A 71,083-nucleotide genomic window follows, 5' to 3' on the forward strand; every position below is an offset into this window, starting at 1 on the left:
ATGTCTCTGTGTCCAGGTTAGAAGCCCTGGGGCAGGCCCCATCCAGGTCTGCGGCAGGATGGAGGGAGACGTTGGTGAGCCTCATTACCTCCATATTTACACCCCGCCCCGCTGGTACAGCCGGCCTCAATGCGCCTGCCTGTCAGCCGGCGGGTTAGTGCTGATGGAGAGCTCTCTTGGGGCCAACCGGGCTCCACCATCTGGCCTGGCTGGTGTTGGAGGCGGGAGACCTGTCAAAGGATGCCCCTTGGGCTCTCGGGCCTGGCGCTAGGCAAACCTCAGAGTGGAGGGTGTGTGGGCACATTTGTCTGGCCTGTGCTCGCCCAGGTGTGGCTGGGAGGAGCATTCACGACTGTCTGTGTGTACGTGTCTGAGTGAAGGTCTCCTCTTGGTCTGGAGTTTCTGTACGTGACAGTGCGTCCCACCAACGGTGGATCTTGGCCTTGGGCATTTTCCGTGGGAAGCTCTGAGTAGAGGCAGGGGGGCTCTGTGAATTCCCGGCTCAGCTCTCAGTCGGGACAAGTTAACCTCGGGCCCATTTCTTTAGAGGGGTTGGTGGTTCCTGGGAAGGAAACCAAGCCAGCCGAGGAGACCTAAAGCATCCCTGTCTGGCCTTGAGTCCCATTCCCTGGAGGTGGACTTTGGCTTCGAGCATCATCAGAAATCCTAGGTTCACCAGGAAAGCACCCCCTCACCTGCCCCAGCCCAGAGACAGGACACAAGCAAAGCCACTCTGAAGTCCAGTCACATGATTACCCAGACCTGGACACATGAACAAAGACACTCACATGTGTAGTCACAGATCCACCAGACACAAGCATGTGTACACACTCATGGATACAGCATGGCATGCACACACTCATATGGCCACATGTGTGTGCTTACACATAGGATCACACTCATAAAATGATTTTTTGGGAGGGGGTACTAGGGAATGAATTCAGGGACACTCAACCACTAAGCCACCTCCCCAGTCCTGTTTTGTATCTTATTTGGAGACAGGGTCTCACTGAGTTGCCCAGGCTGGCCTTGAACTTTCAATCCTCCTGCCTCAGTCTTCTGAGTCACTGGGATTACAGGCATGTGCCATTGCACCCAGCTCATACTCATAAACTGACAAAGTAAATTCTTGCAAAGATGCACACACTTAGAATCCCATGCATGCAGACGTGCTTGCATATGTATTCACATGCACTGTCACTTCTGTCTCTTCCCACCCTCACCCCAGTTCTCTCAGTCCAGTGCCTCACTGCAGCCCTTTGCATGCTCTTTGCAAGGAGGGCATCAAAGGAGGGCAAATGTCATATGCATGTGACCCAATGAGCATGAAACTGTGTGTGCCTATGTCTGTGTCCGTGTGTGTACTCATCAGATAAAATGTCTGATAGTCTGTATAGTTCTAGCTCTTTGAAAAACAAGGGGATGACTCTTTATGACGAGGAGCATGTTTTTCTGTGCATGTCTGTGTGTATACCTGGAAGGACTTATGTGTGGCCGTGTGTACCCACATGTGTGAATGGGATTTTTTATTTCTGTGTAACTGCACCTTGCAGGCCATCTCTTTCGTGCCTGTGTATGCCTGTCTATGTGCACATTTGCATATCTGTGAGTGTCCCACGCGTACCTGGCTCTGTGGTCCAGGCTCCATAGGCTGACTCGGCTGGCTTCACTGCCAGTAGAGGCTATGGCCAGGGTGGGGTCAGGTGAGACTGGACTAAATCCCCCAGCCAATGACAGTTGTATTTACCGAGCTCTGAGTAGGACATAATTGCTTCTATTAATCTTTCTCCGGTTGTTAATTGCTCACTTATCGGGTTGTGTATTATGCCGACTGTTGCTCTTAATTCGCCTCCATAGCTGCAGGTGTTTGCTGCCTTATTAACTGTTAATCGGCGCGGCTAGGGATAGAGATTTAATTGGCCCCCAGAGTGGGACACAGGCGGGCCAACCGGGCACTGCCAGGCTCTCAGCCTGTCCCTGGAACTCTCACCTGTGGAGCACAGGTGGCACCAGGGAAGGGGCTGGCCCACTGCCAGCAGTCAGCAGTCCTAAACACAATAAGAGTCAGGGCGCCAACTGCAAGGCATAGCCCCTATGCGATCCTAACTCTTCCCAGAAGCCAACCGGCCAATCAGAACCTAGCTCCTGTACTCCCTCTCCATCACCAACCTTCTACCAGGACAGGAGCCAAGCTCATTTATTTTAATTATCTGAACCTAATTGAGAACTAACGTCAACACAGAGTGGAACTGTTTTTTGCCCTTTAACACCTCTTCTGCTTTTTCCATGTGACCCTAGCGATCAAGGTATTAAAAGTTACGGAGACACTGGGAGAAAAGAGAGCAAGAAGCATCCAGCAGAGCAAGAGGAGTTGAAGTTAGATCCAAGAAGCACTTCCCAGCCTTTGAGGAGGTATCTGGAGCAGCTGGAGTCTACACAAGAGTAAGAGCTTCCAGGAGGAAGTTCTGCTGTCCCATCCCGGCCACACTTCTGCTTGCACAGCCCCAAGAATAGGGAACTCCCTTCTTCCACTGCCCTGCCGCACAGCTGCTCCTCAGCAAGTGAATTCTGCACACTGAGTTGACTTCTCCCCTCCAGACTGTTGTAGCAAAGGAGTCCCAATTGTCATCATGGGGAAACTGAGACCCAGAAAGGGTAAAGGAGTGGCTCCAGGGTTCCCCAGTCCTCTCTGGTAGAGGCTCAAGCCTTCTCCAATGTTTCTGCCCTCCACCTTCCCTGTGGCCCTGCTCCATCCCAGACATCTCAGTCCCAGAGGGTACCTTCTCAGCCGCCATCTCTTCTGCTCAGTCTTCAAGCCTCCCACCTCAGCGGTCACCGCTGCAGCAGCTTCTGGCTCCAGTGTCTTTGGGTTAAGAATGAAAGATTTTTGGAAACACTGGTGTCCCTGTAAGGATGTAAGTGGTGAGGGGACAGGGTCCATGTTGCACCAACCTGGCCTCTAGCCTCCAAGAAGGAAAAACAGGCAAACCAATAATCCTCATCCTGTGCCTGGAATCCAGTCTGTCCTCTCATCTGGAAGTTCTTCCTGGTGTTTAGTTGTCATATCTCGAGCTGCAAAGGAAGTTGATTTGCTTTAGCTGGGTTCTGAAAGGCTATGGACTCAACAAGGGAGGGAGGAAGATACCATGAGTGCCTACTGTGTGCCAGAAGCAGGAATAAATGTGTGTAAAAGAGGCATCCTATTTCACCTCATATAAACTAGTGAGTTAGGGATTAGTAATCCTCTTTACAGAGAAGGAAATTGATCCATAGAGAGGGAAAAACCATACAGGCAGGATAGGGCTGAACTTGAGTTCCAACAAGTCTTGGCTTTGCTTAGGGAGCTGTCTTCCCTCAGGGATACTTGACTGGGTGGCAGTGGTCACTATCAACTCAAGCCACCCACCCCAAACCTGGGATCCGTGATTCGCAAAACACGCATGCACCTCCCACGAACTCATCAGATAAAATGGGAAAGAAGCAAAGGGAACCGTCTGTCCGGGGATAGTTACCCAAACAAGCTCAGGCCCCGCCTCTATGTTAATGACATGCAGATATGCAAATTTGCACAAGCAACTGCTCAAACCTTAAGTAGCAATGGGGTGACACAGGAGCAGTTGCTATGGAAATCCAAAAATGATGCCCCCCCACCTCCTGCACCAGCAGGTTCATAGACACGTGCACAAAGATCCAGGGTTCCTCGCTCTGGCGCCCAGAGGATCACCGAGTGGCAGAGGGTGTGAACCGGAAGGACCCTCAGAGACTGTGTCCAGCCGGGGGACGCTGAGACCCGGGGAAAGTCGCAGGAAGGGCACCATCTCGATCCTTGTGGGCCTGGGGCACCTTCCACCCAAACCCTTAGGGTAAAGGACGACTCCTACTCCGGCCTAGCAACGCGAGCTCCGCCCAGCGTTGCATAGCAACGTCCCTCGAGCCTAGCAACCCCGGCCACGCCCCCTAGCAACGTCAGGCCTAAGCCGCGCTCCGGCCCCTACCAAAAGAGAGACGGGAAAGGGACAGTGGACTAGGGCTGAAAGGTGGGTGGGGGTCACGTCACCCAGTCGCCGCCTCCAGACAGGCGACGGGATCCTCACATAGACCCCCTCCCCGCCGGCGAGGCGTAAGAGGGCCGCGTTAGTACCCCCCTTTACAGAGAGGCAAACCAAAGCTCAGAAGCGAAGGCCCTGTCTGGAGGCTAGTGCTTGTTCTTCCCGGAGCGCAGCAAGCGCTTAGTCTCCCGGGGGGCGGAGGGGAGCCCTGGCCTGGGGGAGGGGTGCACAGCCCGTCTCCTCCGCCCCACTGCGTTAGGAAAACCACCCAAGTTGCGGACTCCAAATCGAGCTGCAGGTTTGCATAGTAATTTGCATCATTTGCATATAGTGCGGAGGCTGTGGTGCTCCCTTGTCCCTCAGAGCCAGATAAGTTCTCCAAGGAGCCCTGCTACCTTCCCTGGTTCACCTGTCGATCCCCCTCTCCCTGCCCCCCACCTACAGCCCCCCGCGCCCCCGCTTCCAACCCCTTCCACTAAGTTCACTCACCCCGCCCCCAGCTCAGCCTCTGTCCTGCCAGCCCCGACCTCCATCCCAAGGCCAAGGGCCCCCTCTGCTGTCGGCCGCGGGTAGGGCAGCTGCAGAGCTCAAGGGGCAGGGAAGAGGGAAACCACCGTGGCCCCTTCCTTCAGGGTCTAGAGCGAGGTGGAAACGTGGGTAGAGGATACATACCTTTAGTCTCTGGAGCGAAGGGGGGGGGGTTCTGCAGAATTCTCTCCCCTTGGCCAGCCCCCCCACAGTGGGCTGGCTAGCCAGGGCAGCTGGTTCTGAGGTCAGTCTTCAGACTCAATTCTCTCAAGTTACACACACGGAGACACTTTATCATTAGAGCTGCTGTGACGAGCTCATTGCAGGGCCAAGGCAAGGTAGCACCGCCCAATGCTAGGCAATCAGACATATGGACGTGCATAAGGACACACATGCATGCACAGGGACACTCAAAGATACATACACACAGGAATATGGTGGCACTTTGTGGTACCCCTCATCTATCCAAAGGAAGAAATCTTGGTCACTCAGAAGCTTTATTAAAAAAACATTGAAATTTGCTCTCCTTTTGCTCCTTAGCAATTTCCATGTCTGTGCACCTTCAAAAGCCACTGCCCACTTCTCTCCCCCCACCCCAGTCCTGCCTTTTCCCACTGCCTGTTCTTCCCCCTAATCAGAATACTTGCAGAATGCTTCTAGAAACTACCCAGGGCAACAGCTTTTCCCTGGGGCAAAGTGATGGTTCCAAATTCCAGACCAGCAGTCAGCAAAGCTGAAAATCTATACACAAAAATCCAGACACACCAAACCACATCTGGTTGGAACTAGGGTCTCTCCTGACCAGTCAGCAGATGCAAAACTAACTTTTCCAAATTCTTTATTGAACCAAAATCCAACACCAAACAGATTGCAGGACAGGAAACAAACAGGACAGGTGGGGAGAGCTGACCCTCTTCTTCCTCCACCCTGTCTCTGTCTGGAGTAAGGGAATCAAGATCCCTGTTGATTCATCAAGATCCATCTATAGGGCCCAAAGAGGGGTCAGGGCCTGGGCCAGGGGGTTCTGGAACTGCAGTAGGCTGGCAGAGGAAGCCAAGAATCCCTGGGGCTGTAGGGGGCTGGGCAGATGCTACAGAGGATGGAGGGTGGGGGTTCTGGCCTGGGGGCCACAATGAGGCTTGGAACTGGTGAGTCATAGTAACCAGGGACTCAAGGTGCTGGAGCAGGGCTTGGTGGGGACAGGAGGCCCTGTGGAGGTGCTGCCCATGGCCAAAGCCACGGACAGTTGGTATAACTGAAAAGGGATGTTGGGACTGGAACCATCCTGGTGCTGGGGCCCTCTGCCCTCGCCCAGGACCATGCCAGGTTTCAGGCTCTGCCAGCAGCCTCCCCCTGCCTCTGGGAAACCCCTGCCAAGCACAGGCTCCCCTTGGAGGTGGGCTACCCTTGCCCTGGCTCTGCTGCAGGGAACCCCCTGGGGGAGGGGAGCCTCTCAGGGGCACATCTTGCCTCCCATCCTCTTGCTGGTAGCACCGCATCTCCACTTTCCTGTTGAAGGAGACCATCTTGCGAACCTTCCTGCACACAGGGCTGGATTTAGCTGGGTCTGGAAGTCCTTTCTTGGGGAGCAGCACAGCCAGCAAGAGACTTGAGTGAGTAGCCTCCAGACCTGGGAAAAGAATAGGGAGCTATGGAAGGCCTGGTAGGGGACATCACGGAGCCCCCAAAGCTTCACTGTGGCTACAGCAGGTCTGGTGATGAGGTACCAAGAAGAGCCCCCCAAAGTAAATGGGAGGGTGAGCCTGTCTGGGAGGAGCTGGTCTTGGCCTGACTAAGGTCCACCTGAGGATGGGGCGTGGATGTCTGACCTCAAGGCTCTGCGAATTCAAAGTCTACCTCATTGTCCCAGGACATGAAGCCCAGAAAGTTCAAACACTTTACTAGGGAACTGGTACAGTGGGACCCTTGAGTCCCCAGCCCTCCTCCCCAGGGGCTTTCCTGGAGGCACACTGTGGATTGATCCCTGCATGGAACCCAAACTTGACCAGCGCAGCTGCAGCAGAAGGACCCCTCCCTTCCTCCTGTCCTCAGTGACGTTTTCAGACTGCTATCTGTGGGTCCTGCCTCTGTCCTGCTGCACCTGAGTCAAATGTGGCTGTTCCAGAAGCTTCTACTCAGGGGTACCTAATGGCACAGGCAGTGCAGGGTATACTTAGGAGCCCACTTCCTGGAACCAGGCTGCCTGGATGGGAAGCCCAGCTCTGCTGTTGACTTTGGTCAGGTCACTTTGCCTTCTCACTGCCTCGGTCTCCTAATCTGTCAAACAGTACGTCCTAAGAGGGCTGTTTTCCTTTCCCATCTGCCCGAGTCTGGAGTTCCCTTCTGAGATGTGCCTGCCTCTCCTGAGACAGAGGTCCCCGTACCAACAAGTCAGTCCCCTGTGAGGGAGGCAAGGTGCTGTGTGAGCAGTGAGCTCTCACCTGGGCCCCCCAGAGGGCGCAGTCTGGTGGGCAGGGGCTGGAAGGCGGGCAGCGGGAGCAGGACCACCTCCACGTGTGCCACAGCCGCCAGGCCATGGCGCTGCTTGTTGTTGAGGTAGGAGTACAGCAGGCGGCAATTCTGGGTATCCCGAGCCCCGAGGGGACACAGTCTGACCACACAGATGTCCTGCAGTCACAGAAGGAGAGCAGCTGAGGAGCAGTTGTCCCCTGGTCCTGCAGATGCCCCTGGTCTCATCCAGGTCTCTGGGAACCCAGGGAAGGAGACAGAGGGACTTGCTGAGGGTCACTCCATGAGGCTCAGTCACACAGGAACTAGACCCAATTTCTCAGGGCAGGCTCCCGCAGCAGAGCAGGAGGGGAGGGAACTCAGGAAGAGGTGAACCAGCAGGAGAAGCGGGGGTACCGAGAAGGGCAGTCACCTTGGCCTCTGCTGGGCAGACGCTGGCCAGAAGGTCCCAGACAACGTTGGGCAGGATGCAGCTTGCTGAGCGGATCACCTCAGGCAGAGCCTGGGGACAGGGAGGAGGCCAATCAGCCCCCCAACTGCCCACCCCCATAGGCAGACTCGTTCCCAGCCACCCAAAGGGCCTGGGGTGAAGAAGATGGACAGGTAGTGGACAGGGACCCTCAGGGGCTGCCAGAGGACTTACCTGCCCTGGAGGCCTCCAGCCTGTCCCAGCCAATCTCTTACAACCCTCCCCACCCTCACCAACACGCGCCTGGTCACTGGGTCACTGGACAATCCCTCCTAAAACTCTCCTTTGCTCTAAGCCTGGGGTCACAGGGAGTGCTTTACCCTGTGTGTCCCTGTAGGGAAGGGGCTGGGGTCTCATTTGCCCCCAGCCAGGCACGGGCAGGATGCCGTGTTGTTTTAGCAAGGGTGACAGAGTACCTGGGCCAGCCGACAGCTGTGTCCTGAGACCAGCTGGGCCTTCACTCGGAACCGCTTGATGGAGAACATGTCAAGAGCACCCTCCCAGGGCGGGGGGCTGGGCAAGGCCTTTGTGGGCCCAGGAGGTATCTGTGGCCTAGAGGGAGGGACAAACAGACTGGGCCAGGCAGAGCAGGTTATCGGAACTGAACCCCAGCAACTCCTTCCTTTTCAGAGCAGGTGCGGGGTCACCAAGGCAGACTGGAACATTGGTCCCAGTGTGGCCTCGTGCAGGGGGAATCTAGTAGGCTGGAATGATTAGTTCCATTGTACACGTGGAAAAACTGAGGTTCATGGAGCGGGAAGACTTGCCCAAGACCATACAGGAAGACAAGTCCATGCTGGGTGTGCCTCTCCCTCCCAGCTCCCACACACCTGTCTTGGGGCTCTGTAACAGGGGTGTCCCTGGTTTGGGACATCTCTGGAGAGGACACAGGAGCTGGGCTTGGAGCTCTCTGGGAGGCCTGGTCTTCCCTGTTTCTGGTGGCTCTGGAGAAGCCTGGCAGCCCACTCAAGGCCTCACAGTCTGCAAACAGCAGAGGCAGGAGCTCAAACCACAGGCGGAAGAGGAGGCCACGCGGGCTTGAGAGCCGCGGCTGCCCCAGGTTCATTTCACAGTGACCTGGGCACAGGCACCCCCACTCTGCCCCTTCTCGCCAGGTCGCCATCCTGCTGCTGATCCCCACACCAGCCCTACCCCACCCAGTGCCCCACCCACCCCCACCTGTGCAGATGCGGCAGTTGGGGTCCAGGAAGTGGTGATGGTGCTGCTCCGTGGTGTCCTCCAGGGGGGCGGGCAGGGCCAGGGGGCTGCATTCTCTAGACACCACGGGTCCCTGGAAGGCACATGAGCAGAGGGGGCAAATGGGAAGTCAGCGGCCCTCCATGGGCAGGGAGCCTCAGAGAGATGGTTTATTTTACTTTTCTAATTTTTTTTTAATTACTGTGAACTCAAAGAAAAATTTGAAAATACAAAAAAATGTTGAAAAAAGAAACATCCTTCCCCATCCTACCACACATACAACTCGTGATATTCCAGGCAGTCATTCCTTTATCATAGTTTTTCCACACATAGGGGTTGGGGCCCTTTGTTAAAACAGCTGAGATGGAGCATTCAACCTGACATCCTCGTTTTATAGCAGAGGCATTCGATGTAGTGGAGCTGAAGTGTCCCCGTCACCTCTGTTGCCTACTCTCTGGGTCATTTGCTGGCTTGCACTATTCTGAATAGCACTGAGGAAATCTTTGTGCAGAAGTTATTTTCCTAAATTTTATATTCTTAGATCCAGTCTCAGAAACAGAGGGCAGAATCAGAGAGAATGAGCCACCTTCATTGGACTTTTAAATTTTTTTACATTTTAATTTTTTTTTTTTTATATTTTGGTACTAGGAGTTGAACCCAGAGTGCTTTTCTACTGAGCTACACCCTCAGCCCTTTTTATTTTTTGTTTTGAAATAGAGCCTTGCTAACCTGCTAAAGCTGGCCTCAAACTTGGGATCCTCCTGCCCAGCCTCCTGAGTCACTGCAATTACAGGTGTGCTCCGCCGCACCTGGCGTTCCATGGACTCCCGATGTCCCCTGCCGAATTATTGTTCCCTTTAAAATACACACCTAAAAAGAACATGTTGCTTTAGGAGGGTTTAAGAAAATTCTGAACTGCCAGGCACAGTGGCACATGCCTGTAATCCTAGCAACTTGGGAGGCTGAGGCAGGAGGATCCCAAGTTCAAAGTCAGCCTCAGCAACTTAGTGAGGTCCTAAGCAACTTGTCCAGACCCTGTCTACATAAAATATAAGAAAGGGCTGGGATGTGGCTCAGTGGGTTCAATCCCCAGCACAAAAAAAAAAAAAAAATGATTCTGAAACTCTGTCCTTGTCTTATAGCCACCTCGGGAGCAGTGCCGAAGCTCGGGTTTTGAGCGAGGCAGCCCAGGTTCAAACCTCGGCTCCACCACTACCGTGTGGCCTCAGGCCAACAATGGCTCCAGGTTCTCCATCCCAGAATAGCACAGACCGTGTATGTCACTGCGAGGTCCAAGGCTGAATGAGGTGCTGTTTGTAAAGGGGCGCGGCTCAGTGTACCGTGTGCGGTGTCCCTGCCCTACTCCGCCACCTGCGCTCTCTCTGCCTCTGTCTGGGGACTGAGGACTCCTGCTGGGTCTTCCCACCTTCTCCTCTGCAGACACATGGCTCCCTCAGTCCCCTACTCTGAGGGCTGGGCTCAGCCACCGTCTCCCAGGGCTCCCCTCCACCCGGGCTGTGGCTCTCCTTGGCCTGAGCATTGGGGGTGACAGGTGGGGTGCTGGGGGTTCAGCTTGTCAGGCTCACTGCCATTTCCCCCAGAGCTGGCACCCAGTAGGTGCTCAGTACCTATGTGCTGAGTGAATGGTCATGGTCAAGAGGCCTGAAGCCCCGAAGCTCTCTCTCCTGGATACACAGCTGATTAGAGCCAGGGGACAAGTGACCCCACGGGAACAGCAAACCAAGCCAGCGGGCTTCTTCTGAGAGTGACTGATGTGCGCCAAGGGGAAGTTCTGTTCGGCTCCAGGAGGCTGAGGTGCCCAGGTAATAGGTTCTGGAGCTGCTGAGCCCCTGGGGCCGGGGACGGAGGAGGCCGGGGCAGGAAGGAAAGCCAGTCCCCAGCGACGGGAGGCGCTGAGGCTCTGAAGTCTCCTACTGGTTTTCCAGATGCCAGGGCAAGTTCCAGGAGGCCCTCTGACCTGACCACCCTGAGCAATGGGTGGCTTCCTGCCTGGGGCATCTCCAAAGGCACCGAGTAGAGCATGTCCCTGTCCCTGACATCCGGAAAACACTGCCGGAGCACTGTGGCCCCCCTGCCTCCCTGCCACAGACCTGGGGAGGAGGGCTAAGGCTGAGGCGGACTGTGGCCAGGCCTTGGTGCCACCCGCCTGGGCACCTTGGAGTGAGGCCAAAAGAAAGCAGACCAGCACCAAGAAAGCATGGACACCGCAGCCTGTGGCCCTGCCTCCCGTGCCCACCTGGACCCTGCGCGGTCAGGACCACGGTCCCTGCTTTACAATGAACAAGGCAGGCCTCCGAGTAGGCAGGTGACTTGCTCTCGACCACACAGCCAGTGGCCCCAACTTACCACCAGGTCCTCCAGGGTCAGCGTCTGGTCCACGTCCCTCGGGATCTCCACCTCGCCCTTGTGGGTCAACTTGGAGGCTGGAAGCCCACGAGGCTCCTTCTGTTGCTGTTCAATGATCTCTAGGCCCTGAAGAGGATGAGCTCAGTCAGGGGCCTCTGGCCACCAAGGGCCCAGCCACACCTCCGCACCTCAAGGGCCCTCTCCTGTGGCTCCCCTTCCAAGCCAGGCCTCTCCCTGCCTCCACACTGGCTCCTTGGTTCCCCTCCCCTGGAAAGCCCACCACCTTCAGTCCCGCCTCTCCAGATTCCACTCATTCGTTCACCCTCCACGCTAATCCTGCCTCCTCCAGGAAGGCTTCCCAGACTTCACCTTCACCCACAGTCAGTTCTGCCTCTCACTGCCCTGGGGAGGCTGTGGTGGAGAGAAAGAGCACAGGTGCCAAGTCCCTGCTGGACTGTTAATAAACACTCATGAGGCAGTGTGGCCTTGGACCACCACCGAGCTGCCCTGCACCTTGGTTTACCTGTTCTCTGGGGATTCCATTAAGAGCACTGGATTAAACATCACGTGCACAGAGCCTGGCCTGGTGTGGTTGTCACTGTTGATCAATGTCATCCTACCTGCAAGGTTCCTTGAAAGCCCAGAAGGCAGGGGTCCTGTCCTCCCTTGGCAGGGTGTGGGACCATGCGGCCGCCCAGGGTCCCTGCTTGGCCTGAAGCTTTGCTGTTATCACCTTGAAACTCTTAACAGTTTTTGAGCAAAGGGCCCCACATCTTCATGTTGCACTGAACCCCACAAACTATGCAGCCAGTCCTGCCCTGGGACCCCACAATGCCTGGACAGCTCTGCCCACAGCGGGTGGGTCCACCTAGTGGACTCCGGTTCTGAGCTCTGACCAGCCCAGGGTCTTTCGGAAGAGCATCTCAGACCCCACCCCATACCCTCTCCCTGGGCCACCAACAAGCGTTTGCTGAAAATCCTCCAAAGCTGGCCAGTTCCATAATTTCCCCACCCCTGAATTCCTAGGCATGGCAAAGCCCATGGACACAGGGTACACAGGGATGGGACTGTGGGGACTGTGAGGTCCCTTCCCCAGACTGGGGTACCAGGAGGCCTCCAGCTTTTCCCAAGGCTTCTGAGGCTGGAATGGGAAGAGGGACTCTTGGGAACTTTTCCCCCTGGAGGGTGAATGACCACCCTGGACTCCAGACTGCAGACTACCACTTGGTCCTCCCTGTCCCACTGTCACAGGAGCCAGCTGCACAGAAATCCAAGTGTGTCACCTCTCAACAGAGCCCTCTGTCCCCAGTGCCTTTCACCTCTGCCTCTTCCTGCTTACCCTGTGACTTCTCAAACGGCTTCCTGGTTCCGGTTCCCCATCTTGTACTTCCCTGTCCTTGTCCCTGTCACCCTCTCCTATCCCTGGCCGCCCTCTCCTGACTCGGCTCCACGGCTCACCCGTTTCTCCTCCTGGTCCCGCCAGCGGGACAGCTCCTGAGGGGCCAGCTGGATGGAGTTCATCCGCACCAGTTTGTGGGGGGTGACGTCCCCGTGAGCCACTTTGAGAAACAGGTCCTGCAAGGCAGGGGGCAGAGGCTGCACCAACCATCCTGAGAGCATCCTGCCATCGGCACTCCGGCGGAGGCCCAGGTCAAAGCCCGCTCACCTGGTTCCTGGGGTCCCGCAGGTTGAACAGCAGGCTGCGGTACTTGGTCTTGTAGCGGCAACTGGTGTCTTGTGTCAGGTCAAAGAGGGCTGCCTCGATGTCCCCAGCGATGCCCTCCACCACCTCCTCACTCAGCACCAGGTCGGGACACTCCTGTAGGCTGTGGGGACAAGAGAAGGGCCCTGGGCACTGAGTCCATGGGGTTAGCCACACACTGAGCCCCAGGGGAGACCTGTGGCGGGAAACCCAAGTGGGCCAACTCACTTCCGTCACGGGCATCTCCCTACCTGGGCCTGGCTATTCTTACCCAACTTCATAACAAATAAAAACGAACGTTCTCCTTCCACAGGATGCTGAGGCTCAGAGGAGATCAGGGCTGATCAATGGCAAAGCCAGAGTCAAATCCAGATTCCTCAGCCTGGGCCGTCCCTGGCCAATGGAGCTGGGGAGGTGGGGAAGGGAGGGACCTGGCTGGTGGGGGTGAAGCATCTGCCAAGGGGAGAGGATAGTAGTAACCCTGAATCTTCCATTGACTTGCTGTGTGGCCTCTACAAAGTCCTGCCCTCTCTGGGCTTTGGCCTCACCTTCAGTAAATGAGAGCTCTGGGCACCGATCTCAGCTGCTCAGCACAGCCTCTCATTGTGTCCGAAAGCATTTGCTGTGGGTGATGCCAACAAGGCCCAGAGCAGACACTGAGGGCTGCAGTAGCTGAAGGGCACAGTATGACCTTGAAGGCAGAGATGCCCAGGTTCACATTTCGGCTCTCCGCAGGCCGGCTGGCCACGTGAGCCAGTGACCTCCCCCAGTGGGGTTAGTCACACACACGAGCCCTCACGCGGGTTCGCGGCAGCCTGCCAGCACACTGGGGAAGCAGAGGCCAGGCCTTACCGACTCCACAGTGCCTCCTGCATGGCGCGCACTACAGTGGCCCGAACCACCAGATCCTGGGGGGTCATCTCCTGTCGAAGCTGAAGTCCAGCTGTGGGGGACAGAGAGCCTCCTGGGAGCCCCCAAGGGCATGAGGCGGGGCAGGGCCCAGGAGCCCAGATGGACAACATCCTCCCTCAGGGACCCAGGCCCCCCTGTCCACAGCCAGGCTCTGGTGGCCAGCAGCCCCGGCCCTAGGGGACGGACTCTAGGCTGATGGGAGGCAGGAGTCCCAGCAGGGGCTGGGGCCCTTCACCTGAGTCCTCTGCCCTTTCCTGGAGAGGTTCCCCATCTGCAGCCTCCATCAGGCCAACCTGTAGGGAGAGGTGAGGAGGGGACACTGCTTTCCCCAGGGCCTGCGGCCCCCCACGCTCTGCCACCCATTCTCCACGGTGGCCGGGTGGCAGGGTGGCAGGGGCAGGCGCACTCACCCCCGAACAGTCGGCCCTGGGGAAGGGATCCTTGAGGGGCCCAGAACAGCCGCTTGGAGGGAGGAAGAGATCAAAGAGGCTTCCAGAGTCACGTGCTGTCCCTCCTAAAGGAGGGGACTGGACAACCTGGGGGCAGCAGAACATGCTGGTCAGCCAGAGACAAAGGCCTGACGGGACGCCCTCTCAAACACGCTAGTCCCCCTCCTCCAACTGACCTCCCGGATTCTGGAGGAAGAACACTCAGAGCCCAGGCAGCCAGGCAGGTGGGGCCCCTGGCTGCTGTCCTGAGAAGTCACACCATCCCTCTGTGCCTCAGTGACACCTGCAAGTCAGGTGACGGAGCCACACCAACCACGTGCGGAGCCTGTTCTGTACCTGGTGACCAGCAGAACCCCGGGTTTGGGCCCTTTTCCTCCTTCTGGGTCTCTGGGCCGGCAAGGCCGAGCCGGCCTCCATGAAGTCCTGGAGAGCCTCCAGCTTCAGCAGCTGCTGTCCCCCAGCCTGGACGTGGCTGATGGCCCCCAAGAGCTGGATCACCGCCCCAGAACCGAGCTGCGGGGAGAGGAGAACTTGAGAACCAGCTGGACGGAGGGCCCGCCTCCCCTGCAACGGCCGGCCGTCTGTCCCCCAGGAGGACAGGGGACGTGCCTATGTCGGTCCTCACTGTTTACCCAATGTCTGCAAAAGGCCTGGCATTTAGCAGGATTTAGTAAACGTTTGCCGACTGGCTGGCCCCTGTCCCAGGAGAGGAGCCTGGGCTCACTCCCACCCTCCTGAGCAAGGAGCCTTCTCACCTCCTTCTGACCAGAGGTGACCTCCTCAGGGGACACACGTTCTGTTCTCACACCACCTCCTCCTGTCAAAGCTTTGGACATGTCCCTTTCAGAGGCCACTAACTTGTTTTTTGCTTCTCCTTGAAATAGCCACTTGCAACCATCTCCCCTTCTTAAGAACTGCCCACCACCCAGCTGTTGTTCCTGAGAGACTTCCCTTCATTTCAAGATGCAACACAGTTTTTGGTCTTCTAATGAACGATGGAATCCCTCCTGCTCCTCTTTTTGCTATGGCTGCCAGGAAGCAGCTCAGTGATAACTTTGAGCCTAGAAGTTTGTGCCTTTCCAGAATTGGTGGAGGGTGGCGAATTCTAATATTTTATTTCTCTTTTCCTTTGCTTTCTTTAGGCTTTTATCCCACTTTAAGTGTGTTTTGATTTTTTTAAATTTATGGCAAACCACAGGAATTTTCTGGAAAGCAGGTTGTGCCTGAAAAAAAAATTAATCCTTGACTGGATTATCGTGGAATGGTCAGGTTGCAAGGGAGAAACTGGAAGTCTAAGCTTCAGCATCATAGCCGGAGGAGGGTCACCCCTGGGGGAGGACCCACCCAGCCCGCCACACTGAAACAGGGAAGAAAAAGGTCAATCAGAAAAGAGTAAAAAAAAAACCTACGTAAGATACAAGCTTCACCCCATGGGGCATCTTCACGTCCTCCTTGGAGAGAGAGAGGATGCAGAGATTAGAATCCAAAGAACCCAGTGGCGACCCCTTGGCAGGGAATTCACTGTAAGATGTTCTTTCCGAAAGGGTATGCGGCGTTCACCAGGTTGACATTTATAACAAAATAAAGTCGGGCACAATCCAATTAAAGAGGGAAGAGTGAATACATGGTAACATATTACACCCTAAATTCTGTGTGGCCAAAGAGATGAGGAAGTCCCAGTAAAAATGACCTTTTACCAGGGTTTACGAAGTAGCGGGCCCTGGAGGAAGCTCATCCCACACAGTCTTATTAAGGTCTCTGAACAGTACGAGGCGGGGTGTACTACCTTTATCCCACCATTTCACAGATGTGGAGACTGAGGCTCAGAGGGGCCCTGAAAAGTCCCATAGCTACTAAGCTGGCGAGCTGTGTTGGAGTTTAATTCTGATCCGAAAGCCCCCACACTTAACTGCTGGGCTCTGTGGAGATGCAGAAAGATTCATGGAAAGATATCATGGTGTTATTGGGAGAACAAGAAAAAAAAAAAACAGGTTACAGAACAATATTGGTTGCATAAGCCCCTTTATGTAAATATATATTTATAGATGCATAACAGCATGTATCTCTGGGGAAGGAAATTCCAGAGGGACTTTCACTTTCTATGTGTCTACACTTGGATATTTATGTTATTCAAAATGAGCATGTATTTCTTTTATAATCAGAAACATATTTTTTATTAAAAAGCAAGTGCAAAACAATATGCGTAGTGTGCTATCATTTGTGTCTCCGAGAGAATGAATTTTTAAGTTTGTATGCGCTTGAATGGGCATAAATTATCTCCAGAAGTACCAAAAGGGCCCAGAACCTGGGCTGCCGGCAGGGCAGGGGCTGGGTGCTCGGAGGGAGGCGGGTCACTTTTTGGGTGGTGTTTTTAAAACATGGGAATGAATCAGCTTTTTAAAAGAGTCATTGAGAAAGAGGAAGGAAAAAATAGAAAACAGGGTACACCTGGGAAAAGGAGCCGGGAAGCTATTAAGACCAGCTCTTCACAGCTCCGAGCCTTTGGCCGGCCCTGGTCTCGAGGGTCCTTCAGCCAGCACTGAGGCTGAGAGCGGCAGGCAGCAGGGTGGGAGGCGTGAAGGTCCCGAGGCCGGACGTATGGGACCAGAATACAAAATACTATGTATAATCTGTGTAAAGAAATGAAAGAAGAGCCTCGCATATGAGTGAAGGGAGAAGGCCGAGTGGGTGTAGAGATATTTAAAAGGCAAATCTGGTTGAGAACCAAATGCAATTTCTGGGAATAAGGAATATAGGCAAAATTAAAATTAAAAACTCCACGTATAGGTTTCATAGCATATTAGACACAGCCGAAACAAACTGGCACATTTGAAGGTAAATTTTGTTCTTTGGGGTACTGAAGATTGCACCCAGGGGTGCTTTACCACTGATCTCTATCCATCCCCCAATTTTTTATTTTGAGGATATATAATTTGCCCAGGCTGGCCTTAAACTTGTGATCCTCTTGCCTCAGCCTCCCAAGTGGCTGGGATTACAGGCATGTGTCCCTGTGCCCAGCTTAAAGATAAATTTAAAGAAGTGATGCAGGCCTGGCTTAGTGGCACACACCTGTAATCACAGGGGCTTGGGAGGCTGAGGCAGGAGGATTGAAAGTTTGAGGCCAGCCTCAGCAACTTAGTGAGGCCTAAGTAACTCAGCAAGACCCTGTCTCTAAATAATATACAAAAAAAGTGCTGGAGATGTGGTTCTGTGGTTAACTGCCCCTGGGTTCAATCTTCAGTACAAAAAAAAAAAAGAAGTGATACAGAATATTCATGGCACAGAGACTGTGAAACACAGCTAAGGAGCTACAAAGGACAGAGTGAAGAAGAGTAATTCATCTAACTTCAGTTACAGAAGGGGAGAAGAGGGGACATGGTGCAGAGGTGGTATTTGACGATGCGTGGCTAAGAATTTTCCAGAACTGATCAAAGACAGCAATTCACAGATTCAAAAAGCTTGGTGAGGTTGGATGCGGTGGCGCATGCCTATAATCCTGGCGGCCTGGGAGGCTGAGGCAGGAGGATCCAGAGTTCAAAGCCAGCCTCAGCAACAGTGAGGCGCTAAGCAACATCAGGGAAACCCTATCTCCAAATAAAAAAATAAAAAAGAGCTGGGATGTGGCTCTGTAGTCGAGTGCCCCTGAGTTCAAGCCCCAGTGCCAAAAAAATAATTTAAAAAAAAAGGAGTTTGGTGAATTTCAAACAGGAAAAATAAAATCCATACCTAGACACATCAACACCAGTGATAATGTGATCTTAAAAGCACCATGAGAAAAAAAATTATAGCTAGTATTGAAAGGGCACATCAAATATGCTACTCCTGCTTTGGAAAGCACTATACATTCTCACTATGACCCTATGAGGTACTAGTATGATTATTGCCCTCATTTGACAGAAGAGAAAATTAAGGCTTGAAATGATTAGCTTGTCCAAGGTCACACAGCTAGCAAACCAAAGAACCAGGATTTAAATCCAGGCAGTCCAATTCCACAGGCCACTCTGCTATTAATGCCACTCACTAAAAGACACTGTAGGTAGAAAAAGATTGGGAATTAACTAACAGCTAATTCCTCAATAGTCATAATGAAAGGCAAACCCTAGTAGAATATTCTTTCTTTTTTTCTTGGTACTGGGGATTGAACCCAGGGGCACTTTACCACTGAGCAGCATTCCCAACCCTTTTTTGTTTTTTTCTTTTGAGACAGGGTCTCACTAAATTGCTTAGGGCCTCACTACGTTGCTGATACTGGCCTTGAACTTGTGATCCTCTTGTCTCGCCTCTCTAGTCACTGAGATTACAGGCATGCACCACTGTGCCCGGCTAGAATATTATTTTCAATGTGCTTAAAGGAAATAAGTGTTACCAGCTAAGGTAGAGCACCCTGCAATCCTGGTGACTCGGGAGGCTAAGGAAGGAGGATAGCAAGTTCCAATCCAGCCACAGCAAACTTAGGGAGACCTTGTCTCAAAATAAGAAAAGAATAGGACTGGGGATGTAGCTCAGTGGTAGAGGAGCCCTGAGTTCAATCCCCAGAACCAAACCAAACCAGAAAACTGTCAATTGTAGAATCAGATGAGAATGAGGATGAGATAAAGACATTGTAGAGAAAACAAAGACAGTTGGTTTTCTTGATCATTTTATTTTACTCAATAAACAAAATGATAAAGCATGGAGGGAGAAGGAAAGAAAAATCATCCCACTCAGAAAAGCTGGGATGCAATGAAGAATTCTGAGCAAAGAAAATGATAAATATGTTGTTAAATCTAAACAAACATTGCATGAAACTATAATAACAGTGTGTGATTTGTTGAATTTAAAAAAAAATAGGATAAGACCAATTTACTGGATAACAATAACACACAAATTGGGAAGGTGCGTGCTCAGAATGAAAGCATTCCAAGATCCTTCCCTACTTCAGAGGAGGAGGAAGACTGTAACTACGTTTACGCTTTGCTAAGTCAGGCATTCAGGCTGAGAGAACTTCTGAGAGAACATCAACAGGACGTAGAAAAATTCTAAATTAGAGATAAAAAAAGGAGCAAGGGAAATAATCCATCTAAAAGGGAGCACGTATAGGAATGAGAAATTCTAAACAGAACGGTAGAAATAAATGTAGAAGAATGAGATGAGACCCTTATGGCCCTGTACAGAGTCAACCTGGAATAGATCAAAGACCTGGAAATCAGACCAGAAACTATGCAACTCCTAGAAGAAAACACAGGGTCAGTACTCCCGCCTGTAGGTACAGGCAATGACCTTCTCAATAGGACTCCTAAAGCGCAGGAAATAATGTAAGAATTAATAAAAGGAATGGCATCAAATTGAAAGGCTTCTGGGGGTCAGGCATGGTGTGCATAACTGTAATCCCAGTGGCTTGGGAGGCTGAGGCAGGAGGATTGCAAGTTCAAAGCCAGCCTCAGCAATGCAGTAAGGCCCTAGGCAACTTAGCAAGATCCTGTCTCTAAATAAAATATAAAGGGATGGGGATGTGGCCCAGTGATCAAGAACACCTGGGTTCAATTCCTGGTTCAAAAAAAAAAAAATGGCTTCTGAGGGTTGGGGATTTAGCTCAGTGGCAGGGCACTTGCCCAGGACATGCAAGGCCCTGAGTTTGGTCCTTAACCCTGGGGAAAAAAAATAAAAAGCTTCTGCACAGCAAAGGAAGCAATTAAGAATGTGACGAAAGGGCTGGGTATGTGGCTCAGTGATAGAGCGCTCGCCTAGCATGCAGAGGCACTGGGCTCGATCCTCAGCACCACATAAATATAAAATAAAGATATTGTGTCCATAATAAATAAATATTAAAAAAATAATGTGATAAAAGAACCTACAGAATGGGAGAAAATCCTTGCTAGTTACTCTTCTGACAGAGGATTAGTACCTAGAATACATAAGGATCTCAAAAAACTTTACACCAAAAAGACAAATAACCCAGTTAATAAATGGGCAAATGGACTAATCAGGCACTTATCAAAAGAAGAAATACAAATGGCCAACGAATACTTGGAGACAAATGTTCAGCATCTTTAGCAATTAGGGAAATTCAAATCAAAACTACAATGAGATTTCATCACACACCAGTCAGAATGGCAGTCATCTCGGATACAAAACAGTAAATGCTGGAGAGGAGGTGGAGACAAAGGGACTCTGTGACACTGTTGGTGGGATTGTAAATTGGTACAACCACTATGGAAATCAGTATGGATGACCCTCAAAAGATGAGGCATGGAACCACCATAGGACCCAGCTATCCCATGCCTTGGGATTTATCCTAAAGAATTAAGGTCATCACACTAGAGTGATACACACATCCCCATGTTTTAGCAGCACAATTCACAACAGCCAAACTGTGGAATCAGCCCACGTGTCCATCAATAAATGACTGAAGAAAATGTTGTATACATAACACAATGGAGTTTTACTCAGCCATCAAGAAGAATGAAATTGGGCTGGGGATGTGGCTCAAGCGGTAGCGCGCTCGCCTGGCATGCGTGCGGCCCGGGTTCGATCCTCAGCACCACATACCAACAAAGACATTGTGTCCGCCGAGAACTAAAAAATAAATATTAAAAAAAAATTCTCTCTCTCTCTCTCTCTCTCTCTCTCTCTCTCTCTCTCTCTCTCTCTCCTCTCCTCTCTCACTCTCTCTTTAAAAAAAAAAAAAAAAAAAAAAGAAGAATGAAATTAGGGCTGGGGCTGCCGCTCAGCGGAAAAGCGCTTGCCTAGCATGCATGAGGCACTAGCATGCATGAGGCACTGGGTTCGATCCTCAGCACCACATTTAAAAAAAAATTAACAAATAAAATAAAAAGATTGTGTCCATCTACAACTACAAAAAAAATTTTAAAAAGAATGAAATTATATTATTTATAGGAAAATGAAATGGATCTTGAGAACACGATGTTAAGTGAAATAAACCAAACTCAGAAATTCAAGGGTCATACGTTTTTCTCTCAAATGTGGAAGCTAGAGAGGAACCAGGCAAAGAAAGGCGGGGGGGAATCTTGGGAAAAATCAAAGGGAGATGAGCAGAGTAGAGGAAAGGGACCGGGGGAGGGAGGACAGGAGGGAAAGGGGAAATTCGGGGGGAACGACCATGGCCAAATTCTACTGTATGTCATGTGCATGTACAAATATGTAACAAGGCATTCCACCATTTTGTAGAATTACAAGGCACCAGTTAAAAATATGGGGGGAAAGTTTATGTTAAAAAGGAGGGTCTGGGGCTGGGATTGTGGCTCAGCGGTAGAGCGCTCCCCTAGCACGGGCGGGACCCGGGTTCAATTCTCAGCACCACATAAAAATAAAGGCACTGTGTTGTGTCCATCTCCACCTAAAAAATAAATATTAAAAAAGGAGGGTCTGCCTAGGCACAGTGGCACACACCTATAATCCCAGTGGCTGGGGAGGCTGAGGCAGAAGGATCGAAAGTTCAAAGCCAGCCTCAGCAAAAGCAAGACACTAAGCAACTCAGTGAGACCCTGTTTCTAAATAAAATATAAAATAGAGCTGGGCATGTGGCTCAGTGGTTGAGTGCCCCTGAGTTCAATCCCCAGTACCCCTCCAAAAGAAAAAACAAATCTAAAACTGATCCAGGGTCCCTGCTATCACCACCCATTTCTATTCAATGTCACACTGTGGTCTCGTACAGCACAAGTGAGGACAGGAAGGGGCAGATGTGAAGAACGGGAAAGAAAATAACAAAAACTGTCATCTGTCGACACATGATTGTCTGTCTGGAAAACTCAACAAAAAATCCTAATAGACAAATTATATGAATTAGCAAGAGTTCAGCAAGCTTTCTGGATACAAAATCAATAAGCGAAAATCAATTATAATTTTTATATGCCAGCAACAGCTAGCAATTGCAGTTTTTTAAAAGTTATCATTTTATGAAAGCATCAAAAAAAAAAAAACAGACATTATGGGCCTTCCAATGGAAAGAATACACTACCACCCACAAAGCTCACAACAGAATCCAATTCTAATCAAACCTCTAGATTCAACCAATTTACAGAGGACCATGTTTAACTAAGCCGCAGAGATGCACTAAAACGACAGGACAAAAATCTCATTTCTTCAAAAAAAAAAGAAAGGAAGGAAGGGAAGAAGGAAAATGAATAAATTCATAAATTTGGATATTTGCAATAATAAGAATTCCCCCAGACTTCTGACTGAACATACAAAAGAAGACTTGAAAGCAGGAATGCAGACAGATATCTGCCCACTAATGTTCGTAGCAGCACTATTCACAACAGCCAAAAGGTGGAAACAATCTAAATGTCCACTGAAAGATGAATGAATAAATAAAATGTGGTATATTATGCTAAGTGAAATAAGTCAGTCACAAAAGAATAACTGCATGATTCCACCACCTGAGGTATTCAGAGTTATCAAATTCACGAAGGCAAAAAGTAAAACAGCGGTTGCCAGGTGCTGGGGAGAAGCAAGAATGAGGAATTATTATTTCTGTTTTTCTTTTTGATACCAGGGATTGGACTCAGAGGCACTTAACCACTGAGCCACATCCCCAGCCCCTTTTTATATTTTATTCAGAGACAGGAGTTCACTAAGCTGCTTAGGGCCTAAGTTGCTGAGGCTTTCTCACAATCCTCCTGCCTCAGCCTCCCGAGTTGCTGGAATTACAAACAGAACTATTGTTTAATAGGTACAGAGTTTCAGTTTGGGATGAAGGAAATGTTCTGGAGAGGATGATGAAGATGGTTGTTCAACAATATGAATGTACTTTATGCTACCGAACTGAACACTTAAAAATTGTTAAAAATCATAAAATTTACATTATGTGTATTTTACCACAATAAAAATAATCAAGAACTTCTGCTCACCAACAGACATATAAGGAAAGTAAAAGTATGTGCCACACTCTCCGTGAACTTTCCATAACATATAACTGAAAAGGAGTAGTGTACGCAGAACATATAAACAACTCCTACAAACCAATAAGGAAAAGCTAAACAACAAAAAAAAAAATTATTATTTTTGGCAAAAGACTTCACAGGAATGGTTAAAATGCACAAGAATCTCCTTAGTCATAGAGAAATGAAAATTAAAACAACACTGAGATATTGTAGCATATCTCTACTTTGGTAATAATAATAAAAATCTGAAAATATCAATAGTGTTGGGTGAAGATGTGAAATCACTGACACATTTATATATGCTGGTGGGATATAAAACATTTCAATCACTTTGAGAGATATTTGGCACTGCTTAAGTAAAGTTGAAGAGGTGTGTATCTTTTTTTTTTTTTTGGTACCAGGCATGGAACCCTGGGACACTCGACCACTGAGCCACATCCCCAGCCCTATTTATTTAGACACAGAGTCTCATTGAGTTGCTTAGGGCCTTGCTAAGTTGCTGAAGCTGGCTTTGAACTTGTGATCCTCCTGCCTCAGCCTCCTAAACCACTGGGATTACAGGAGTGTGCCACTGTGCTGGGTGAAGACATGTGTATCTTATAACCTAGAAATTCCACTCCATAGAATGTTCCCTGGAGCTACTCTTGCTCATATATGCCAAGAAACACACCAAACCATTCACAACAGCACCATGTATGATAGCAAAAAAACCCTGCCAAGAACCCACCCTTCTATATGGAGTCAACAAATGAATGGAGCATATTCGTGCAATAGGATACCTGCTGTCAATACTTAGGATCTGTGTGATCTTGGGAAAGTTAACCTCTTTGTGCCTCAGTTTTCTCATCAGTAAAATGGGGATAATACCAATGTCTACCTCATAGCATTGAGGCAAAGATTGCGATCATTATTCAAGAATCTTTAAACTGTGCCCAGAACACGGCAAGCTCTCTCTATAAACATTGATGCTGATAAGGTTCCTTGGCTCCTGCCTTGGAGAGAGCCCTCCTCCTGACATGTGACCACACTTCAGTGTCTCCTGTTCCATTCAATGTTTTCTTCAATGATCTCTCACCTCACTCTTCCCGGCTTGGCCCTAACACACCTACCGCCCCGCTCCAGGCTGCCTCCGGTACCTTTGCACATGCTCTGCCCGCTTCCTGCCCCGCCCTTCCTACCTGCTCTGCGTGCTGAACAGTCCTCCGGGCTTCAGTTTGCAGTTAAACTCTGGTTACTTGCTTGTCTCTCACTAGACTATGGAGTCTGCAGAGGAGGCCTCCTCTTTGTTCAGCAGGAGGCTGTTACACATCCAAACCCCGCTAGCTGGGGCTTTTGCAGCCTGGCTGAGGGCTCAGACTCTGCTGTGGTACGGCCTGGGTTCAATGCCCGGCTTCACCTGTTACTCTCCCAGGGACCCTGAGTGAGTTGCCAACCTCTGGATGCCCATTTTCTTGATCAGCAACACGGCGGATAACACTGACTTTGTAAGCGCTCATGAGGATGACCTGAGATGACACAGGGGAAGCTCCTAGCCTATAGTAAGCACTCTAACAAAAACAGCTATTCTATTTCTATTTCTTCTCCCCCTGCCCCCCACCATGTTAGGGATGGAACCCGGGGCCTCCCGCATGCTCAGCAAGCAGCTCATCACTGAGCTACACCCCCAGCCAAAAGAGCTATTCTTAGGCTTCCCACCCGCTGCAGCCACTGGCTCCTCCCTCACCAGCCTCTTGACACCACGCAGGTGCAGACAGTGAACCTGGTGCCTAGGAATCTGCCTGGGGCCAGAGGAGCTGTGTGTCCCCTGGTCGTGGTGGGCAGACTGAAGGCAGAGCTCAGGGCACTGACAGAGCTGCCCTTCCCATGTCCCCTCCTATCCCCTGTGGGGCTCAAGATAGACAAAATAACAGCTTCCAGATCCCTCCTACCACTCCTCCAAGAGTCTCTATTTTCTGCCAGTTGAAGACACCACAGGCCACCTCTCTTGCAGCTCTGGGCCCACAGGCTGCTCCCCATTTCACAGAGGATGCAACTATGATTTAGAAAGAGACATCTCTTGTCTGAGGTCACCCTGTCCTAAGAGGCAGAGCCTGACCTTGAACCCAGCTGTCTGTCCCTGCCTCCAGCCAGGCAGCCTCCAGGAGAAGGAGCTGGGGCCCTAAAAGGGGGCTCCAGACCAGCTGGGCACTGAGCCCACCCCTGCCCACACCCATTAGCCCTGTCCTTCACCACCCGCCCGTCCCTGTCACAGCCCAGCCTCATTCTTCTCCTGCAGCTGGCACCGGTCACCATGGCAACGGGATGTTTGGGAAGCTGTGGGATGATGGGCTGTACCGCAGAGTCAAGGATGGGGCCTGGGGAAGGGAGCAGCCGTGGGCTGTTTCCAGTGGAGCGAGGCAGGAACCTGGCTCTACTGCCACGCCTCAACAAGCCCCACCCCCCAAAATGCCGCAGACCCAGGAATCCCAAGTCTGGACATCTGGTCCAGATAAATCATCTGGAGTGGGGAGGAGCCAGGTGTACCAGGATGTCTGCCCCAGCATCACTTACAACAGGACAAAACCGCACCTGTCAACCACAGGTAACCTTTTAAGCATTTTTCTTGTACCCAGCGCCGTGTTAAAAGCCAAACATGTGTCCTCTCATGTACTCCTCGCCACCACCCCATGGGGTAAGTGCTTTTAATAGCCACGTTTTGCAGATGAGGAGATTGGGCTCAGAAAGGTGAAGGCACTGGCCTAGGTCACTGGATAGACAAAGCCAGGACGGAATGCCAGCCCCTTGCCTGCTCCGCCACAGCGGCTGGAAATGAGAAAAGGAAGTCCCAGCCCAGCCCCTCATCCTGACAGCGCCTGGGACTGTGACAAAGCTGTCTAAGACAGCTATGACGCAGGGTTCAGGAAAAGCAAAAAAAAATTCAGCAGAACAACGTGTACCAACTTGGAAAGAGCTTCATCTACCATGGAGCCTACAAAGCCAAGTTCAAGCCCCAGAACAACACAGAGGGCAGAGCCCGAGCCCACTCAGGTGAAAAGGTAGAGATGTTCACATCTGCACAGACGTTCCCAGGAAAGACACTGGAAGGGCACAGGGTGTGACAGGCATTATCCCTGGATGATGGGCAATGAGCCCAGGAGGCATTCACAATAAATAAATAAAACTATAAAATTTGATAAATATGATCACAATTCCAGGTAAAGAAAAGACATCTATTCACAGGGAAAAGATCGATACCCAAAATGCCTTCAGGAGTTGGTGCTGAATGTTGGCATTATAGGTGACTTTTATTTCTTCTTAATTTTCTATAATGAACACACATCACTTTGAAAATTAAAGATAAATGTTTTGAAGTGATGCTTACAAAGATGATATGAAGACATTCTAATGTAACCATGGTACAAATAGCAATAAACAAACAGGCAGCTCATTGGTTCCTATCCCAGGGCTACGACTTGGCTCTCCGGCCTTGACTAGGCTGTCATTTTACCCCTTGAAGCCTCAGCATCCACATCAGTGAAATGGGTAGAAGTCAATAGCATCTACCCTGAGGGACTGTTAAAAGATTGAAGATGAAGTGCTTAGCACAGTACCTCGCACATGCTAGCCCACCTAGATGTGAGGACTACTGTGCTATGACGTGGAAGATTCATGAGCAGCAAGCTCTCAAGACAGCCTGATTTGTGCCCTGGCTGTCATTGACCAGCTGGATGGCCTTGAATCTGTTACCTTATCTCTCTGGGTTTCACAGGAAGATTATATAAAAAACATCTAGTGTGTTAATATGCAAGTACAATAAATGTGGAAACTTCAACTGTGTGGGAAATAGTCACTAAAAAATACCTTCCATTTTTGGTGTACATACATGTTAGCTGTGAATTACTAATAAAATTATTGTAAACTACAGAAAGGGAAGCAATGATTTTAGGGAGCATGGCTGGGTACTGACTCCACAGCTGTGTGAGCCTGGACAATTTTGTTAACCTCTCTGAGCCTCAGTTTCTCCATCCAGTCATATAAACCTAATGCCTGTCTTCTAGGGCTACTGTCTACACTAAGGAAAAGCAAATGTTAACATGAATTACATTGTTTACCTTGTACCTTATGAGTTATTTTACCTCATAAAATCTCATTTAATCCCGCAAAGAACTCTACTAAGCTGGTGTTAGTGTTTCCTTTTTACAGATGGAAGAACTTAGATTAAAAAAAAAAATCACAAGGTCACTCATCTAGGAAAGGTCGGAGGCAAGATTTGAACCCAGGACTTCTTGGCTCCAGATGATTAGGACCCTTCCAAGAATTCAGTAGGGTAATTCATTTCCTCTTTTCTGACTCTGGCAGGCCTCAGCTTACATAAGAGTGAGAGAGAATGTTCATTAGGACTCCATCTAGGGGCTGGGGTTGTGGCTCAGTGGTAGAGCACTTGCCTAGCATGTGTGAGGTACTGGGTTCAAGTCTCAGCACTTCATACAAATAAATAAATAAATGTCCATCAATATCTAAAAAATTGAAAAAAAAAAAAAAAAAAGAGGCCATCTAGCTTCGCCCTATTGAATTCTACCGCCAAGCATCGCGTGAAGAGGTGGCCTGGCCCTTCCTATTCAAATTCTTAGATTCAACTTACCAGTCTAGGGCAGCCTCCCGGGCTGGCTTCCTCTGGCTCATCCTGGCAGGGGTGGTCTGAGCATGTATCTGTGCTGTGCTCCTGGACACCGAATGCGGGACCTCTCCTTAGCCTTCTCTGCCCCTCGAGGGGGCCTATGTCGGCCTTGCTGGTGGCGGACTCCAGGGAGGAGCTGGAGATGTCCAGGCTCTCTGGGGAGCTGGAGCAGGCATCGGCAGGGGCAGCGAGTTCCCACCCTGGCCTCTCCCCGGGTGCTGGCTGGGCCTTGGCCTCCAGCTCCTCCTGGTTCTCAGTGCCAGCCCCCAGCAGGGGCTCTGCTTCCTGCTGCTCTGTGGAAGTCCCCCCTGGCACTTCCAGACACAGCACAGGGTTCAGCAGAAGGGCCTGTGCAGTGGGCCTGAGGGACTCTTCTCCCAAGGGCACTGGGAACCCAACAGAGCCGTGGGGGCTGCCTGGCTGGGCCTGGTACCCAGCAGCAGGCAAGTGTCCACACTCCTCCGCCCCTGAGGCACGCGCAGCCCAACTTCCAACTGGATCTCCAGGCCCAGCGTCCTTGGGAGAGGGGGGCCTGCAGGGGCCCCCCAAGGACTCCAGGTCAGCACCTTGGGGGGAGCCTCCCACAGACGGGCTGTCCCCATCAGGGCTCTGATCAAGCCACAAGAAGCCATCAGCCCTTTTCCTACCTTTGGAAAAGGCCCTACACTTCCTGCTTTTTCTTCGTGACCTCATAGGGCCTGGTGAGGACGGAAGGCCCCTTCCAGGGGGCGCCTCTTTGTGGAGTGTGGGGTTTCTCCCATCACACCCTGGAGAGCACGCGTCTTCGTCTCCCACCTCCCTGGGCCTGGGGCTGCTGGCCCCTTCCGCTCCTGTCAGCCTCTCTCTGCCCATCTGTGCTCTCTTCCAGAGACCTGGTGACGAGCTACAGAGATCCCTGAGGCATCTGGGATGTAAGATGTCATGCAGGGAAACCTGGAGCCTCTTGAGGGGCTGAGCACTCCCCTGGGCAGGCACTGGGGGCAGCTGCACGTGGAGCCTGGGGCCAGGCCTGGAATCTAGGCCCTGCTCCAAGGCTGGCAGCTCCAAAACCTCCAAGCTTGCCTCAGAAGCACCTCCAGCCTGGGAGCTGGCACCTGGATGGGACCCCTCCATGAGGCCCCTCTTCCTGCTCCAAGCCCAAACCTGGGCCTCTGATTTTAGGTCTGGCATGGGGATGGTTCCTGCCATGTCCTTCTGGAAGTCCCCACATCTGTGTTGGGGATGGAGAGCAGGATCCTCTGGACTGGAGCCCTCTGCATCCCCCACCTGTGACATGTCTGTTCACCTGGCAGGGCCAAAGGAAGGCAAGGGCCTGTGTGGAGACAGAGAAGGGAGACCACCTCAGGGCACCAGGCCTCTGGGAACCTGGTTGGTAGCCTCCTTTCCAGGTCCGGCCCACTCCAAGGTCTGGAGGGGATCAAGCACTCCAGCTGGACTTGGTGCCCTGGGGGGGGGGGCTGCCTCCCACAGTGGACTGGCCCTCTCTGGGAGCTTACACTTCTGTTTAAGCGGGAGATAGTGATATCCACTGCTATTAATGGCTCATATACACTATTTCATTCTGCCCCGGCAGATTCCTAAGGAAGCCAAGAGCCGGCATTCGCTCCCAAACCACACGCCCCGCTCTAAATCACCCCACATGGCGCAGACAGAGCAGGGTTCCTACCATCACCCCTCCCCAGCGCTCCCTTCCGTCCCATTCTGATAGACCCCCAGCCAGTTTCCCAGGCCTGACCTGGACGGTCCCCCACCGTCCACTGAACCCTGGCTCAACAGGTCCAGCCGTTCTCACCTGTTCCCCCTCCTCCAGCTACACCCCCCAACCAGGGTCACGTGAAGTGGGAGAGCCCCGCCCTGCAGCAGGCTGGGGGCGGAGTCCTTGGTGAGGCACAAAAGACGGCTCTCCTGGGGGTGCTGGCGTTGCGGTCCCAGCAGAGGGCGCGCCCTCCCTCAGGAGGGCTTCCCGGAGGAGGTGCCAATCCTCCAGGGCAGGGCTGATGGGCGCATGCGCCAGGGGTACCGGGCGCTGAATGGCTTTACACGCCTACTGAGTTTAAACCCGATCGTTTGGTGTCGACGGAGTGACAGTGCCTGAGCCCCTGGGGGAATATAAAAATCAGACCTAGATTTTTTTGCTTAATTATTTATTCTAATATTATTATTATTTCAAATATAATTTATGTAGCTAGCAATGTGCCCATTCAAGTCCAACCTTAGGGATCAAACTTTTTTTAACGGTGGATATTGTTTTAGTTTGCTTGATTTCATAATTGTGAACGACGTACTTATGCCTCTATTACTAAAATTACCCACTTTAACAGTGTTTTTTGACTTTTTTTTTTTTTTTTTTTGGTACCAGGGATTGAACCCAGGGACGGTTAACCACTATCACATCACCAGCCCTTTTATTTTATTTTATTTTATTTTATTTTATTTTTATTTTGAGAGAAGGGAGACCACCTCATGGAGAGCCGGACCTGCCCTCCCTTAAGTTGCTCAAGGCCTCGGTAAATTGCTAAGACTGGCTTTGAACTTAAGATCCTCCTGCCTCAGCCTCCGCAGCCCCTAAGATTACACAGGCCTGTGACCCGCACTGGGTTAATATTTATTGACTTCTGATGTGGTGATTTAATTAACTGCTCATTCCCCTTTCTCCTCCCAATTTTTAATTTTTAATATTTACATTTCTAGCTTTTCTAGGGTTTCTGTTATCCCTGAGGATAATCCTAAGTGTCTGTTTCTTCTTTATATTCCATGTTTTGACTCTCCTCCGTGTGAAACAACTCCCCTTGATATTCCCTCTCCACTTCTGCCACCTTCTATCAACTAAACCTTTACTTTTGCATCCTGAGACTCATAACCTTTACGTTCTATCTTGTAAAGATAATTCAATTTGCCATTGTTCACCTATAGACTGATTCTTAACACTGAGAACCAAATGGCGTTCCTCACATGAAGATTATGGAAACACTTTCGCTATGGAACCAGGGGTCTGATGGGCCTGAGTGAGGGGGCTGAACTCACTAGCACTGAATACCTTCGTGCCCCCGGGACCCCGAAATCTTCCAGGCCCATGGGACTCTGCACCACAGTTAGACTGAATGAATTTGATCAATACAGATGTTTCTCAATCCAATGTCAAATAAAAACACCATGATGATAGTAATAATGGAAACTGCGGGGTATATGGAAATTCTTCGTAGTTATCTTCACATTTATTCTGTAAGTCCAAAAATCATTCTAGAAAATAAATTTTATTAAAAAAAAATTATACGGTTGTCCATATTGAAATTTGTCATGGTCTGACTCTCAGGGTCGCAAATGAAGTGAGAATTGAGATTCATTGTCACCAATAACCATAATTACTGCACTGAGGAAATAAGTGACAGGCAGGTGGCACACACCTGACATCCCAGCTGCTAGGGAGGCTGAAGCAAGATCAGGAGTTCAAAGCCAGCCTCAGCAACTTAGAGAGGCCCGAAGCAACTCAGTGAGACCCTGTCTCTAAGTATTAAAATACAAAAAAAAAAAAAAAAAAAAGGTTTGGAGATGTGGTTCATTGGTTAAGCCCCTCTGGTACAAAAAATAATAATAAAATATATGGTTTTGCCTAGATTCTGGCCCAATGCCTTTCACTCTATTGTTAGCTGTTTGTTCCATTGACATATCATGACAACTGTGCTGTATACCTGGTTCCCATTAATACATGAATTTACTTCTTAGTTATCTGTTCCATTAGTCAATTTGTCTGTTCCTGACCAATATACTATTGTTTTAATTCCATGGAATTGTGATATATCTTTAAATATGGGGAGCAAGCTCTACCCGCCCACCTGTATTGGTTCCTACTTTTCTTAATTGTCTTAACTAACTATCTACATGTGTTCTTCCATACGAACTGTAGAATCAAGCATTTTACCAACTTCCCTGAATAATTCTATTGGGATTTCTATTCTAATTTCATTGAATTTACAGATTAGAGGCTTAATTCAAAATTTTTAATACTGAGTCTTCTCATCTATGAATAAGATATATTTCTGTCCATTCTTTCAGGTCTTCATTTTTATAAATTTTCTTCATCAAAATATTGCATGTTTTTATTCAGTTAGTTTGCACTTCATATTTATTGTTGCTTTGTTAATTGGTTTCAAGGTTGTTACCAATGTAAAGGAAGGCAATTTATTTTGTTGACCTTGCATCAAGAAAATTTCCTGAATTCTCTTATTAATTCTAGTAATTTGTCTACTGATCCTTTTTAAAGTGTGTGTTTCTATATGGTCAGATGGTCTATAAATAATGACAATTCCATCTTGTGTTGTATCAGACTCCTATTATTCCTTCTCATTTATATCTTTTGGGTAGATTGCATCAATCCTTATAAGCCGTATTTATTTTTCTTGTCTTATTGCATTGTTTAGAACTTTTGGTACAGTAATGAATAGCTGCATGGGGATCTTTGTCTTGTTCTTGACTTAAATGGAAGCAATTTTAAAGTTTCACAGATATTATTTTTTGCTATAAACTTTTTGGTAAATACACATTAGGTTAAGAAAGTTCCTTTCTCCTATTAAGTTATTGAATTTTTTTCTCATTAATTGGTCTTGAATTTTATTGTATTTAAGTATTATATTGTATTTAATTTTATTGTTTTTAATGGTTCTTGAATTTTATGTTTCCTCATATCTTTTGATAGTTTTCTGCTTAAATTGATTAATATGATAACATACCTTGATAGAATTTTCTAATGTCAATTCATCATTGCATTCCTCATAGAACTCCTGCTTAAGTATGACATGTTGTTTTTAAAAATACTGCTACATTTAATTTGAAACATATAAGTCAGGATTTTGCATCTATATTTTTAAGAAAGATAAGCTGATATTATGATTTTCTTACTCAGCCTTTTCTAGTTTTACTATCAAGGTTGTAGTATCTTTATATGAATTAAGTAGATTTCCCACTTTTTCTGGTCTCCGGAACAGTGTGTATACAATACAGATTTTCTTTTCCTTGTTCTTGACTTAAATGGAAGCATTTTTCCTTGAAAATTTGGTGTGTGTATTATGGTTTGGATATGAGATGGCCCCTGAAAGTTCATGTGTGAGATAAAGAAGGAATGTTCAGAAGTGAAATGATTCCATCATGAAAACTTAAACCTAATCAGTGGATTGATCTATTTGATTGATTAACAATTTGAAAGGATTGCTGTACTGGGTGGTAACTGTAGGCAGGTAGGGTGTCACTGGAGAACTTAGGTCACTGGGGGTGTGGCTTTGGGGGTTGATATTTTGTTCCAGGGTCCTCAATCAACCCCACACCCTCTCTCCCTCTCTCCCTCTCTCTGTTTCCTGGATGCCATGAGCTGAGCAGCTTCCACCATGAAGTTCTGCACCATCTCAGGCCCAGAGCAATGGAGCTGGCCTACCATGAACTGAATCTCTGAAACCTTGAGCCCCAAATTAAACTTTTTCTCTTTTAAGTTGTCCCTTGTCAACTATTTCAGTCATAGCTATGAAAAGCTGACAAACAGGAGAAATTCACTGGAAAACAATTGGGTGCATCTCAACTTATTAAATGACTTTTAGTTTTTTCAGTTCCATTCTTTTTTTAAAAAACAATTTTTGTAATTAATACTTTTCTAAAGTTTATCATTTTATTTAAGGTTTCAAATTTAATGGCATAAGATAAATGATCTCACAATCCAAAAATATCCTCATTGTATCAGAGTTATTTTCCCCTAATTATGCCTAATCCTGTCAGTTCTTTCCTGCTCACTTTCTCTTTCTCTCTCTTGGTCAGTCTTTCTAGGGTTTTCTTTTTCAAAGAATTATATATATTTTTTTTTTATCATTTGTTATCTCTGTTTTTTTTAATCGTTGTTGTATTTTCTATTTCATTATCTTCTGTTCTTACCTTTCTTATTTACTCTCTTCCACTTCCTTTGGTTTACTTTTATTTTTTTCATTCTTTCTTGACCTCATTTATAATTATTATTTTTTTTATTTTTAAAGATAGGATCTCATTAAATTGCCCAGGCTGACTTTGAGCTTGTAATCCTCCTGCCTCAGCCTCCAGAGTCACTGCGTTGTGGGTGTGTGCCACCCAGCTTGTTTATAATTAATTCATTTAATGCTGTACATTTTTCCCAAAGTATTTCCTGAGTTAGAGCCTATAAGACTTGAATTAGTAAAGGTGGTGTTCTTATTGTCACTCAATTGTAAATATTTTATAATTTCCACTATAATTTACTCTCTGATTCATGAATAATTTAGAAGTTTGTATTTAACTGTCAATTTTTTAAAAAACATTTAAATTAAAAAGTTGAATTGCAGTCAGATAAAATGATCTATAAAACACTGATTCTTCTTGAGAATTCTTAAAATTTCCTCTCTGATCTGATACATTGTCACTGTTTGTTGTGATGCATTGTCACTGTTTGTTGTGTGCTTGAAAAATAAGTACATTATCAGCTTAATAGTGTAAGCTTTTATTGTCTCTATATTAACTCAAGTTTTTAAATCACATTTTTCAATCTGTAGTCTATGGTAACAATGTAAAATGCAATCTCTGGTAACTTAAATCAATAAAAATCAGTTATTTTTATGGAAAAGAAACTGCTCCAGGTATTTTAAGCAAAATGAGGTTTAATAAAGGGCATTGTGTGTTCCTCAAATGCAAGAGTGGACTCCCTGTAGAGGTACATTGGGCTGAGCCCAAGAACATCACCACTGGAACCATGTTGACAAGTGTCCCTGTGGTGACAATACAAAGATCCAGATGTGAACACTGCATGCCCCCAACGTCCACAGCACTGGGGACAAACATTGAGGCTATAAACTCAGTGGCTGTAGATTGTGCTTGGAAGCAGCAGTGGCCTAAGGAAAAGGGCAGTGGTCAATGCCTCGAATCTGCCTTTCAGATCTTGTATTAAGAGGGGGAAGCTGCCCCCAGCTACAGGCCCCATCATAAGGACATCTGGAAAACAGCTTCCCCTCCCTCCCATCCTCCGCTGTGCAGGAAGCACTCTGAGTTGTGGGACTGAATGCCGGCGGGAGTCAGTCCTCATTATTCTCTACAATATTTTAAATTATGTTTTAATCGACTGGATCGGTTTTCTCGGTGGCAAGTTTTTAACGCCTCACATCATTATTGTGAACTTGTCAATTTTTTCCTTTATGTCTCTAAGTTCCTGCTTTATATCTTCCCAAGCACCTTTTCTGAAGCATACAAATCCACCCGTCTCTGCCTCTTTCTGGAGGATTGTAAACTTTCATGAGCCCAATGTTCCTCTCTCTTCCTCTTAATGTTCTTTTGATTTAATTTAGATTTTCTGATATTAATGTTGGTTTGCTTCTTCCTTTGGTCTGTATTTACCATGTTTAATTTTTCTGATGTTCAGTCTTGGTGGGTTATTTGGCTTTCCACCATGACTCTTACAAATGGCACATATGGTAGTTCGATGTTAGAAACCCAATCAGAGCATCTCAGGCTCTCACCTGCGGTGTGTGTAACCTCCACGTATTATTGTGACTACTGATATATTTGTTCTTGTCGGGCTGGGGATGTGGCTCAAGCGGTAGCACGCTCGCCTGGCATGCGTGCGGCCCGGGTTCGATCCTCAGCACCACATACAAACAAAGATGTTGTGTCCGCCAAGAACTAAAAAATAAATATTAAAATTCTCTCTCTCTCTCTCTCTCTGTCTCCTCTCTCACTCTCTCTTTGAAAAAAAAAATATTTGTTCTTGTTTCTGATGTTGTTTTTCACACTTCTTATCACAAATTCCCTTCCTTTGTGGCCCCTTTTGCCTGCTAAGGATGTATCAATTTATACTTATCTCCTTTATTTTCTTGATCACATGGGAAATTATGTTTCTTCATTTCTAATTTTACACAGTTGCTCTACATATGTACTTAAATCTATATTTCTCCGAGAAAGTCTAAATTGTCATTTCTGTTCTTCTCCCAAGTAAGTCTATTTCTTTCAAACATTTCCATCCCCTTACCCCCGAAGGCACCACCTCCATTCCTTTGCTATTTTAGTTTCAGCTTTTTTCTTTCTTTCTTTTAACAGACATAAAAATTATTCTGAGCTGGATGCAGTGTCTCATGCTTGTGATCCCAACTCCTTGGGAGGCTGAGGCAGAAAGATCACAAGTCCAAGGCCAGTCTCAGCAACTTAGCAAGACCTTTTCTCAAAATAAAAAATAAAAAGGACTGGGGATGGGTCTCAGTGGTAGAGTATCCCTGAGTTCAATCCCCAATACTCCCCGGCCCCCCAAAAAACTGTATATATATATATATATATATTTTATAGTCAACACTTATTTCAGATTGTCACCAGGATTTACCTAGTATCTTCTTATATTAAACTCCTTCAGTGGTGTGCTGGGGATATAGCTCAGATGGTAGAGTGCTTACCTTGCATACACAAGGCCCTAGGTTCAATCCCCAGCATCCCACACATACCAAAAAAAAATCCTTCTGTGGAAAAGGCAAAACTAGAGATGGAGAGACTGGGTGGAAGGTTGCAGAAGTGACCCAGGTATCAGGTAGTTCCTTTTTTGTGGCATTTCCTACAGGTCAGGACGTTTGGTATATGTTCATTTATCGTCCACTCCACGCTCTAAGGTGGGCATCCTCGCTTGCTTTACAGGGAAGGAAAGCTGAGGCTCCTGGGATCAGGCTCAAGTCTCAAGTCCAACTCCATCCAAAGCCCCTGCTCTGGACAGGAACTAGATGGGCCCTGCCTCAGTGGCCACTTCAATTTCTCTGCCTAAGGTGGTGGCTGTCGTTTATCAAGTACGAAAACATATCCACAGGGGCAAGCAGAGAGGTAGGAAGAAAACAATGGCAGAGCTACATGAAACCCAAGGAAAGAGTGTTTCCCCCTAATAGATGATTTCTTTTCTTTTTTTTTTTCTTTTTTGGTACCAGAGATGAATTCAGGGGCACTCAACCCCTGAGCCACATCCCAGGCCTATCTTGTATTTTATTTAGAGACAGGGTCTCACTGAGTTGCTTAGTGCCTCGCTTTTGCTGAGGCTGGCTTTGAACTTGGGATATTCCTGTTTCAGTCTTCAAAGCCGCTGGGATTACAGACATGCGCCACTGCGCTGGGCCTAATATATGATTTTGAAATAATTTTAGGTTGACGGGAAAGTTGCAAATACGCATAAGAATTCTATATCCTCCCCGCCTGTTTCCCCAACCTTGTTTCCATGGTATATTAGTCACAACTAAGAGACCAACACTGGTATGTCACCATTTGCTCAACCCCAGGCTTTATTTGGATTTCATGTACCCCAGCCTCATGCCCTCTTCCTGATCCAGGCTCCAGTACTGGGCACCACGTGACATTTAGCCTCCTTTCTCCTTAGTCTTCTGTGGTCTGCACAGTCTCCATGTCATTCCTTGTTCTTCATGACCTTGACTGTTTTGAGGAGCACTGGTCAGGTATTTTGCAAAGTGTTGCTCAATAAGGGCTTCCTTGTCATTTTTCTCCCGATGAAACTGGTCTTAGAGGTTTTCAAAAAGAACCCCACAGAGGGACATCCTGTGGTGGGGGGCCATGTTACAGCCACAGGTGATATTGACCTTCACCACTTGGTAGAATGTTTTCCAGACTTCTCTGATGCACAGTACTATTTTAAGAGTTGTAAGATGGAGAGAGGTACTGTTTTGAGAGAGTCATACTGTGATGCTTAGCACAGGAAAAGAACAGAAGGAAATGCACCAAACGCTGACAGTGGATCTAAGTGCTTCTCTTTTCCTCTCTTTTGCTTTTCTGTATTTTTCTTTGTTCTACAATTAATATGTAAATGACTTAAAACTTCTTAAGTTTTTAAAAACTATCCATAGTATCATCTCAATTTTACGGACAACACATAGAGCTATTTATTCATAGAAAAAAGTTACAAGGCATTCATTAAATGTTGACAGGGGTTATCTCAGAGTAGAAATTTTTATTTCTTTATTGCAACTTTATGTGTTTTTCCGTTTTTTACTTTTTGTTGTTTTTAAATACATAGAATTAGGCTTATCATAATCTTTGGGTATACAGTACACATCCTCAATGTGGGTCCAATTCTCAATGTTAATCCTTCCTTAAATTGTTTATGAATTTGTGTATTCATGTTTATTTTTATAATATAAAAAATATCCATGGAACCACTGCTCATTATGAAAAATAAATTACTGGTAAGAACTTACATCTACTAATAAGATCCTCCCCACTTTCATCCACCCAAAGTGACTCCTATGAATCTGTTCACTGTTCTTTTGTTTTCCTTTTTATGTAGTTTTATCATACCTATCTCTGTTTCCCTAAGGTATATGTTTTTTCTAGTGTTCAGTTTTTATTAAAAGGACACTCTGTTTAATGTGGTATTTTTGGGATTTACTTTTGCCACTCAAAATCATATTGTTAAATTCCATACATGTCATTGCATGTAGCCACATCACATTCATTCTGACGATTGTACACCATTCCATTGTATGTTGCTCCAAAATGTACATGTCTGTTTTCTTCAGGGATTATCTGGATTATTTCTGGAGTGTTTGTTTGTTTGTTTTTTTGCTTTTTTGTTTTTTGCTAATCAGAACATTCTAGAATGTATCTCCTGAAGTATGTGGTAAGAGTTTCTCTTGCATTTGAAGCCTAGGATTGAAATTGCTGGATCTCAGTTGACTCAGTTTAGGAACCCCTAAAGCAGAGCTGGAGATAAAGTCTAACAGGTAAACATTTTATTTGGAAAATAATCCCAGAAATAGAAGTGAGTTATCAGGGACAGTGAGGCATGGATGAGATCAAGGTCAATGCCGGGGGACTGATTCCGGGAATTGTGGGCCTAAAGGATGGATGACCCATGCATTTATCTCTGGGCTCTGAGCCTCATTGGCCAAGTGCGGTCCCTGGAGTGCTGACTTCCCCACACTTCAGACTGGGCTTGGACGGGGGCTGAGTCCCCACCTCCACCCCACCCCCAGAGAGGTGTGCAGCTTGTGGTGAGTGGGGACCTCTCCGCATAGAGTGAGTCAGAACTGTACCTGGGACTTAAATTGGAAGGGAAGCTGAGGGAAGGTGACCTGGACCGGAGGCTATAGGACAAGGGAATGTTTGACTTTACGAATGCTCAGTTGCGGTGCCCAGTGGCTGTGCCGGTTCATTCTGCCGTGGGCCGTGCACGAGAACCCAGCAGATCCACATTCTCCCGAGCACATGCTATGGTCAGGTTGCTTACTGTCCCATCTCTGACTCTCTTCTTTCTCTTTCCTTCCTTCCTTTTTTCTCCCCTCTTTTTCTTTCTTCCTTCCTGCAATAAGCAGGCCATTTTTGCTGTATTTCTTTTAAATTCAGAAGTAGAAATAAATTTTATGTTTCCAGTTGCTGTATGTTTTCTGTTATCAGTCGCTACAGAAAAGCCTGAAAACCTAAAGACTAGGAAAGGGCCCATCTTGAAGTGGCTGAAACCCCAGGGGGATGGTGGTAGGGAGAGAGGACAACAGAGAAGCGACAGAAGAAACCGAGCAAGAAGCTTAATAACAAAAGGAAGGAGAGGTCCACCGCAGGGTCATGTAGAGGAGATTTCCAGAAAAGAGAAAACTGAGTTTTACCCAAATGAAAAGGTACTGAAAATAAGTGGGTGATGGCGGTGCCTCCCAGGTTCCCTCGTTCGCTGAAGGACATGTTTGTGGTTGTCAGTCTCATGCACTAGAAAATCAGAAGCAGACCCTGGAAGCCCCAGGCATGAGGCTTGGGAACACAGGGTACGCAGTTTCACACCCTGGGGCTCAGTCCCCACCTAAAGATGAACACATCTGCACCCCAGGACTACCAGCACCTGGAGCTTCTGACCCCTTGGAGACTCCCCTAGACGCTGTTGCTCCTTTGCATTCAAGGTCATGCCTGCTGCCACTGGGCATTGCCAACTTGTAGGTGCAGATCACTGTCACATCTCCCAGACATTGTGCTTCTGACAGAGCCCTCTGGAGACCCCTCTCATCATGGGTGCACTTCTGGATTCCCTGCACCTCTGTGCTGCTGAGCTGAGAAGATGGCCAGATGCTCTGGGGCTCGTGGTCTTCCTCCTGCTGGAATGTGGACAGCACGGTCAGGAGGAAGCTGGAGCGTCTGCTGCTGGTGGATATGCCTGTGCCAATGAAAAGTGGTCCTGTGCCAGAGCCAGCACTGCCATGGACACACAGGAGAGCTATGTGACATCACTGTATGCCCATCTGGGTCACCTAGGTAGTGTTTGCCAGATTTCTGCTCTGAAAGGGCTGCTCTTCTCCCATCTCCCCTGCTTTCCATACCAAACTCGCTACTTAAGTGGAGGGCATTTATGTGCCACCTCTTTGCATAGGAGACCTGTCCCTCCTCAATCTTTTATTTATATAATTTATCAGTCATTTATATGTGTATGGATCCATGAATTTTTTTTTCCAGTACTGAGGATCAAACTCAGGGCCTGATGCATGCTAAATAAGCATTCTAAAACTGAGCTATATCCCCAGTCCAACATTCATAGATTGTTTATTTATTTATCTATGTTTGGTGCTGGGGATTGAACCCAGGACCTTGAACATGCTAAACAAGCATTCTAGCTACATCCTAGCTCTTTTCTATTTTATTTTATTTGTTTATTTATTTTGAGATCAGAGATTAAACCAAGTGATCCTTAACCACTGAGGCACATCCCCAGCCCTTTTAATATTTTATTTAGAGTCAGGGTCTCTCTAAGTTGCTGAGACTAGCTTTGAACTTGCAATCCTCCTGCCTCAGCCTCCCAAGTTGCTGGGATCACAGGCATGTGCCACCACACCCAGCTTCTATTTTATTTTAAGACAGGATCTCACTAAGTTGCAGAGATTGGCTTTGAACTTGTGATCCTCCTGCCTCAGCTTCCTGAGTAGGATTATAGGCATGTGCTCCCAAACCCAGCTGATATTTGTTTTATATTTTGGGTTGTAATATAATTCTAGTTTATTTTCTTGCTCAAATGATTCTGTTTTGGCCATTGGAGATCTTTGAATTGGCCCCTCTGTCTCTGTCTTTTACTTACACCCATAAGTGTGTGTGTGTGTGTGTGTGAGTGTTATATTTCCTCCCTTCTTGGAGACCTTTAACCCCCTGCCCATATCAGTTTTTGGAAGCACTTGAGACTGACCCCTTCCTTCCACTCACCCCTGCCACTTGCCACTAGACCCCTGAGCCCTGGCTGTGCCTCTGGGACCTCAGAGCAGCTGAACATTCTGGACTTTGGACCCTGCCTTTTTCTACCTCTCTCAGCCACTGCCCTGAAGAGGCAGTGCCCTTTCCCCTGGTGGAGTCTGTGCTGTAGCTCAGAAAAGCTTTGTGACTAGAGTGATGTGACAGCCACCCTCTCAGTATGTGAACAAACTTATCTAAAGGACAAAACAAAACAAAGTCTGCCTCTCTATTGCCTTTGAAGCCTAGCTTATCTCCTCCATTTCTGTACTTCAGATAAACCCTCTTTTGCCTGAGACTGTTTTGGTACACACTCTCCCATCTGGTCAGCGTAACATCTTTGGAATCAACCTGACTCCAATTCTGGTCTCGTAGCCTGGATAGTCACTCGATCCTCAAAGCATCAGTTTCATCCTCTGTAAAAGAGGAATAATAATAGCCTCCAAATAGGTTGAGCACCTGCTGTGGGTATTAGGTGATAACTCTGAAAAGCACCTAACATGAAGCCCAACACACATAGTAGGTACTCATTAGACACCAACTATTATCACTAGTTGCAATCTAGACGTCACAATCTCTCCCCTGAATCCATCCTCTACACTCACTCTAAAGCTCAGACACCACGATGTCACTCCTGTGCTCTCAATCCTTCCAGGATGTAGAATTCAGAAAATCCCTGCCTTTGAATTCCAGATCGTTCGAATCTTACCCTGATCTATGCCCTTCAGCCTCATCTTGCTTGTTTCTCAGATCCCACCAGACTATTCACTCTGTCCCAGTTAGAGAAACAGCCACCTCCTGGCCTCTGCTTGGGCCACACCCTCTTGCCATGCTCCTCCTGCCTTCCTCCATCTGGGGATGCCAGGGCTCTGGTGAGTGACACAGCGGAACCTTTCCCAATGAGCCATCTGGAGCTGGTGCTGCCCTCTGCATGACAGCACCTCCTATCTGCTGGATGTCCTCCCTGGCCCACCCCTGCACCTCCCCAGTGGTCAGGGCCATGCTGTATTAGAGCAGACGATAAGAAGACAGGACATGGACTCAGAGGCCACCAGGCCTGCGTGTGATCTGCCTGCAGATCATGGCCCTGCAGTTCATCAGTGACCTGGCATCAAGCAAGTTCCCTAACTTCTGTGAGCTTCATTTTCCTTATTTATAAAATGACGATGATGATTGCAGCTACTCTATAGGAACGCTATGAAGACTGAAGCAGATAATCCACGTGAAGCACTTCACATAATGCCCTACACACAGGAAGCGTCTAATAAATACTCCCTTTCTCTCCTAATATCAGGCAACCAGGAGTTGCCTGCTCTGCCAGGCTCCATTTGTTGATGGATTCAAAGCTAAAAATAGAGCTGTAGCCTTGGGAGCAGGTCCTTCCAGAGCCTGAATTGATGCCCTTGGTGCTGGAATGGGGAAGAAGCCGATTTTTCCCCTCCAGGGACCTCCCAGAGAAACACAAATCTTGGTTTCTCGGGGGGTGCTGTGCAAAAGCATGGCCCAGACAGGCGAGCTCTCAGAGCAAGGGCACCGCAATCTGCACGCAGGCTTCTGCCCCAGCTCTGCCACACACTGGCCATGTGCCCTTGGGCAAGCAACTTTGCTCCTCAAAAGAGTGTTACTACTCTGGCCCAGGACACTGACAGTGTTAATAACATCGTTTGCAGTAACAGACAGCCGACACTTGCAGAGGCCTTGAGGCCAACCACTGGCTCCGGGACTCTGATTGTGGTGTTCCCTCTCTGAGCCTCAGTTTTTCCATCTCTGAAATAGTCCCAGCAGCCCCAATGGATCCAGCCAGGCCATGGACAGCAGCTCAGAGCAGTAACTCCTGATGGCAATCCAAGTTATCTAGATGTCCATCTCTCCAGCTGAGGGCACAGGGAGCAGAGACAGAAATTTATTTTAGCTGTTTGTAGTTATTGATCCACCAGCCTTGGAAAATGCAGAGAAATACATCCAACAGAAAAACGCCTCTCATCTCGGACTGCTAAGCTGGCGCTGCCAGTGGATAAACCATTTCTGTGCAATCGACTTCCCTGCCATGGGCCCAGGGCTCCTGGCAAGTTGTTTTGTCTCCCAGGACAAGATGCTGATTTAATTAAAACAGATCCAGAGTTGTGGCAGAAGCCCATTTCCCTTCCTGCAGATAATCTTCACAGTGATGTCAAAGGGCATAAATGTGGCTCTCAGAAGGACCAAGCCAGCCTGGTAGATATGCTGGAGCTGGATGACCCAGACCTGAGGGTCACAATCTTAGATTGTCTCTGCTATTTCCCTCTTCCTGTGACAGCTCCATCAGGCTCCAACCCCCAGCCCATCACTCATTTCTAAATCTGAGATGGATAAAGAATCATATGACAATAACATTTTATGAACACACAATCTCATCTCACTGCAGTCCACGCAAGAGATAGAGAGCCTTGGGCCGTTCGTGCCATGCGCAAAAGCTTCTCCCAGCCACCTGGAGCCTGTGCATCTGACAACGGGAGAGAAAATCCCAGTTCTGCCCACAATGAGTTTAAAAGCAGGAAGACAGAATGATCAGCCAAGGGTGTGAGCGACGCCCATAGAACCCATCCCACCCACTGGGAGTGTCTATTGGCAACATCCAGAGTGCAAGTTCTGGTTTTGGATTCTTACTCTCCTGGGTACAAGCTGTACCATTGCAAGACCCCAGGCCAGTCTCTTAATCTCTCTTAGATTTCTCAGATTACATTTTTTTTTCTTTGTTTGTTTGAAAGTATTTTTTTTTTTTAGTTGTAGATAGTAAACCTGCCTTTATTTTATTTTCTGCAGTGCTAAGGATCCAACCCAGTGCCTCACATGTGCTAGGCAATCATTCTACCACTGAGCTACAGTCCCAGCCCTGTTTGCAAGTATTCTTGCTTGCAGACAACAGAGTCCATTCTGGGTAGTTTAACTAGAAAGGGAATTTGTTGGGGGATGTTAGACAAACAAACTCTAAACATAGCTTTCAGGAGCCTCTCCAAGACGCACACTGCAGCGTCAGACTCCTGGGAGAGCTGCTGCTGCCGTCACTGATTCCAGAACCAGGCTGTTTTGGCTACCAACAAGAGATGTCCCACTGGCAGCTGTACATGCACATGGTATCTCGGGTGATGGTGTGATTGGAGGAACTAGGTCACATGCCTTCACCCTAGCTGCAAGGGAAGCTGTTTTTAGATTTGGGAAGGAAGGACTCAAGTTATCAGGGGTAACCAAAAATGTAGAAAGGAATTCTTAACATTGTCTACCAGTGATGGATGACAAATGTTCAGGTCGTCTTCCTTCTTGTCTGTCTCCCCTGAATAGATTGTAAACTCCATGCAGGCAGGTATCTGGAATATCTCATCCACCTCTGTATCCCCAGCACCTAACATGGAGCCTGTAATGAATAATGGATAACTAAAATGGGGGTGATAATAGACCCGCCTGTACTTTGAAGCTACTGAACAACTTACAGTCTCTGGGGGGGTCAGGGGTGTGTCTCCATGTCTTTGGGGTCTGTTTCTTCTTAATGGAATACCCATTCTTCCATAACCCCTTACCTAACAGTGAAATCATCTTTATCCTTCAGTTCTCAGCTTTGACTCACCGGTCCCTGGAGGCCTTCCTGGGTGTACAACTGCATCCCCACCACCACCATTGTCACCACCCCCACATCCTTGCACTGGGGAGCTCGTTTAGTGGAATGGTCAAGAAGACCATCTCTGAAGTTGAATGACCTGATTTCAAATGCTAGTGGCCTTGGCTCTTGCTAAGCTGTTAGATCTTGAATAAGCCATGTGACCATTCCGAGGCTCATTGCCCTCCTCTACAAGATGGGGATAAATAAGTCACAGGATGGTTGTGAGGTTTAAATGAGATGGTGTATGCAAGTCCTGAGGGTGGGAGTGGAACAGAGAAAGCTTGATCATCTATCGCTGCTGCTGATATTCTTACTGTTCCAGCGCTTATCAGGGCAACATCATGTCTGTATCCCCAACAAAACCGAGCCCCTGGAAATCAGAACCTAGGGTGACCTTTAACCCAGCACTCTTTCATGCCCATCCCATGCAGATCAGATGTCCTCACGATATTTGTCGCACAAACTCAAAGCAACTACAAATGCCAAGATGGGAAGATGAACCATTTAAAATTAGCGTAACAGAAAAAAAATAACTAAAATTAAAATGTACCTGGAAGTGGGGGAGATGGCAAATGGCTAGCGTCAACGTTATGTCAAGATTCCACACATGTCCATACAAAAATGTTGCTAAGAGATAGCTGAACAAAGGCTACAACCAGGCAATTCAAATGAAGAAATGAAAGTAGTAAATAAACGTGGAAGAAGTGTTAACCCTCAACAGAAGAAGTACAAATGAGACATAAACGAAAGCAACAATAACATAGATACGGAATTCAACACAGAATTATTTATAACACTCAACAGTGTCCAAGGACAGAAGAATGGTTCCATAAATAATGATATATCAGTTCAACGGCACGGCGTTCCACCATTAAATAATCATGAAAATGTTGAAACAAACGCCTTGGAATAGTAAGTTTATAAGCAGATTGCAAAGTTAAATTTGAAGCATGATCACAATGTGCAAAATGTTCATCTGGACTTGATGAAAGCTTGGCAGAAAATACGAGAAAAGGAAAACAGTTGCCTTGATTTAAAAAAAAAAAAAAAGAAAGAAACTTTACCAAGTGCCCACCATATGTCAGACTCCGTGCCAAAAGCTCACACGTATGATCTCACTTGATTTTCCAACTCCCCCCCTATCCCTCTGAGGTCAGAGTTGTTCCCCTTTCCAGGTAGGACCAACGAGGCCCAGAGAGGGGCAACAGAACCTGCCCGAGGGGGCACAGCCAGTAATTGGGAGGTAGGAATGCCAACCCAACTCTGGTTTGTTGGACTCCGAGTCCAGGGCTTTTTCCAGTGCATCAGATGTACAAGATGGATGGAGTCCAGTGGCTTTTCTTGCTTTTTAAACATTGCCTTTGGTGCTGTTTAAATGTCATTTGCACAACTAAACACAATTTCAAGAAAGCAGTTCAGTTAGTCCTTCTTCCTGCAGAGAGCTCCCTATCATTGGCGGGCACCCGTGGTTTTGCCTAAATGATACCAGGAAACAGCTTCTGTCCTTCTTCTTTGGAAGGGGGACACCTGGCATTCTTTCCTCCATTCTCTTCATCAAGACTCATTCTTCCATCCCAGGCTGCCCAGGGACTCTGGGTGTCCCCACCACGGGGATCCCAGTGCTATTGTCAGTATTTCCAAAAACCAAATAGAAATTGGGCTTTCGCCCTGAACTGTACTTGGTGGACTGATAAAGTGGCCAGCGTTACCCCCTGGGTGGAATTAGAGCACCACATGTCCTGACCCTGTCCTGGGGGCATCGTTAGGGCTGTGAACACCTGTTGGGGGAGTCACGGAAGTCCCCTAGGGGAGATGACTTTTCAGCTGAGATCTGGAATGTGAGTAGAAGTCTGGCAGGCAAAGAGCAGGAGGAAGAGGGAGCACACGACCAAGAAGACATGCAAATGGCCAATCGGTACAGGAAAGAAATGCTCAGTCTCATTAATCATCAGGGAAGTGAAAATCAAAATCACCCTGAGATATCATCTCACCCAAGCTAGGATGGCTATCGTCAGAGAGATAAAGGCGGGCAAGGATACGGAGAAAAGGGAAGTCTTATACATTGTTGGTGAGAATGTAAATTAATACAGTCACTATGGAAAACAGTATGGAGATTCCCTTAAAAAAAAATAAAAATAGAACTGCCATATGATCCAGAAATTCCACTACTGGGTATGTATCCAAAGGAGATGAAATCGTTATACCAAAAAGATACTTGGACTCCCATGTTTATGGCAATACTATTCACAATAGCTAAAATATGGAGGCAACCCAGATGCCCCTCCGTGGATGAATGGATAAAGAGAATGTGGTTTATACACACACTGGGATATTATTTAGCCATAAAAACAGAAAGAACAAAATTCTGCCATTTCCAGCAACATGGATGGAACTGGAGATAACTATATTAAGGGAAATAAGCCAATCGCAGACAAGCACCTCATGTCACATTGGAAACCAATGTCAATCATGCAGAGCGGAATGCAATAGTGGAGATAAGGAGTAGAGACAGTAGGAAGAAGTTCAATAGGAGTGTAAAACACAGTGGGGGCGGGGCGTGGGGCTCAAACCTGTAATCCCAGCAGCTCTGGAGGCTCAGCCAGGACGATTATGAGTTCAAAGCCAGCCTCAGCAATTTAGGGCGTCCCTAAGCAAGTCAGCAAGACTCTCTCTCTAAATGAAATATAAAAAAGGGCTGAGGATGTGACTCAGTGGTAAGTGCTCCGGGGTTCAACTCCCAGTACCAAAAACCAAAAAACACAGTGGGGAAGTCTTTTCTGATTTTTCTCTAGCAGAGTAGGAGAACTATTGTTTTAAATAATCTAGGATACATTGCAAAATGACTCCATGAGTACAAAGTTCCCAACACAAAAAAATGATCCATGCTTGAAAAAAATGGCTATCTTTTTTTTTTTAAGAGAGAGAGAGAGAGAGAGAAAGAATTTTTTTTTAATATTTATTTTTTAGTTATCGGCGGATCGAACCCGGGCCGCACGCATGCCAGGTGAGCGCGCTACCACTTGAGCCACATCCCCAGCCCCCCAAAATGGCTATCTTATTACCCTAATTTGATTATTATACCTTGTATACATGTATTGAATTACCATGATGTACCCCATAAAGGTTTCAAATATTGTTTCAATTTTTTAAAAGAATTATTAAAAAGAGAGAGAGAGAGGCACCACACGGGAAAGCCCTGGAGGCAGAGAAACTATGGACTTTCAAGGAAATGAAATGAAAGAGGTCACCAGGGCCAGAGCCCAGAGAAGTGAACGGAGGCCGACCCTGCAGCATTGGGAAGCCACCGAAGAAGAGCAGGGAGGAAGGATCACATCCCAGAGCAAGACGGGAGGGCTCACGGGGGAGAGGTGCAGGGCCTTCCTGGACCTGTCTGGGTTTCAGAAAGCAGAGGACTTGGGACTGGACTAAAAATCACACACCGACACCTGGGTTTAGGGCGGGAGAGGGACGGGATGATGAGGAGCCCTCTCTTCATTAGCTGTAGAAGAGTTAAGGCTCACAGAGCTCACATGCAGCCCAAGCCCAGGAGGAAAATTCCGATACCCTCAAACAGCCCTGGCCCCTCCCCAACTCCAACTTCTTTCCAATCGCTGGTCCAGGGAAAGTTTGCCTCATTGAAATATTAGTAATCCACAATGAACCATCTCAAGCCTGTATACAGATAGAGGCACACAGGAAGGCCAGGACGAGAAGAGAGAGGAAACAAGCAAAGAAACGAATGAAAACAAAGAATATTTACCAGGATGAACACAAAACAAGACACCCCCCCCTCCCAAAAATTCTCAATGGAGCATCTGTTTCCACATGCCAAGGTTCGGAGAGAGGTACAGGAGCTCACGGAGATAATGGCAAGACAACAAAAGGAAATAAAACAGAAGCTGTCAGGGCTCAGGAAAAAGCGGAAGGAAAATGACGACATCCCCGAAGGAAAGCCAAAGTGAAAGTGGCACAAAAGAAAACAGAATCTGTCAAAACGTAGAGGACGCAGGGCGGTGGAAACGAGGAAAGCGAGAAAAAGGAAATGAAAAAATATTTTTTTAGGTTGAAGTGATAAAAAACGACTGCTGTGGCTTGGGTATGGTTCCCAATAGTTCCCCTGCTGGAGGCTCTGTCTCCAGTGTGGCAGTGTTGAGCTGGTGGAGCCTTTAAGAGGTAGGGCCTGGTGGCAGGTAATTAGGTCACGGGGATCCACCCTTGGAAAGAATCACAGGGACTGGGTTTGTACTGGGGGGAACAGGTTGTTATAAGGGAGTCTGGCACCTCCCCTGAATCCTTCTTCTGTACCCACTGCCTGCAACTCTCACAGGTGCTCTCACCTTTGAGATGTCATTCACCATGGGGCCATCACTAGAACGGAGCACATGCTATGCTCTTTAATCTCTAGAACTATGAGCTAAATAAATCTCTTTTCTTTATAAAGTAACCCAGCCTTGTGTATTTTCTTTTTTTTTTTTCTTTTTTTAAAGAGAGAGTGAGAGAGGAGAGAGAGAGAGAGAGAGAGAGAGAGAGAGAGAGAGAGAGAGAGAGAGAGAGACAATTTTTTTAATATTTATTTTTTAGTTCTTGGCGGACACAACATCTTTGTTGGTATGTGGTGCTGAGGATCGAACTCGGGCCGCACGCATGACAGGTGAGCGCGCTACCGCTTGAGCCACATCCCCAGCCCCTTTGTGTATTTTCTTATGGCAACACAATACAGACTTAGACAATGACAAAGAGAGACTCAGGCAGGTGTTTAATCCTCAAAGTTATATATTAATGATATTAAGAGAGTAGAAACTTAGTCTAAATATAGTGTGTACAGGTAGGGACTTTGGGAAGTGATTATATTAGATTAGGTCATTAGGGTGGAGCCCCCCCATAATTGAATCCTGGTAGCTTTATAAGGAGAGGGAGAGAGACCATACCAACACAGAAATGCATACATATTCTTGTCATGATGTGAAACAGTCCAGTGGAACCCTGTCAGCTAAATAAACTTTATCTATAAAGTAAACTTCCTCAGGTATTTCATTATAGTATTGAAAAGCTGAGTAATACAGACTATAGATACATAAGGAGTCTCTGAAGAAATAAACTAAAATGATGTCATGATACAAGTATTCTGACATAATTCAAAAAAGTATTTCAAAAAAAAAATGGGAGACTAAACAATTGAGATCCAGGAAAATTAGAATATGACAAAATATACCCTAATAAAAAAGTTATTAGTCTATAAAGTTATGAATTCCTTGAGCATCTCAAAGAAAAGGAATACATCTCTCATAAGGCCGAGGCAGCATTGGGAATTAGAATACAATGGAACAACACCTACAAGGTCTTCAAGGAGAGGCAATGTGACTCAAGAATTTTATTTTCAGCCAAGCTGTTTTCTGAATATAAAACCAAAAGACAAATGTGTTTGAACATGTGTGGGTAGTTTAGAGGCTAGGGCAATGGCCCAGAGGCTTTGTTGGAAGAACAGGGTTTTCTCCTTGTGGTGACCTTGAGTTTTAGTCAGAGGTTCCTTCCCATATGTATGCAGCAGATCCTTGAAGATGTGACTATGTGCTAGGCCTGGATCTGGGACCAAACGCGTTCTATATCGAATGTTCCAGAGGTGAGAGAAAGCTTCCCCAGGAGGTGAGCTGCCTGAGGAAGAGGAGAGGAGTCCAGGAGAGGAAGGGGATCCCAGGCAAGGAATAGAGCAGGTGCCAAATTGGGGCAGGAAGCACTGGACAGAGGCTCTAATGTGGAAGTCAAGACGTCATCAAGGGTGGGATCTGAAGTTGTGCGGGAGAACCCAGAAGACCCAGGGTGGACAAGGGTAGGGGGCCATGAACCCTGGGCTTTCCAAAGCCTTAAACTTTACCTGATAGGCAGCCACGGAATAACTGACGCAAAAATGGCTGTTACACTGCAAGACTGAGGGGTGTTCTCATGAGAAGAAGAACAAGGCCAGGCTGCCCACCATTGCTGATTTTGTTCCATGTCATATTGGAAGTTTCTGCCAACAGAAAGACAAGAAAAAGAAGTAAAGAGCTTAGGGGTCACTGAGACCATCTAAATATTTTTCACTGTGGCGTCAAGGAGCGTGCTTGGACAGATTTCCTTCTTTCTGCATCTTCACGTTGACTCCTGGGGTTTTTGATGGTCTCTCCCCTCTCCTGGCACTCTTGGCCTTTGTTATCAAGGACAGAGTCCTCTATCAACTCTGCAAGGCCGCTCCTTATTTCTGTTTTACACATGGAGAAGGAGGTGGTGAGGAGTGGGCAGCCTGAGGCCACCCAGGGCATAGGTGGGATGACTCTGTCAACTCCCCACAAAGACGTGGGGTTCTCATTAGGCTGGGGAACAGGAAGGCAGGGGGAGTGTCACAGCTCTTTGAACTTCACCAAGCTCACAGAGAGGAGGTCCTTCACAGGAAACCCCAGAGGGTGACCAACTGGAGAAGGTTCTATGAAGTGACACATCGATGGCCAGCCACTATGGCCCACATTTGTTAGAGTCTGTAAACAAGTCAAAATAACACCTGGCATTTTGCCAGGGGAATGTTAGAGTTGGTAAACAAGTCTGGATGGTGCCTGGCAAAATGCCAGAGGGAGTGGTTTGTGAAGTAACGCCAGTGAGCCATTAAGTTTGGAGATTACTTATTGGTTGACTGATGTATCTAGTTTATGCTAATTAAGATAAGCTGTGTGGAATGTATAAATAGCTCTGTTGTCCTACAATAAATGGCTCCTACTCCTGCTGTATCAACGTACGCAAGTTATTCGTCATCCCCCCCCTCCAGTTATTTTGTTACAGCCAGACTGCGGCACATGTTCAACTTTCCAAAAGCAACAACCAACCTCCATGCAGCCTCGGGTCCCAGCCCCAGGCCTAGAGTGCTCCTCTGTGCTCTTCAGATGGCTGGCTCCCCCTCACCTTTCAGCTCTCTGCCTTCCTTCCTCTCCTCAGAGAGCCTCCGACGGCTCGGTCCCAGGTCGCTCCAGGCTTTGTTATCAACTCAGGCTTCACCTGCCCTAGATAGGATGCTTCGCGTTTGTTCCGGGTCTCATCCTACTGGGGTACCATCCCACCGGGTCATCAGACTGTCCCATTTGAACGGGAGTCTCCATCTGGGCACTGCAGAAATGCATGAAATAAAGCACTTGGAAAATTCCAGGTTTTTCTGAACTTCTTTTTGGGCACAAATGAGAAACTTTCAAGGAAAGAAAGACCCTGCCATCTCTCCAAACCCCCACACGCATTAGTCAACACATTTCTTGAGCACTGCCCAGGTACCAGCCTGTGCTTGTCATAGAGGTACACACCAAGGCAGGTGCTCATGCATGAGGGTCCCCAACCCAGGGGTACTTAGGGGCCCAGATCCAGGTCAGGGCTGTTCACCAGGCTGTGGGCCCACAGAGCCATGTCTGCCCCCAAAAGGTGGCTTTCTCTGGTTCCCTCAGGAGTGCTGCAGGCTGGCACCTGGTCCCTGCCATGCAGGGTTACGAGAGTGGGAGACAGACAAAGCACTAGAAGGCATCCTATTTGCTGGTGAGGGCACTGGGCCTCTGGGAAGATGAGTAACCAGTAAGGGACAAATTCCAAAGCCACAATCTGCCCTGCAGCATGACAAGGGGATTGTAGCAGCATTTACTAGGGTTGCACACCAGCCCCAACCTCCAACATCCCAGTTTCCCCCTCTCCCGGATCCCTGTGATGATGAACGCAGGTTCCTCTGATCCCCAAGTTCCCTCCTCTTGACCTTGCCAGCTCCTTCAGCTGAGCTCAACCTCGCTCCTCCCTGTTGCTGCCAAACTTCCTTCATAGCCACCTACCATTGTGGAAGGCAGAGGCTCTGATGAAATTTACTTGGTGAGATTTTTTTGGTGCAGTGCCTCCCGCAGCTTGTATTTCCTGTCCCAGGTATCTTTTAGAGCTAGTCATGGATCCTGCCTGGGCTGGGGACAGACCTGAGCAATGGCCCCTGTGCGGTACTCAGGATTCTATTCCCAGTGGCAGCTAAAACCATCACGTACCTAGGAATAAGCTGATATGAATAAAATTATACCACTTTCCGGAAGGGCATAAAAGGAGATCTGAGGAAATGGAGAGACACTCCATGTTCCTGGGTGGGAAGACACAGGGCTGTAAAAATGTCAGTTATCCTCAAAGTAATCTATACATTTAATGTAGTTCCAATGAAAATATCAAAGGACTTTTTATGGAATTTGACAAGCTGATTTTAAAGTTAATCTGAAAGAAAAAAAACACAAAGAAAATGCACAAGCAAGGCTGGGGTCATAGCTCAGCGGTACAGTGCTTGCCTAACATGTATGAGGCACGGGGTTCAATTCTCAGCACCACATATAAATAAAATAAAATAAAGGTCCAGTGTCAATTAAATATATATATATATATTTTTTAAAAGAAAATGCACAAGCATAGAATATCTAAGGGAAAAAATATAGTATTTTGGTTGTAGTAAATGTTATATCCCATAATATTTGCCTTATTAACCATTTTTCAGTGTACAGTTCACTGGTATTAAGTACATTCACGATTACATAAACATCATCACCACCTGTTTCCAGAATTTCCCCATCATCCCCAACTAAAGCTCCAAACCTATTAAACAATAATTTCCCATTCCCCCCTCCTCCAACAAGAAAACAAAATGTAAACAAGTAAAAATAAGGGGAACAGTCCAATCAGAAATAAAAATATCTTATAAAACAAGATAAAGCCCACCTATCTATCTATCATAAGCAAAGTATTTCATAATAAATGGCATCAGGATAAATAGCCCTCTGATTTAAAAAAACTCTATCTTATACTCAACACCCATACAAAGTCCCTTTGATTTAAAGAACCCAATGTAAAAAACAGAACCCCATAAAAGTGTTAGAAGAAAAACAGGACGGATGGATACATTTGACTACATAAAAACAGTTAACTTCTGAATGACAGAGATTCTAAGAACAAAGTTAAGGGACAAGTAACAGGCTGGGAAAAACAAACCCGCCATAGACATACAGGAACGCTACAAGAACAGATCTTGAAATAATAACAGCTTGCTTTCATCTTTCCCACTTCCTCACGTCAATCAGAGGTTCCACTTTACCTCCAGGAGAATTAGTTCTTTTATAGCAAGAAAATAAAGACAGAAGCAGCCGATGTTTAGATGTCATTGTTTTTGTAACTTCCCAGATAGTCTACTGAAGCCCACATCAGAAACCATACTTTTGAAAACCAAAGCCTTTGATTTGCAAGAGTCTGCTTTTGCTGAGAGAAGAAAATGCTCTTGAAAATCAAAAGGGAAGGTCCTGAAGGAAGCTGGAGAGAGATAAAATTTATGCCTTAACTACAGATTGAAAAGGACTTGAGAAGACCCAGCCCGTGTGCCTCTGGGAAAGAAAATGAGGTCACTGGACTAGAAGAGAGGAAGGGAGTGGGGGTGAGGCATGACCTTGGGAGAGGTCAAGGGCATCTGGGAGCAGGGAACGGGACGTGCAGGATGAGGGACGGGGGAGTGCCTTCAGTGCATAGAGCTCCCTGAGCTCCCTTCATCCCACTCCTGGGAGCTTCTTGGGGCTGCGCCACCACAGCATGCCCTCTGTGCCCTTTCAAGTGCACATAACCGGCCACTCTGGCTGAAGAGCTGCATTATCCATTCAGCTCTTTACGGTCTGACAAAGGCCTCCATGGTCAGCTGTCTGGTGTGCTCAGCAGGAGTGACGCCCAACAATGTCCTGAGACTTTGCAGAGGAGCCCCATCTGCACGTATCCCTATTAATGCATCCTCTTTTCATATGCCTCAGGGCACTCATCAGCCTCCTCCACCAGAGGGGGGGGGGATCTTTAAAATCCACAGAGCAGGTGGTAGTATGGAAGTGAAGCCCCTCTGTGACCTGTATTTGTGCAGAACTAGATCTCGATAAAAATCTACCTTGGCTTAGTAGCACCACCATATATAAAGAGGCACCGATAAATCAACGATACCCCAACCCAGTAGAAAAATGGGCAAAAGGTATGAAAAAGAGAATTCATATAAGAAATATAAACATCTCATAATAATATGAAAATATTTCCAGTGCCAGTTTAAATTAGGGAAAAGCAAGTTAAAACAATAAGATTTAGTCAAGTGCATTGGCACATGCCTGTAATCCCAGCTACTCTGGAAGTTGAGGCAAGAGAATCACAAGTTCAAGGCCAGCCTGTGCAATTTAGGAAGACCCTGTCTCAAAAATAAAAAGGGTCTGGGGTTGTGGCTCAGCGGCAAAGTGCTTGCCTAGCATGTGTGAGTCCTGAGTTCAATCCTCAGCACCGCATATAAATAAATTAATTAAATAAAAGATCAATTGACAATTAAAAAAATTTAAACAAAGTAAATACAATAAAAAGGACTAGGGATGTATTTCAGTGGTAGAGTGTCCTTGGGTTCAATTCCCCAGTACGAAAGAAAGAAAGAAAGAAAGAGAGAGAGAGAGAGAGGAAGGAAGGAAGGAAGGAAGGAAGGAAGACTTGGCAATTATAAAGGTACACACCTTTAAACTCAATAATTCCACTCTGCCAAAGTGTCCAGGAGTTGGTTGAGAAAATCAAGGTTAAAAGGATCTGCCCAATATGTGTTTGAAGAGTTGTTTAGCAATATTTTTTATAGTGAAAAACTGGGTAACAGAGATTGGATTCAGAAGGAAGAAGAACAGAGCAATTGAGAGTTGGAGATGGAGGTCAGAGGCCAAGGCAGAGACAGAAATGGAGCCAAAGGCGAATGAACCCAAGCAGAGGCCGAGAGAGTACTCAGCAGGGCTGATGAAAGGGATGAAGGAGGAGGGAGACGCCAGGCAGACAGAGATGGGGAAAAGCAAGCCAGAGAAAGCCAGAGTGGTGAGAGCCAGAGACAGGCAGGGGCAGAGGCCTAATGAAGCCCAGGGCAAAGACTTAGGTACTCCCTGGGCTTACAGAGGGGCCCAGCCCCAATATAGCCCATCAGCCCCTTGACACATCCATCAGTGCCTAGGACCTGACCCTGGCAGCTGAACAGAATCCATCTTCCTGCCCCATTCCAGCATCCCAGAGTTGGAAAGCTCGGGAACCATGGGTGGCTGCTAAAATAACCTTAAGCAGGGAGGTTCCCAGAAGTCATGTCTGTGAGGAGGAATGGGTTGGGCCTAGCAAAAATACTCTGAGAAATCCTGGGTCCTTCTGAGAGCAAGGAAAGGCCATGAAGAGGTTTCACATCACACACATGGGCAGAATACACACTCACACACACACTCACACACACACACACACACACACATTGTGGGGGGCGCACGGCTGTTACAGCCCACCCAGAGGTGTTCCAGTGCCTGGTGAGGGCCAGAAGTCTCTGCTGGGGCTGCCTGGGTGGGAGAAGCTACACCTGGCCGTAGGGACTCGTTTTTGAACCCACAAGAGAGTCTTCCAAGACTGTACAGATGGGGGTCCCTCCCCGCCCTCCTGGGCCCACCTGCCGGAGACCGTTATGGCACCTTCCCCGTGCCCACTTCAAATGTGCCCTGCAGCTTCCCCCTGCTTCTCTGCCTCAGGCTGGGGAAGGCCACTCACCCACGGGGCGGCAGAACTCGGTAACCTAGGGAGCCGAGGCTGTAGACCAGCCCTGAACAACAGGGGACAAGAGTCCTAGAGAACATCTCAGCTTTCCGACCTCGTATCAAAAAATTCTGAGGGTTCTCCCTGTGGTTCCTTACGGCTTGGGGCCCAGTGGCCCACAGTGGTGACAGCTCAAGGAACACCCTATAGGAGAGGTCCCTTGTCAGAGTGTCCCACAGTGGGGATGTGTTGACTTGCTTCTTCCTGGTGTCGTTTCTCTTGTTCCTCCCTCCTCTGTATTTCCGGTAACTAGAAGTCAGCCAGGGTTCATTGGTCTGGTGATGTACTTTCTTGGGCTCTGGCACTGCCCGGCTATATCCTCTTGGCCAGTCCTGGAGGCCACCTGCAGACATACCATCCCAGTGCCTTTCTACTGTGCCACCTGAGGATGAGCTCAGGACCAGAGTGGCCTTCCACTGGAGGGCAGGGTGGGAATGTGTGGGTGGAGCCCCAGCCTCCAGCCTCTCTAGGGGAGGCTCCTGACATGCTCTGCACATCTTTCAGGGGGTCCCTGGAGAAACTGATCCCCAATTGCCTGAGTGTGAGACATTCATTAATTCTTTTTCCCCCCTTTCTTCCTTTCCTATATTACTTCTCTTCTCCTCTAAAAGTTTCCTAAGACTGTCTCCCAAATATGCTATACTACTTGCACCCACATCCTTTCCCTAGGGTCTGCTTCTTTGGGGAATCGGAACTAAGGCAGACGCTTCACAGATGGGGCTGTGTCCTTGGGAGACACCCAGAGTGGCGCTCGGTTATGGAATTCCCCATCAGCCTTTCGTATTAATCCGCTCAGCCATGGGTGACTATTGCCTGAATCCATTATTTTATTAAGGGGTGTAAAAAAAGTAGTTTTCTAACCCTATCAATCCTTCCACATTTATTAGTTGGTTTTTTTTTTTTCATAAAGAACTTTCCCTCGTAAATGAGGGCTTTTAAGTTGAGATGAAATAGTAGAAGAATGACAGGATAAAGGCCTAATTCTTTCTTTTTCATTGCTAACTCTCAGAACAAGGAACTGTGCCCTAGTTACCACTGAGAGAATTTAATGATATTTGTTTGATTTGGATTCTGTGTGTGTGTGTGTGTGTGTGTGTGTGTGTGTGTGAACAAATGAGTGTTCATATATTCATTCTGTTTCAATACCTTCCAGTCATTATTCTTTCATCTTTAACCATTGGGCAATCCTTCTGGTTGGCCCCTAGGAACTTCAGACATGATCTGATGACTCTTTGATGATGTCCTTGTTTTCTGGCCCAACAAGATGTCCCAGGTTCATGTTGTCCATTTCCTGCCCCAGACCTGGAATCCTCCATTCCTGCTAGAAGCCCTGGTTCCTGCGAGTGGGAAGATACAGTCTGACCCCTGGGGGTGGCTCATTGGTAGTGGATTGTTACTGATTCTGCACTTCATCAGTGGACAGAGCTGTCAAATACTTTTGAACAGAAGAAACCAAAGGATTATGAGTTTCTGCTGATCTTTCCAATTCAAATATAACATTTCAGGGTTTTTATGTAATCTCTTTGATCTTATCCTCATCTCTCTTTTCTCATACACTGAAGATCTTAGAGTCTAGCATTAGCATAATTACTTATTTGCATTATCCTGTGATTTTTATAAGTTTCAAAAATAATGTCAATACTTTTTTAAACCAGCAATAAGACTTTTAAATGAAGTTTTAAGATTTCTTTGAAGATCTTTTTGTCCTTAGAAAATATTTCTTTAAGGACATACAGTCGATATGCTGTGAGGTAAAGCCACTTGAAATAATTATTTTTACTGAGTGGTTATTTCACCAATTTGATGTATACTTAAAGTTCTTCATTTCAGATTGCTTTCAATTTTTAGGGATTGCTTTTTCTCCTCTTTTCCTTTTGATTTAATGTTATTTGTGAATGTGTTAAATATTTATGTGATTCCAAATTCAAAACCACATGAAAGTGTGTATCTAGAGAATTTCAGTTCCATCAGTATCTCTCTGCCCTGTCTTCCCCTGTAAGTAATCATTTTTATTGTTTTTTTCTTATTTGTTTATCCTTCCAGTGTTTCTCCTTTTTTTGCAAATATAAACAAATATGCATACATATTTATAACCTTCCTTGCCCCATTGTTACACAAAAGATCGAATGCTGTATATTCAGCTCCACACCTTGTATTTTTCACTGAAAAATATATCCTAGGAATCATTCCATTGCAATCTGTCTTCCATGCTTCTTCTTATAGCTTGATAGTATTCCATTGTGTGAATGTCCCAGTTTACTCAATTAACCTCCTAATGATGGACATTTGGATTATTTCCAGTATTTTGTTAATTCAAATAATGCTACAATGGATAACCTTGTGCATAAGTCATTTTAATATTTTTTCCAGTGTTTATTTAGGATAGAAATCCACAAGTGGATTACTGAGCCAAAGGGTAAATACATCAAGTGATTATATTTCTTTTGTTAAGATTTTTCCAAGTTTCCTTCCAAAGAGTTGAACCATTTGTGTTCCCATTAATAACCATTTTCTGTCATCCATTCAATAAACACATATTGCATGCCCTGCTATGTATCAGACAATTTTTTTTTTAATTTGGTACTGGGGATTCAATCCAAGGGTGTTTTACCATTGAGCTACATCCTCAGCCCTTTTTATTTTTATTTTGAGACAGGATAAGGATCTTTAACCTGATTTGGGGGTCAGGAAGATTTCACTGATGAATAATGTCTGAGGTGAAACCTAATGAACAAGTAAGGATTAATCAGAAAAGTGGTTGGGGGAAATACTTGGGCCAAAGAAGAAATCAATCTTGAATCAAAACAAATTAATAAAAAAAAGAGAAATGCTTTATAGCAAAACCCATAAGGTACAGTGATCAGTATTTAGAAAACAATTTCTAATTTCAAGTTATTTTATTGTTTAAAAAAAGCTAAAATAAATGAAGTAAATGGGCAACTTAAGAACCCAGAAAAAGACTAAGATAAAAGAAAGTGAATAAAATTAATAAAGATAAAATAAGAAATTAATGAGGTAGAAAATAAAGAAATAAAAAGCAGTTAAAATGATACATTTTTAAAACCAGCTCTTTAAGGGCTGGTGATGCTGCTCAGTGGTAAAAAACTTTCCTGGTACACAGGAGGCCCTGGATTCAACTCCCAGCACAGCCAAGAAAAAAAGGATGAGAAGTACAAAATCACTAGCAGGGCTGGGGATGTGGCTCAAGCGGTAGCGCGCTCGTCTGGCATGCGTGCGGCCCGGGTTCGATCCTCAGCACCACATACAAACAAAGATGTTGTGTCCGCCGAGAACTAAAAAATAAATATTAAAAAAAAAAAAAAATTCTCTCTCTCTCTCTCTCTCTCTCTCCCCCTCTCACTCTCTTTAAAAACAAACAAACAAACAAAATCACTAGCAAACCTAAATAAGCAAAAAAAAAAGAAAAAATATACATAAAAGGTGAAAAGAAAGAAACAGAACTAAGAGAATTCAAAGATAGCATTGTGGCCAAGCACGATAGCACACACCTGTCATCCTAGAGGCTTGAGAAGTGGAGGCAGAAGGATCCGAGCCAGGAGTTCAGAGCCAGCCTCAGCAGAAGTGAGGTGCTAAGCAACTCAGTGAGACCCTATCTCTAAATAAAATACAGAATAGGGCTGGGGATGTGGCAACAAATATGTTGTCTGTAGGAGGCTGACAATCAATTAAAATAGAAATCACCAAAATTGATATAAGAAGAAATAGAAATAACAATCAAAGAAAAGTTTAAAAAAGCCATCGAAACAGGGCATAGGTTTCGGTCTCTCTCTCCACCTTTGTGTGTGGGCTCCATTCTTGTGTTACACCTGCTATAGTTTGAATGTACATTTCTCACCCTCTCCAATTCATATGGTTGGATGGTTGGAACCTAAGACCCAATGCAATAGTATTAAGAGGACCAAATCATGAGGATTCTGGGATTAAGATCCTCATAAAAGGATCAGAGGGAAGTACCTACCCTTTGCCCCTTCATCCCTTCCATCATGTGGGGGCATAGCATTTGTTTCTTCCAGCAAATGCATCAATAAGTCGCTATCTTGAAATCAGAGACTGGGCCTTCACCAGACATGGAACCTGAGAGCACCTTGAAGTCGGTCGGACTTCTAGCCTCCAGAACTATGGGAAATAAATTTCTGTTCTATGAAAATTACCCAATCTCAGACATTTTGTTCAAGCAGTAGGAACTGGGCCAGCTTCCACATGACCAAAAGATATCCAATGGTAATCTCAGAGAGCCTCACTAGCAGCCTACATCCCATTCCCTGGTGTAACCTAAGAATGAGCTCTCCTGTTGATTATGATGGTAACAATAATAATAATAAAAACGAAATCTATTGGCTGATCACCCAGCTTCAGCAAGGTCAATCAATTCCGGCATCTGTAGGATGCACACTTAGGATTGGCCTAGACTGGATCATATGCTTCCTCTTCATGGCTGAACAGACTGGGGCCCAGTGACTGGTAACTTCACCCAACCCCATGGAGTTGGGGGCAGTTACTGAGGGACCATAATCCTGTGGATCGTTACAGTCCACGCAGGTGCTCCATCCATTTCAAACAACAAAAACAGGAAGGAACAAGTCGAGTGTGTAATAGTTGGGAGAACAGCATGATGAATTGTGACCCCCAAGTCAGACAAAGCCACACTGTACAGCTAAAATTTACCTGGTTACTAGCCCAAATATCATCCATTTAACATTTAGCAAATATTTGTGAAGCATCTACATTACTCTGCACACTGTTTTAGATGAAAATCGGTTAAAATTTTTTAAAAAGTCTGGAGATATGGCTCAGTGGTATAGTATTTTTGCCTAGCAATGCAAAAGGCTCAGGGTTCAATACCTAGCACAAAAGGAAGGGAGAAAAGAAAAGAAAGCTGGACTTGGTAGTGCACTCCTGTAATCCCAGTGACTCGGGAGGCTGAGGCAAAAGAATTGTGAGTTCAAAACCAGCCTCAGCAACTTAGTGAGGCTCTGTGTCAAATAAAAAATAAAAAGGGCTGGGGATGTGAATCAGTGTTTAAGCACCCCTGGGTTCAATCCCCAACCAAAGAAAGAAGGAAGGAAGGAAAAAAGAAAATAAGAATACTGTCCTCATGGTGCCTCTCTGTTTCATCTCTAGAGTTGTGGGTGCAACCAGATGAACAAAAGAACCTATCCAGTTCAAAATTCTTTATTGTAAAATGGAAAACCATGTTTACATATATTTTTTTTAATTGTTCTAATTAGTTATACATAACAGTAGAATGCATTTTGACACATCATACACAACTTCTCATTCCTCTGGCTGCACATGGTTCAGAGTCAACACCAGTCTTGTAACCATACATTCGTCTATTGAAGGGCCTCTAGGTTGGGTCCATAGTTCAGCTATTGTGAATTGAGCTGCTGTAAACATTGATGTGGCTGTGTCCCTGTAGTATACTGATTTTAAGTCCTTTGGGTATGAACCGAGGAGTGGGATAGCTGGGTCAAATGGTGGCTTCATTCCAAGTTTTCTAAGGAATTGTCACACCCAATCAATAAATGGGCTAAGGAAGTAAACAGACACTTCACAGAAGAAGAAATACAATTGATCAATAAATATATGAAAAAGTGTTCAGCCTCTCTGTAATTAGAGAAATGCAAATCAAAACTGAGATCTCACTTCAATCAGAATGGCAATTATCAAGAATACAGAATGGCAATCGTGAGTGTTGGCGAGGATGTGGAGGAAAAGGTACACGCATGTTTACATATCTTAAGGACAAAAAAAAAAAGCAAAACCCAGCCCCAACCTGAGTGAGTGCACTGCCTCCTTTGAGGAAAAAGAACTGTAAAATGAGCACAATCCCACATCACTTAACAGCAGGGGTGTGACTGTACATCAACCTAGAAGGTACAGCCTACTCCATTCCAGGCTCTAGGGGACCACCCTCGTATATGCAGCCAGCTGCTGATTGAAACGTCGTTAAGCAGCCTGTGACTATAACTGGAATCCAGGAAGCAGCCTCCAAGAGCTTCCATTTTATCAATTCAAAGAGGCAGTTTTAAAAAGTGTTAAGCACATGGATTCTCAGTTCTGCTCAGTACTTGAGCATATGGATTCCAGCTGCTCTACTACTAATTGACTGGATGATCTTGGATAAGTTTCCTAGTCATTTTTGTGCCTCAGCCTCCCCATCTGTAAAATAGAGATAAAATGTACTTCTCTCATGGAATTGTTCACATAGAAAGTGTTTACTGGGTACCAAATGCCAGGCACTTTTCTAGGGCGTTTAGTTGAGATGAGGAAACAAAACAAAGATCCAGTCCTCTAGCAGAAAGAGACAACCAGCGAACACAATAAACAAGCAAATTGTATGTAATTTCTGGAAGTGATAAGTGTTATAGAAAAAAAAAAGAGTAGAGTAGAACAAGAGGGAGAGAGAGGGCTGAGGGGATGGGTCGCTAGATTCATGGTGTGGACAGAGAGAGCTTCCTTGAGATGGTAAGTTGAACTAGAACTTGAAGGAGGTGAGTGAGGGGAAGCAGATATTTGGGGAAAGAGCTTTGCAGATAGAAGGACCAACTGATGCAAGGCCTTATGACAGGCACTTGCCTGGGAGAATTGGAAAACCGAATGGCCAGTGTGTGCGGAGCATCATAGGGGAGGGAGGAGTAGCAAAAGGAATCCGATTGCTGGGCGCAATGGGGCACACCTGTAATCCCAGCAGCTCAGGAGGTCGAGGCAGGAGGATCACAAATTCAAAGCCAGCTTCAGCAACTTAGCGAGAGCCTAAAGCAACTTAGAGAGACCCTGCCGCCGAATAAAATATAGCAAAGGGATAGGGATGCGGATCTGTGTATAAGCGCCCCTGGGTTCAATCCCCAGTACCAAAAATAAATAAATAAATAATGGGATTAGGTCATGGTGAGGCCTGGAGACCACTGCAAGGACTTTGTTGTTTTTTAATATTTATTTTTAATAAATATATCAGCAAAATATGTTATTTTTAATATTTATTTTTAATAAATATATTATAATATCTTTATTTTATTTGTTTATTTATTTTTATGTGGTGCTGAAGATCGAACCCAGGGCCTCGCATGTGCTAGGCAAGGGCTCTACTGCTGAGCCACAACCAAGCTCCTGGACTTTGGTTTTTGCTCTGAATAAAATGTGGAGCCACCGGGGCTGGGGCTGGGGCTCAATGGTAAAGCGCTTGTCTAGCGTGTGTGGGGCACTGGGTTCCATCCTCAACACCACATAATATTAAAAAAAAAGAAGTGTGGCTTCTGTCAGTCCTTTCCCACTTTCTTCTTTCTCCACAGGTAAATGTTCTTTAAAAAAAAAAAATGTGGAGCTGCCAAAGGTTTTGAGCAGAGGAGCGACATGAACTGATTGACATGTTTAAAGGACCTCTCTGGACACTATGTGGAGGACAGAGTATAAATGGGCAAGGCCAAAGCAGGGAGACCAGATTGGAAGCCGGTGCCATAGTCCAAGTGAGGTGAGAGGAGGGCGACAGTCGTCGGGGTGGTACGGAATGGCCATCTGGATGCAGTTTTCCAATCCGAATATGAGGCGTGGATAGACTGTTCTTGATCTGAGCAACTAGAAGGAAGCACATCAACTTCAGTTTCAGATGAAGTGGGTTTGAAGGGGGAAGATCAGGAATTCCATTTTGAACAAGTTTAGTTCGAGAGGTCTCTGTACCTCCAAGTAAAGAGGCTGAGCAGACGCTGATTGCTTAGGTGTGGAGCTGAGAAGAGAATTCTGGACTGACAATAGAGATCTGGGAGTCACAGACATGTAAAGAAAGATATGGAGGACGATGGAACTGGATGAGAACAGCAAGGAAATTTGAAAAATGTGCAGCGCAGAGAAAACCATCAAGATTGAAGATCCAGGGGGGGCTGGGGTCACGGCTCAGTGGTAGAGCACTTGCCTAGCATGTGTGAGGCCCTGGGTTCAATTCTCAGTACTGCTTATAAAATAAATGAATGAAATAAAGGTCCATCAATGTCTAAAAGAAGGAAGTCAATGCAGGTAGTGCTGGGAGAAAAGAGACTCGAGGGATGGACATGAGGAGGAAGCAACCTTTCCAGAGGAGTTTTGCTACAGAGATGGGTAAAATAAATAAATAAAGTGGTAGCTGGCAGGGATATCTGGTCAGTAATGCTTATTTTCTTCCTTTCACTTATTTATTTAGCTACTGGGGATTGAACACCAGGACACTTAACCACTGATTTTTTTATTTTGAGACAGGGTCTTGTTAAGTTGCTTAGGGCCTTTGCTAACTTGCTGAGGCTGGCCTCAAACTTGATTAAGATCCTCCAACCTCAGCCTCCCGAGTTGCTGGGATCATAGGTGTGCACCACCACACCTGGCTCTTCACTTTATAAGCTAGGAACACTCAGGGTGTTTGTTTGCTGACAGTTGATGGTGACAGGCAGGTCACTGGCTGAGTTGGGAGGAGGTGCTGGGAAGTTGGGCTAGAAAGAGAGCAGAATATGAGAAATGGACTCTTAAAAGCCTGTGGGGCAGTGAAGCCTGTGTGTGGCATGTAGTGTCCTAGCCAGGCAGCCTTCAGGCCTACTTGAGATTTGTGGACAAGAATGGTGAGAATTCAATAAGCTAATATATTACCCATGAAAAGCACTTAGACCAGAATCTGGCACATAGAAAATGCTATTTCAGTATTAACTATTATTATTTAAAATTAAGTATAGAAAAGCCTAAGATGATCTAAGCCATAGTATTAATAATTTTGTGATAAGAAGAAATATACTCATATCTGGCATTTTGTAACGATTGAGAATATGTGGCCCATTTGAATGACAACCTTGTAACTTTAATTGAAATGTGCAACACGGTAATTGATTAAGACTCATGATTTCAAGATGAAATCTTACTGAAGTAATGCACAAATTAGAACATCTGAGTTTTAGGCTCACTATATTTATTAGTTTAATTTTCTGGATTGATAAGAACAATTTTGTTCTACGGAAGGTTTTGTTAAGTGAGAACATTTAAATACTTAAGAAAGAAATCAATTATGTTTAAATTTATCATTGCAGTTTTACAATGGTGAAGGTGTTTCATTCACTGAGTTTGTAAGTGGGGCCAAGCATTATTCAAGATCTTCTTAAAAATGATTGTTAACATTTATTAGGCTTATAAATAGAATAATAGGATTTGTAAGCTGAACATAAAAGCCTAAGGAAGGACCAAGGTTTTTGGAAGTAATTTTAATAAACTGACTCCACTTTTAAAACCAAAATAAACCTTCTTAATAGTCTCCTCTGCAGACAAAAATCATCCTCAAGGGCACTGAAGAACAGTTTTGACCAATTGGAGGAGTAGCTAGTTCTTGCGGGAGAAAAATCAGGACTCAAGACAAACTCTCTAGGCTGGGGTGGGGCTGAGTGGTACAGCGTCTGCCTAGCATATGTGAGGCACGGGGTTCAAGTCTCAGCAGCACAAATAAATTAATAAAATAAAGGTCCGTCGACAACCAAAATAAATTTTAAAAAGACAAACTAACCAGGGAGGGTCATAGTGAGCTCTCTGAGAAGGAAGGGAAGGGGGTGCTGAGATACATGGTCACCCAGCTGAGGGGGGGAGCTAAGAGTGCAGGGTTAGGTCTTCAGTGCCGCTGAGAGGTGTGAAGGAAGCAGATTGAAAGGAAAAATGAGACAAGGAGCTGGGCCTGGGCCGTGGCGGCACATACCTGTAATTCCAGCAACCCAGGAGGCTGAGTCAGGAGGACCTTAAATTCAAGGCCATCTCAGCAATTTAGTGAGGCCCAGTCTCAAAATAAAAAATACAAAGGACTGGAGAATATAGCTCAGTGGTAGAGCACTCCTGGGATCAATTCTCAGTGCCAAAAGAAAAGAAAAAGAGGTGATATTGTAATGCCAGATTCGTGGGACCCCAATAGACCTCCAGGAGCCGAATCCCATGGAACTACACAAAAGTCTTTATTGCAAGCTCGAGCCTGGACTCACAACCCTTTCCGTGGCAGCGATCCCAGGGAGTGAGTCCTGACCCTTAGTTCAGTGGGGATTTATAGGTGTTGGGGGGATACTCTATGTGTCACAACATCACACAGCAAATAATTTCACACCGCGGGGAAAGTCAAACAACAACTCTCAACATTGATTAGCACGATAGTTGGCGGGAACAAGTCGGGTAGGGTAAGGGTGATTGGTTAGTACAAGTGGTGGATACATTTGAACTGATTGGATTAGGCCTCGAGGGGTTGCAAGGGGTTGCAAGAGTATATATGCTAAAGTTGCAGGGTTGCCTAATCCTGTTATCAATCACCGAAACTATTTGGACCCTGCTTGGCATTTCAGGTATCTTCCCTGTCTCACTCTGATTGGTCTGAAATTAGGCCTCAGGCATTCTTTTGGTCTTTTCAGAAACTTGCATTTGTTGAGTCAAGGACATCTGGTGTGGACAAATGACTCAGCAGGGTAGCTTATGTGCCTAGCATATAGGGTTTTCCAAGGACAAGGGTCACACACACACACCCCACCACCACCACCACCCACCACCTACCCCCACTTTGGACAGGCCCTGTTCTGAGGTACAGGCTGGTTTTTAAAAAATGGAGTCACATCCGTTTCTCAAAATCAGAAATGAGCATCCTGTATTGAACCCTATTAGTAGGCTCTCAAGAAAAATAGAACCTATAAGGAGATTGAGATACAGATAGATGGATAGACAGATATTAAATGAGTTGGTTCATATGATTATGGAGTCTGAGAAGTCCCATGGTATGCCATCTTCAGGCTAGAGAACCAGGGAAGCTTGCAACACAGCTCAGTCCAAGTTCAAGGCCAAAGACCCATGAACTTGAGGGGCTGCAGGACAAATCCCAGAGTCCAAAAGTTGGAGCACTGGAGTTTCTGATGTCCAAGGGCAGGAGAAATAGATATCCCAGTTCCAGCAGAGACTGAATTTGCCTGTCTGCTTATCTATCCTGACCTTCTACCCATTGAATGATATCCACCACAGTGGGTAACAAGGCCAGATCTTCCTTACTTAGTCTGTTGATACAACCTCCAATTTCTTGCAGAAACATTCTCACAAACATACCCAGAAATAATGCTTTATGAGCTACTGGGACCCACATAACCCAGTCAAGTTGACACATGAAGTTAATCGTCACAAATTCCTTCAACGTTATTTAAGATGTGCCAGTAAAACTGTGACTTGCTTCGTTGTTGTTGTTGTTGTTGTTGTTGAAGAGTCTTCCAGTACAATCCCAGGCCAAGACTGACCGTGCAGGGCCCTGGTGTGTAGCAGTCTGGGGCCCCAGGCTGAAAGGTGATTATAGAGGTTGTCCCTGTGTCTCTGTCCTGGCAAAGGGTGCCGAACTTGGAAGGCACATGGGGTGTAGGTCCCAGAACTGGGGTGATGATCTGAGCAGATGATCAGAGGCTTCCTTCAGCCTGGAAGAGCCCTTCTCCCTTGGCCTGATCCCTGGCTTACCAAGGTGCCTTCTGGGTTTTGTTTTGTTCCTATTTTTCAGTTCCTGTCTATTTAATGTTTACTCTGTACCAGACATTGCCCTCATCCTGCTAAACCCGCATGAGAACTCAGGGAGTTGTCCCAGCTCCCCCCACCCAAAGTCACCTGACTGGTTATCTTGTCCCTAGAACCCAAACTCCTTTTTTTTTTTTAAATTATAAATTCTTCATGTTTCCACTAATGATGTCATAGTCTTTTTTAAAATATCTTTATTTATTTATTTATTTCTATATGGTGTTGATGATCGAACCCAGTGCCTTACACATGCCAGGCAAGCGCTCTCCCACGGAGCTAAAACCTCAGCCCGCTAGAACCAAACTCTTAACCACTGGTACTATTTGAAGTATGTGTCCCTCCAAGAACCATATCTGGGTATTTAAACCTCACAGAGACGGTATGAAGAGGTGAGGGCTTTGGAGAAGTTATTATTAAATGGCTCCAGCGAACTAGCAACCTCTTTCTGTCCTTCCTGCCCTTTATCACATGAGAATGCTGCTGCAAGAAGACCCCACCAAAGGAGCATGCCCTCACCAGACACCAAACTTATTGGTACCATGATCTTGGACTTTCCAGCCTACAGAAATGTAAAAAATAATAATAACAATAATAATCTCTGTTGTTTATAAGTCATCTGGGGTCTCAGGTATTTTGTTATAGCAATACAAACAGACCAAGACAACCACCATGCTGCCCTGCCTCTCAGCCACAAAGTTCACCTTCCAGAAACCTTCATGTCGGGCTTAGGTATGAACCTTAGTTTCCTCATATATAAAATGGCAATAATTCATTCTATGTGTTGGCAGTCATATCAATTAACAAGGAAAACTGTCCCAGAGCATAGAGAAAGATGGAGATAGATCTAAGGTTTTTTTTTTGTTTGTTTGTTTGTTTTTAGATCTAGGCTTCTTTAGAAAGACTCTGACCCCCAAACTTGACTAGGATAGTGCAGAAAAGGAAAAGAAAAGGTCAACCTCCATTACTCATACCAGTGCAAAACTCCTAAATAAAACTGTGGCAGAATGAGAAATGTGATATTTCTTGTGCAACTGCGTTTATAGACTGGGTTCAGACCCTTTTTTAAATATCAGCAAGGCTTGGTATTGTGGCACACACCTGTAATTATAGCTACTCAGTAGGCTGAGGCAGGAGGATCACAAGTTTAGACCAGCCTCAACAACTTCATGACACCCTGTGTCAAAATAAAAAATAAAAAGTTCTGGAGGTGTAGCTCAGTGGTAGAGCATCCCATGGGCTCAATTCCCAGTACCACCACTACCACTACCACCATCATCATCATTAATCAGTTGTTTTTTTGTTTGTTTTTTTTTTGAGAGACAGAGAGAGAGAGAGAGAGAGAGAGAGAATTTTAATATTTATTTTTTAGTTTTCGGCAGATACAACATCTTTTGTTTTTGTATGTGGTGCTGAGGATCGAACCCAGGCCGCACGCATGCCAGGCGAGTACACTACTGCTTTAGCCACATCCCCAGCCCCATGAGCCACATCCCCAGCCCCTCAGTTTTTAAAATATCAGCAAGAAGAACCTACCAATGCATTAGAAGAGAAATATATCATGGTCCAGTGGTGTTGATTATAGGAATGTTAGGATAGTTCAACATTAATAAATCTATTAATATAATTTATTCTAGGAAATAAACTATGACAATGATTTAGAAGAAAATATACCCTGACTGAGTCCTTTTATTATAGTAATAAAAAGATCTGTATTAGAGGGGCTGGGGCTGTAGCTCAGTTGCAGAATGCTTGCCTAGCATGCGTGAGGCACTGGGTTGGATCCTCAGAACCACATAAAAATAAACAAATAAAATAAAGGGGCATTCTGTTTATCTACAACTACAAAAAATTTTTTTTTAAAAATCTGTATTAGAAAATTCATATAATTTATCTTATTAATAAGCAGAAAAAAATCACATTACATGTTAAAAGATAATGAAAACGCATTTGATAAATATAATATCCATAACTAAATTTTTCAAATGCAAGCAAAAAAACTTTTTTCTTATGATTATTCTTTAAATGTCTCAAACCAACTTTATGCACATGCTCCAAAATGAAACTCTATAAATAATTCCATTTGGTGTAGAACAATCTAAGATTCCTACCACGACTCTTAATTAACATTGTTTTGAAAGTCCTAGTTAATTTAATTAGGGAAACACAAGAAAAGAGATATAAATGTTAGAAAGGAGGCAAAAATAATCATTATTTAAAGTCCATATGATTATCTATCTAGAAGTCCCCCCAGAAATCCATTAAAAATATTAAGTCCAGGAACACAGCCAATTACAAAATAAATATATAAAAATCAATAGCATTCCCATCAAACAATAAATAGCAATTAGAAAATGTGACAAGGGGGCTGGGATTGTGGCTCAGCAGCCGAGTGCTTACATCACACGTATAGGGCACTGGGTTTGATCCTCAGCACCACATAAAAATAAATAGATAAAATAAAAGTCTTGTGTCCATCTTCAACTAAAAAAAAAAAAAAAAAGAAAAAAGAAAAGAAAATGTAACAAGGAGAGATCCCATTCATAATATCAGGAAAAGCATAATATAGGTAGGAATAAACTTACCGCAAGTATGCAGAACCTTTAGGAAAACGGTATAGGGAGGAAGAATGAAGAAGACTTAAAAGTACTAGATACACTTTGTCTTAACTAGAAATACTCGAGGTTGAAATCCCACCTATCTCCCTCAAATTAATATAAAATTTACACATTTCAACCCCAAATACCAAAATGCCTTATCTTAGAACTTAGAAAAGTGATTTCTAAAGTTAATTTGGAGAATAAAGCTAGAAGAATGTTCTGGAAAAGTCTGGAATACCTATGAGAAAGGAGTGGCCCAGACACTTTGCCTGTCAGGAAGATTAGGAAAGAACTGGTGCTGGCACACTCGCCCTCAGGGTACCTGGTTTCCGATTTAATCAGGTGTGGGGAGGTGACAGACACAGAGACAACTGCCTTGGGAAGAAGGAGCTGTATTACGTGCACATCCCCACGGAGAAGGCTGGCTTCTCCCCTGGGGGACACTTGGGGAAGCACCGGGGTCGGGCAGGAAGCTGCAGGCGCGGGAGGAAAGCGTGGGCGCGAGCCTTCTGCAGGAAGGAATGGGCGAGGCCCTGCGAGCCGCTGAGCCGGTGGGACGGGACAGTCTGAATGATTTCAGTGACTCTGAGAATTTAAAGACGGTCCCTACACCGTCCAATACCTGGCCCTGGGGGGATTTCGGGCAGGGGGAATTTTGGCTCCTAGTGTCCGCGTTAGAGAAAGGAGGTGGTGTAGGGTAGGGCTTTGGATTGGTTGGTTTACTTATTGAAAGTGCACACAACTATTGACTGTCTCAGCATTAACCCTGGGAGGCGCAGTCTCTCCAGGATTAGTAAAA

General features: G+C 46.3%; 1 protein-coding gene and 2 long non-coding RNA genes across 6 annotated transcripts; all 3 read right to left on the reverse strand.

Annotated features, from left to right (window-relative positions):
* Positions 1-2,181: 2,181 nt before the first annotated feature.
* On the reverse strand, positions 2,182-4,469 carry LOC144367984 (uncharacterized). 2 transcript variants are annotated; one of them, XR_013427679.1, is made up of 2 exons: positions 3,652-4,469; positions 2,182-3,072 (listed from the first exon to the last, which is right to left on the reverse strand). It is a non-coding gene; the product is annotated as an uncharacterized LOC144367984 (long non-coding RNA). The 2 variants fall into 2 exon arrangements; XR_013427678.1 differs by having other exon boundaries at positions 3,587-4,469.
* A 929-nt stretch (positions 4,470-5,398) lies between these two features.
* Spocd1 (SPOC domain containing 1) lies at positions 5,399-29,546 on the reverse strand. 3 transcript variants are annotated; one of them, XM_078025816.1, is made up of 16 exons: positions 29,474-29,546; positions 27,646-28,993; positions 15,552-15,593; positions 14,479-14,655; positions 14,104-14,229; positions 13,929-13,986; positions 13,634-13,724; positions 12,746-12,905; positions 12,538-12,654; positions 11,080-11,205; positions 8,695-8,806; positions 8,346-8,496; positions 7,932-8,067; positions 7,459-7,548; positions 7,019-7,205; positions 5,399-6,207 (listed from the first exon to the last, which is right to left on the reverse strand). In XM_078025816.1, the coding sequence occupies exons 2-16, from the start codon at positions 28,954-28,956 to the stop codon at positions 5,549-5,551; spliced, it is 3,543 nt and encodes a 1,180-aa protein (XP_077881942.1). In that variant the 5' UTR covers positions 28,957-28,993; positions 29,474-29,546; the 3' UTR covers positions 5,399-5,548. The 3 variants fall into 3 exon arrangements, with proteins under 3 accessions (XP_077881942.1, XP_077881943.1, XP_077881944.1); XM_078025817.1 differs by lacking the exons at positions 27,646-28,993; positions 29,474-29,546 and adding an exon at positions 24,203-25,263; XM_078025818.1 differs by lacking the exons at positions 15,552-15,593; positions 27,646-28,993; positions 29,474-29,546 and adding an exon at positions 24,203-25,263.
* A 20,336-nt stretch (positions 29,547-49,882) lies between these two features.
* On the reverse strand, positions 49,883-52,675 carry LOC144367700 (uncharacterized). Its single transcript, XR_013427225.1, has 3 exons — positions 51,452-52,675; positions 50,397-50,531; positions 49,883-50,176 (listed from the first exon to the last, which is right to left on the reverse strand). It is a non-coding gene; the product is annotated as an uncharacterized LOC144367700 (long non-coding RNA).
* Between the last annotated feature and the right edge of the window lie 18,408 nt (positions 52,676-71,083).

Source organism: Ictidomys tridecemlineatus, chromosome 11 (genome assembly GCF_052094955.1).
Source record: "Ictidomys tridecemlineatus isolate mIctTri1 chromosome 11, mIctTri1.hap1, whole genome shotgun sequence".
Taxonomy (NCBI): Eukaryota; Metazoa; Chordata; class Mammalia; order Rodentia; family Sciuridae; genus Ictidomys; species Ictidomys tridecemlineatus.

Bases quoted from the DNA above. Each gene is read 5' to 3' on its own strand.
- Spocd1 (XM_078025816.1), bottom strand. From the start codon at position 28,956: ATGTCACAGGTGGGGGATGCAGAGGGCTCCAGTCCAGAGGATCCTGCT. The intron at 8,497-8,694 runs GTGGGGGTGGGT...TGCTGTTTGCAG, and splicing joins CAACTGCCGCATCTGCACAG to ACTGTGAGGCCTTGAGTGGG. The intron at 7,206-7,458 runs GTGACTGCCCTT...CTGTGACTGCAG, and splicing joins TCTGCCCAGCAGAGGCCAAG to GACATCTGTGTGGTCAGACT.